The 71576-nt window shown below is 49.2% G+C and overlaps 2 long non-coding RNA genes across 2 annotated transcripts; both read left to right on the top strand.

Annotated features, from left to right (window-relative positions):
• The first annotated feature begins 38376 nt into the window (after positions 1-38376).
• LOC311611987 lies at positions 38377-45784 on the top strand. The gene is made up of 4 exons (XR_014793191.1): positions 38377-38449; positions 38659-38920; positions 39032-39267; positions 45428-45784. It is a non-coding gene; the product is annotated as an uncharacterized lncRNA (long non-coding RNA).
• Positions 45785-48114: 2330 nt separating this feature from the next.
• On the top strand, positions 48115-53929 carry LOC311611989. The gene is made up of 3 exons (XR_014793193.1): positions 48115-48275; positions 52196-52698; positions 53350-53929. It is a non-coding gene; the product is annotated as an uncharacterized lncRNA (long non-coding RNA).
• The last annotated feature ends 17647 nt before the right edge of the window (positions 53930-71576 follow it).

The following is a 71576-nucleotide window of genomic DNA, read 5'->3' as shown; positions in this document are numbered from 1 at the left end:
GGAAGGGACACAGACGGCGGGGTCCCTGACGGGGCTGTCCCGGGCACAGCTGTGTCACGGAGCCGCGTCGCAGGCTCTGCCGTTGGAGAGGAAGCGGAGTGACCTCCCTCCCAGGACCTGCTGTCCAGCCACCCAGCCACCCTGCAGGCCGGCCCTCCCCGTCCTCCTCTGCCCTCTGCGGGCAGGACGACCTCCGCAAGGCACATCGCACCCCTGAGCTCTGGAACAGAAGGCCGCGAAGGTGTCTGAAATGACAGCTCCCTGGCCGGTGACGTCATGCTGTTTTGTTTGTCTCCATAGACTGCGGGGATCCAATTTCGGTCGCGAAGAAAACGGGCTGGGGAAAAAATGTTACTTCATTCGGAAAATTCCGAGAAGCCATAAATACAGTCTGCAGCTGAAGCAGGCGGACAATGGCCTTGGGGCTGGGGAGAAGCCCTCCCGAGAGGAGGGAGGCCGTCCCTTCACCCACCCACGCCCCACAGCCCGCCCGCTCTCCCAGGCAGATGTGTGCTCCAGGCAGATGTGTGCTCCAGGCAGATGTGTGCTCCAGGCAGATGTGTGCTCCAGGCAGATGTGTGCCCCAGGCAGCCAAGAGGCCGCTCTCACAGTCCAGCGGCCAGAGGGCCAGGAACGTGCTTTCCCTGGTTCTCATCCTGAATTGCCTCCTGCACAGCCCGTCCCGGGTGCACCTGGCACCTGCCCCTCGTCAGAGGTTCGTTGACCTGTGTCTCCGAGTTGCTGTTAAAGAAAATTGAAAATAACACCGTGTTTTGTTTCCGTTTCTCATTCACTTTCTAGCTCGCAGTCTCTTGTAAATCCTTTTTGTTTTGTGTTCTTTTCGTTTTTTCCCCTACAGCCTGCACAGGGAGGAAGAGGGCGGAATTTCATTTTGGTTTTCATGAGAAACTCAAGAGTGTAATTCCCAGTCCAGATCTTAACCACTGTCAGGAAAGACCAGCACAGAGCTTAGAAATGGGGGCAAATTTTTGAGAGATGTTACATCCCTTTCTCTGTCCACATCTCTCCTCTCCTCTCCTCTCCTCTCCTCTCCTCTCCTCTCCTCTCCTCTCCTCTCCTCTCCTCTCCTCTCTTCTCCTCTCCTCTCCTCTCCTCTCCTCTCCTCTCCTCTCCTCTCCTCTTCTCTCCTCTCTCCTCTCCTCTCCTCTCCCTCCCCTCCCCTCCTTTCCCCTCCCCTCCCTCCTCTCTCTCTCTCTCTCTCTCTCCCTCCCTCCCTCCCTCTTATAATAAGAAAACAATATGGCAAGACTACAGACTTTTGGAAGGCAGGAGAGAGTCTCCCCAGCCCCTCATCCATTCTTGTGTCTTCCTAGCACCAGGTCCCTCAGACACAGCCCTTCATTCTGTCTTTCCTGTAACCCCTGACCTCCAGCTTTGCTGGGAGCCCCCCCTCCCCCAGCTCCCGCTAGTTCCCTCCACAAGTCTGACCTCACAGCTTCACTGTGTCCTCAGGCTCCATGAGCAGGCCCCTGGGAAGCGAACTGTCTCCTGCCAGCCCGGGTGGTGCCCCGGGCCCACTGGCTGCCATGGGGCAGGAGAGAGCAAGTCTGAGCATCCCCAGGCAGGGAGGCGAGATAGGAAAGACCTTAAAGGTCCAGGTTAGAAACTCCAGGTTAGGAAGACAGCCCAGGAGAGAGGCCCAGGACAGGCTCTGGAAGAGACTTAAGCCACTGCCACCCCCATTCCTGCCCCCTCCTGCCCCCCCCCCCCCCCATTCCTACACACAGAAACCTGTCATCTGGCCTCCAGCCGGGGAACTCCAGGCCCACACTCCCGGGCCCGCAGGGTGTGGGGGTGGTGGAGAGAGTGGCTGTGACAAAGGTGACATATCCTGGGTGGCAGAAGTGATCTCCACGCATGAGTTTCGCAGGGGCCAGCGGCACGGAGTCTACACGGATGTGTGTATCTGCAGATGAATCAATCCACACCCTGCCGTGGCCCCAGAGTCACCATGGAAAGGAAGGTGGTAAATTCCCTCTCACTCAGAGAACACCTCTCTCTTCTCAACAAGCTGCCCACGGGTTTCTCACCAAGACAGTCATTCATCGCACCGGGAAGGGAACTCACCCTGTGGAAATTCCCACTTTTCCCGGAGAAGAACGAGAGTGCTGTGTTGCCCTTGGTGAGTAAGAATCCCCCAGTCCTCCCCGCCTCCAAAGGCAGCTTTTCCCTCTGGAAGCATGCACGGGTCTTATCCAAACTCCCCGTGCAAGTCTGAAAAATGCCCAGGGCAGACCTAGGGCAGGGGTCTCAGGCACAGCCACCTGATGGATCGGAGCAGGTAGCACTGGTTCCCCAGCCCTGCACCGCCTTCTGACGGCAGAATCTGGGTCTTCCTTTGGGCAGCAGCTCTCCCCGAGACTCAGTTCCTGTGCTTCCCCAGGGCCAGGGGCACGGGGCCCAGTTCTGGCTGAGCACAGCTCAACTCTCTGGCTGCAGGCATGGACACACAACCCAAGCCATGCTAGTCAGAGTCAAGTTTAGCAGGTCTTCCCGTGGTTTCTCACAGTCTCCATTGTCAACGGGTTTCCCTCATGGAGGTAGGGCTGTGCTGTTACTGTAACTAACCATCCTTTTATTGTTTGCAGGGACCTACCTTGCATCACCTGGCATTTGATGTTGATGCCAGAGAGTCTGACTTGGTAGATCGGGATGGGTTCCCAGAATTCCTAGCTCTAAGCTGTGGCCAGGTGACACCAATGCTGGGGTCTCCGTGTGTAGAACTCAGCTAGGGGCTAACACGCACATGCTATTCAGGTGATTCATAAGCATATTCAAGTGGGAGAAGCCCAGAGGTAGATGAGCCCTAGCGATGTTCAATCGTCACTTACCCAACACTAATTCATGGACCTGTGGCTTTTCGGGAGCCTATATTTTCTTTTTGTATTTATTTATTAAATTATTATCTGTGTACATATTTTAACATTGCTCCCCCCTCCTCCCATACAAAACCCCCTTCCCCAGAGTTTTGTGTCCATTGGTTGTACTTATATGCATGTATACAAGTCCTTCAGTTGATCTCTTATCTCCCCCAGATCTCCTATTTTCCTTGGGGGGCAAGTTTCCAAGGGGGGGTATGTCCTAAGCTTCATGCCTAAAGCCCGTGGGAACCCCCCTATTTCACATAACCTAAAAAGGGGAAGCATTACTGGAAGGTTTCTTTCACTATTCTTACCGCCTTCATCCATTTGGTTAGAGGCCAAGGGGCAGACTTATCTAGTTAGAATTCTTGTTCGCTGAGGTTGAGGATGATGTCAGAGGATGCTACGATGAGTAAAACCTGGTTCCTGTCCTCTAGTCTGACACCCAATAAAAAGATGAACACTGCCAAAACCGGTTTGGCTCAGTGGATAGAGCGTCGGCCTGCGAACTGAAAGGTCCCAGGTTCGATTCCAGTCAAGGGCATGTACCTTGGTTGCGGGCCCATCCCCATTGGGGGGTGTGCAAGAGGCAGCTGATAGATGATTCTCTCTCATCAATGTTTCTAACTTTCTATCCCTCTGCCTTCCTCTCTGTAAAAAATCAATAAAATATGTATATATAAAAAAAGATGAACACAAAATAAATAAATGCAATACAACTTGAAAACGAGTGAGGGTGGAGGAAGCTGGGAGGAGGGGTACTTGGAGCGTGGAGAAGGGACACGTGGCTGGCCCTAAAGATCGGGGAGATGAGCTGAGTAGGAGTCAGCGGTCAGCTGGATGAAGGAAGATGGAAGAGCCCCTGTGGCCCACGGAGCAGCAGAGGTAGAGGCAGGGAGCTGTGCACTGCCCTGGGGAGCCGGAGGGCGGGGTGGGCAGGTGCAGGGACAGTTGGGAAACTCTCATCTCTGGCCCCCGAGCCCACCGTGGAGCCAGCGTCGGGCCATCTGAGGACTTTCAAGCAGTCCTCCAAGTGAAATGACACGCTTTCTCCCACCACTCACAACTTCACCTCAAAGGCCACGCATGTGGCCGATAGCTCCCCAAGCCTGGTCTAGGCCTGCACCCTCCAGGCCTCCACCTGGCCCCAGCAACAGCGCCTGCAGCAGAGACCACAGGTCTGTCTAAGCCGGACAATGTATCGCATTGAGTGCTAGTAGTTAAGAGCCCAACTAGCAGGGGGTTAGATGAAAGGCATGTGTATTTTCTCTGGAAAGCAGTCCAGGGTTCCTGTGGGGGCCCGGGGGTCAAACGCGAGCACTTGTGGCATTTGAATCACACTCCTAGATTGCAGGGCCCAATGCCCAGTGGCCCTGGCATCCCTCAGAACTTGTTAGAAACACAGGATGGGGCCCGCTCCAGACCCACTGCACCACAGTCCCCATGTAACAACCCCCAAAGGGACTTCTGTGAACACCTGTAGTGGAACACGTTGCTTATTCTTCATCACAGCAAAGGCCACTGAACTCCCTCGGGAACTGTGGGCCATCTCAAAAAAAAAAGGTGTTGGCGAGGACTCGTAGGATCTGGGCTTTGGTGGGGTGAATTTGGGAAGAGTCTGAGAGAGCAGTTCGCTCTGGATTGGGTTGTGTCAGGAAAAGGGACAATCCTGTTGAGGCAGGGCAGTAGGAGGCTACAGGGAAATTCCTTAGCAAGGTAGAAGGGGGAAACAGAGACACAGCTGAACAGACTGGCCGAGCACCTGACGGCAGACGCAGAAGGTCAGCTCCCAGAGACAACATGAGGCCTCTGTTGTATTCCAGCTCCAGCCCAGAAAGGCAGCAAGACCAGGTGGTGACGCCGGGACCAGCTGTGATGACAAATGCCACCCTGCCCCGGCGCTAACCAATCCGTGGAGACCAGGACCCTGAAAGGGTACACCTGGAAAACTGAGGGATATTCTGCTGAAACTCTCCCCTGAGACCCCTCCCTAACATTCTCCACCTGCAAGAGAGAGAAAACTCTCCGGATAAAGGACCCAGCACATGCTCTCCTTATGGGGGGACAGCCCCCATTCCCTTCCTCCTCTTATTCCTCCACAGGTACCCATCTCCCAAACTCTGAGGGTTCCCACAAGCCTTGCAACCAGGGGAGCCATGGGCAGTGGCAGCTCATCCCGGGCTAACCCCCTGAACCTGTCGCCACAAACCCCTTTCCTCTGACTCCCCAGTGAGCCAAAGCAGCCCAGCCTCGGCTCTCCTGTCATCAGCCCTTCCTGTGTCCCTGTACCCAGCTCTATTTTTATTTTTATTTAATATATATATATATATATATTTTGTTGATTTTTTAAAAATATATTTTATTGATTTTGTACAGAGAGGAAGGGAGAGAGAGAGAGAGTTAGAAACATCGATGAGGGAGAGTCATTGATCAGCTGCCTCTTGCACATCCCCCACTGGGGATATGCCCGCAACCAAGGTACATGCCCTTGACCAGAATCGAACCCGGGACTCTTCAGTCCCCAAGCCGACGCTCTATCCATTGAGCCAAACCGGTCCCAGCTTATTGATTTTTTTACAGAGAGGAAGGGAGAAGGATGGAAAGCTAGAAACATCGATGAGAGAGAAACATCGATTCAGCTGCCTCTTGCACAACCCCCACTGGGAATGTGCCCGCAACCAAGGTACATGCCCTTGACCAGAATCGAACCCGGGACTTTTCAGTCCGCAGGTCGACGCTCTATCCACTGAGCCAAACAGGTTTGGCTGTCCCCAGCTCTAAGAAACGTGCCTGGACTCGGGTTGTGAAATCTTTCCTGTGCGAAGTCAAATAACCCCCACATGTGACACACTGGCCCTCGGCAGGCCCCCTCAGGGCCGGGCCCCCTGACAGGTAACACGGTGCCTGGATGTCTCAGTCAATGTTATCCCTGAGGGAGGGGGGCCCAGATGGAGGCAAACCCTGTCCTTGGTAGAGAAGCAGCTGTCACTCCTGCTAACCAGGAGAGGGAGATGTTTTAGTGTTTTGGCTGCTGGTGTCTTCCCTTGGACGGAAGGATGACGTGGTCCGTTCCGACTCACCTCACCACGTTGCAGAGTGGCCCTGTCGGCTGTTGGTTGTTCTTGGAGATGGTTTATGTCCAACGAGAGACCATGTAGGCCAGCTTCCTGCAGGAGGAAGGCCTCCTGGGTGACAGGCCAGCTCCCAGAGGTCAGGGCTGCTTTTCCTCTCTCTCCATTAGAGACTGAGAGGGAGCGTTTTCACTGCGGCTCATTCTCTGAGGTTGCCTCGCGGTCCCATGTGTGTTCCACGGGCAGGACAGGGAGCAGGGCTGAGAGCACACGGCCCAGCTGTCTTGACGTTTTTAGGGAGCCCCCACCCAGCTCCTAGCGTCTCTCCCTCCCTGGCTGCCCTCGCTTCCAGAGAACGGGGAAATCTTGTCTTTTCGCTGGGCATGCTGCTGCCCTTTTCAAACTCAGGTTCCTCCGAGAGGCGGGAGGGGCCTCGGCCTCTCTCAGGAGGCCTGGCTCTAGAATGGGGAAACTCCAGGCCCCGGAGGGAGGGTGTGGTGATCCTATCGCGTCCTCCTTATCAGCGTTTCACAGTCCTGAGCCAGCCTGAGCCCTTACAGTAAAGCACATGTGTCAAACACACGGCCCGCGGGCCAAATCCAGCCCGCCAGGCCTTGCAATGTGGCCCGCACCGCGCTGTCATCACTGCACTCCGCTGTCAGTTTATGACATTGTCAGTTTATGACTGTTCAGTAAACCATTCGGCCCGCGATTTAGGCTGGATTTTAGATTTTGGCCCCTTCTCTGATTGAGTTCGACACCCCTACAGTAAAGGTTATAAAAGTCCGTCTCCAGGGTTGCTCTTGGAAGGTAGAAGTTGCTTCTCGTGTTTCCCAGAGCTGAGTGAGTGGTATGCACGTACAAGGCAGCACTGCCCGGGGCCAGGAGCGGGGAAGGTGCTGGGATGAGAAAGGGGGTGTCTGCGAGAGGAGTCGTAGGTCTGCTCTGTGAGAAGGTTGATCCCCTCCCCGGGGAGGATGAGCAGTGGGAAGGGGACCACTTAGAACAGGGTGTCAGCGCTTCTAGGGGGGAAGCACGCCTTCCCTTTGATTCCTGAGAGCAGCACCCCAGGCGGGAACCCCACAGGTCACCAGCCTGTACATGCAGTGGGTCATCCTAATGCCCAGCTCACAGGGACTCCCCTCCACCCCCACCTCCCAGGCAGCTGCCATCTCCAGTGGAACTCCACTCCCTTCCGAGTGTCACCCCCAGAGGGACCCCTCCCCGGGGAAGGCACCCTGGAGACCTGCGAGGCACCCTGTGCTGGAGGAGCTGGCAATGCTGGGTCCTGTTCAGAGGAGGGGGTGTAGCCAACCCTCCCTCCGGGCCACCCTTCCCGGCCTGCACTGGACGTAGGTACTGGTCCGAGGGGGTGGGAGGGAGCAATGGCTTTTTCATCAGCTGAGCCGGGCGGGTCCAGTTGGAGGGGGGACGCTGCAGAGAGAGAGAGGTGTAGATGGTGCAGGAGCCGCCCCTTCTGCTCCCTCCCACCCCCGCGCGGACTAGTTGAGGCTGGGACCTCAGAGGGGAGAGGGTTAGACAGGCGGGGCCAAGAGTGGCCTGGAGGGAGGGTTGGCCACATCCCCCTCCTCTGAACGGGACCCAGCATTGCCCGGCTCCTCCAGCACAGGGTGCCTCGCAGGTCTCCAGGGTGCCTTCCCCGGGGAGGGGTCCCTTTGGGGGTGACACTCTGAAGGGGTGGAGTTCTACTGGAGATGGAGGGGCGTCCCTTTGAGCTGGGCATTAGGATGACCTACTGCATGTACAGGCTGGTGACCTTAGGGTTCCCGCCTGGGGTGCTGCTCTCAGGAATGAAAGGGAAGGCGTGCTTACCCCCCAGAAGTGCTGACACCCTGTTCTAATGGTCCCCTTCCCGCTGCTCATCCTCCCCGAGGAGGGGATGAACCTCCAGTGGGTTATGCATTTAGAGCCATGGTCGGCAAACTGCGGCTCGAGGGCCACTTGCAGCTCTTTGGCCCCTTGAGTGTGGCTCTTCCACAAAACACCACGGCCTGGGCGAGTCTATGTTGAAGAAGTGGCGTTAGAAGAAGTTTCAGTTTAAAAAATTTGTCTCTCAGAAGAAACTTCAATCGTTGTCCTGCTGATATTTTGCTCCGTGGACGAATGAGTTTGCCGCCCACTGACTTGGGGCATTTGCTTTCATTATTCTATGGATTCGTGTCACCTGCGGGACTGGAGAAGCACAAGGCCGGTCTCTCATTTCCTCCAAGCCTGAGCCGGCAAAGAGGTCAAGTTCACAGAGAAAACACTTCTCCCAAAAGTGTTCACTACTCACCCCCACTTCCCCTCCTAGGCATCCCTAAGGCAGGAGCAGGCCAAGGCAACCCTCTGCCCCAAAGATCTCCGAGGTCCCCTGTGAGCCGTGGCAGTGACTGAGGCGCTATTAAAGCGGTGAGTGTCTGTAGCCTGGGGTCATCGAGACCCTTCCCCACGGGCCTTCCGGGGCCTGGACCGGCCATTCATACACAAACATCTTCCGTCATCCCCACCGTGACCCCCGTCTACAGGTGAGCACGCTGCGGCTTGGCAAGGTGAAGTACCTTGTTCAAGGCCACACAGCTGGTAAATAGCCGACACAAGAGGTGCCAGCCCAGCCCACAGCCCTGCCATGGGGCCACCCCCTTTTGCAATGGGACAAGCACTGGCCTCGCGTCTGAGAATCCAGCTGGGAGCCAGGTGGGCTCTCCCCTGGGCCCTCAGCTTCCTCACTTTCTAAACCAGGAGGGGGCAGGGGCCCGGGCAAGGGGTTCTGGGTGGGGGCAGGAAGGGACTAAAGAATGAGAAAAAAAAATTAACTGATAGCTAACCAGGTTCTCTCTCGCAGCAACTTCTATTTCCATTTCCCCTAAATGGGGCAACTCCGGGCACGAGAAAAGCACCCAGCTGGGTGAGGAGTTGCTCTTTAACCCGTGACAGAGAACAAGCCTTCTGAGTCTCTGAGGGTTTTCTGGAAGTCACATGTCCTTTTCACTTTCACCCATTAAAACCGAAGCTTGCGCTCAGCAGCGAGAGAAGCTTCGGGCGCGGAGGTGGGTCTCAGGCCTGCGCGGAGGTCGTGGCTCTCAGGAAGCTGCGGGCTTGGGTTCACACCTTGGAAGGAAGAGAGAGAGAGACTGGGGAAAGGTCACAAGGAGCCAACAGAGAGAGCTCAATGCCTGTCTGAGCTCAGCTCCACTCCCTGTGGGCCTGGGGGTGGGACGCAGCGCATCCCGAAGGGAGATCCTGGGGCGGGTGGAGCCTGAGGCCTGGATGCGACCCCTCCGCACACCTGCTTCCTCCCGGGGCCTCCCTCCCTGCCGGCTCCGCCAGGTGGACGCCAAACCAGCCCTGGGCACGAGTCAGAGTAAGGACTCCCCTGGGAGAGGCGTCTGCTAAGCTCTTCGAACCCCATGCAACAGCTGCTATGGTAATGGTCATACATTCTTTATTTTCAAATATATTTTATTGATTTTTCACAGAGAGGAAGGGAGAGGGATAGAAATCTAGAAACATCACAGTGAGAGAGAAACATCGACCAGCTCCCTCCTGCACGCCCCCCACCGGGGATGTGCCCGCAACCAAGATACACATGCCCTTGACAGGAATCGAACCTGGGACCTCTCAGTCCGCAGACCGACGCTCTATCCACTGAGCCAAACCAGTTTCGGCCACAGCTGCTATTTTAACGGTCATATATTCTTACAGGTTCCCCCAGTCCCCTGGCCCCCATGCCTGTGGGATCCGTGCTAAGTTTGCCGAATACAGAGGAGACCCCGTGCCCAGGCCAAGCTGAGGGTCTGTGGTTTGTGTGTGTGTGTGTGTGTGTGCACGCCTACGTTTTTCAGGAGCAAGGATATTTGCATACCATATCTTTGCAGATACCAGACAAACAGGAAGTTTCAGAACCTATGCCATTTCCTTTCACTGTGAATCAGCAGCCTCTCTTGCTCATAGAGAAAAGATGAGAATCGCAAGCCGGGGCGCTGGGAGGTTCAGTTCGGAGAGGAGCTCAGAGGCCTCCCAAGGCGTCTTCGTGGCAGGGGGACTTCCCGGGACCCACCTCTCCCTGCTCTCCCCATCGCCACCCACCCGGCTCCCTAGAGCGCTTCAAGAGCCGTTCGCATGCCAGCCCTGACCTCATGCCAAACACAGTCTCCACCACACACCCGGTTACACCAATGCTGAGAACCAGGCCCAGCTGGGAGGCCGGGCGGGCCCGCACCTCCTGGTTCCCACGCCAGAGTTGTATCACAGAGGGACACTGCAGGGTAACCAGCACCCCACACTGGGCCCCAGAGTACCTGGGGTCGAACCCCAGTGCCTGCTACATGCAAACCTGCTCCCTGTCAGTGCTGCAGGGTGGGGGGTCACGGCTCCTGGCACATGGTCAGCACCCACCGTTACCACGCTGGCGTGTAGCTCCCGTCACCCGGTTCCTGGCACAGCCTCCAGCGGAAGGACATGCAGAGAAGTGGCGGCTCAGGACAGACCCAGTCTCGGTCTCCCCCAGGTGACTCAGGCCCCCTGGCCTCTCTGCTCAGCAGAAAGTCCCAGAAGTGCTGGGGAAGGGCTAGGACCTTGGTTTTATCTGCTCAGCGCACATCCCAGTGCCTCCCTCTGCTCCTCCCAGGCGGGGGCTGCCTTCCCCGGAACGCTCCCCGCAAATGTTTATCACAGCGACCGGTTCCTGGTGGCCCAGGCACTGAGCACCCATGTACGGTACCAGCTAAGCCCGTGTGGCTAGCATGTCACACGCTGGGGCCCCTGTGCTGTCTGGAAGGAACAATCCAGAGAAGTTTATTGGATGCGAACCACGGAACCGGTTCTGTGTCAGGGGTCAGAGGCCCTGCCCCTCATGGTACTCTCCTTGGACCAGTTTGTGGTTTTTAAAATATATATATATATATATTTTTATTGATTTCAGAGAGGAAGGGAGAAGGAGACGAAAACATCAATGATGAGAGAGAATCACTGATTGGCTGCTGCCTCTTGCACACCTCCACTAGGGATCGAGCCTGCAACCCGGGCATGTGGAATCAAATCGTGACCTCCTGGGTCATAGGTTGACACTCAACCACTGAGCCAGGCTGGCTGGGCAGGGACCAGTTTTTAGAAAGGGTTCCCGAGGTGTCCGGGGCGGGAAGCAGCTCTCCACGGCTGCAGGAATGTAAGGCCGCACCCAGCTGCCCAGAGACCCAGGCCACCTCTGCCCCAGGGGGGCCGGCTGGAGCCCGGATCTGCTACGAGCCAGCAGAGCTGGGTGATGCCCTCTGCCTGGGCTTTGACTGCCTGATGGGCCCCCAGCGGTGAGGATGCAAAGCAGCCCTCTCTCCTGCGGTCCAGCAGTCCCATCTGTGCACGGGCCGCATGTTTCCTGGTGTGAGGTCCTGGCCAGTGACCTCATAAAAGATGCTCCCGCCGGAGGAGCGTGGAAGCCGCCCAGGGAGGGCGATGGCTGAGCCGCAGAGACGGCTCTGGGAGTGTAACCTAGGCGACGGCTGCCCGTCGCAGCCAAAGGTCCAGTGCAAACCCAAATGCGATTTTCCCGTGACTGTTTTATCCTAGGTCTTTTGTTAGTGCTGCAATCTTCATGAATAGAATCCAGCACGAATTCAAACAAGGGTTTTTTGTGTTTTGTTTTTTTTTTTTTTTTTTTGAGCATCTATCTCTGTCCTTTGCTATATCATGACAATTAACAATCTATACTAATAATAGAGGAATATGCAACTTGTGCAGGATGCCATCACAGTAACCGAACAGCAGGCTGTCTAGGGCGACAAGGCCAGCAGGGGGGGGGGGGGCAGTTGTGAGAAACAACCAAATGACTGAACAGCAGGCTGAATGTGGTGACCAGCCCGGCAGGTGGGGGCAGTTGGGGGTGACTAGGATGGCATGGTGGCAATTAGGGGTTATCAGGTTGGTGGCGGCGGGGGGGGGGGGGGGGGGGCGGCAGTTAGGGGTGATCAGGCAGGCAGGCAGGTGAGCAGTTAGGAGCAAGCTGTCCCAGATTGTGAGAGGGCAGTTGGGCATCCCCTGATGGGTCCCAGATTGGAGAGGGTGCAGGTTGGGCTGAGGGGGGACCCCCCCATGCACAAATTCTGTGCACTGGGCCTCTAGTATAACATAACATTGTAACAATAAAGCTACCATTTCTTGTCTGTAAACTCTACTCCTGTCTCTAGTAGGTATTTATATATTCTCTTGTTTGATGTATAATTGGTCAAAAACCCCTGAGGAAGGAATTATAATAGCAATAATTATTATAATTATACTTTTAATAATAACGAATTATTATGAACAATAATAAAATAAATTCTATTTTAATAAATATAAATTTATTCAATGTTTTCAACATGCCAGGCATGGTGCTCATTGTCTTATAACCAGCATCTCATTTGCTCCCTCCAAGAGTCACATAAAATAAATACTATTACTACCCCATTTTACAGATGAGTAAGGGGAGACCTGGGACTCCAGCTCAGATCTGCTACTCCAGAGCCTACAAGCTTTCCCACTGCACCATCCAGCCTCCCTTCTCAGCCCTGCTTCTTTGCACTGGTCTCCTGCCAGGGGAAGCAAGGGCCAGGGGGCTGAGGAACCATGACCAGTAGGCATGTGGGCAGCTGGATGGCCAACGTCCAGAATGCAAGGCCCCCTGGCATGCCCAGCAGACCGGAATTCTGGGGCTGGCTGGCTTCCCGCTCTTCCATGCCAATCAGTGCAGACCTGTGGTCATTTCCTCGTTAGCACAACGAAATACTCAGGATGACTCTGAAGCTGCACTGACAGCTCTGGATTAGCCACTCAAACAATTTTATTTACTTTGGGGGCCGAAATAGAGGACGCAGGACGGAAAAAGATTAGCAGGAAGTACAGAGTTCCCATATAATCCCTCCTCCCCCTCCTCCACTTTCCCCTTTTAGTAACACCTTCATTTGACTTTGGATGTTTTGTGTCTTCAGGTGAGTGCTTAAGTTGTTCAGCGGATTTGCAACTCTTCCAATAAGAGTAAGAGGCCTCCCAAGGACACAGCTCTACCAGTCCGGCCTCCCCTCCGTCCTACCTCTCTGCCCCTCCATCCTTCCCTGGTCTCTGCCACGTGGACCTGCTCAGACCCACCACGCTGGGCTTCACAACCTTCTCCAGGCAGAGAAGTGATTCCATGGCTTTTACGTTTCCCCTGTTTTCCAGTTCTAAATTCAAATTTGTTGTGGTAGGCTGCATTCAGGTGTCTACCCTATGCCGCCATCTTGGTTTCTCCCTGATTCTATGGCTTTTAGAACCAGGTACAATTCAGGTCTTGCTGAGTGTACACAACCATCTTGCTTACGTCAAGCCAAATCGTTTAGAATGTCAATATCATTTGTAAGTAAAATTTTGGAATGATTCTGGAATATGATTGAACTCATTGTCGCACATGATTAGATTCTTGAATTTTAAAATCATTTGCTTTCTTTCTCTTCCTGAATGTTGTCTTTCTTATTGAATTGCTCCTTCCTCTTTTTTTTTTTTTTAATATTTTTTTATTGATTTCAGAGAGGAAGGGAGAGGGAGAGAGACAGAAACATCAATGATGAGAGAGAATTGTTGATTGGCTGCCTCTTGAATGCCCCCCACCAGGGATTGAGTCTACAACCCAGGCATGTGCCCTTGACCGGATTTGAACCTGGGACCCCCTCAGTCTGCAGGCCGATGCTCTATCCAGTGAGCCAAACCGGCCAGGGCGCTCCTTCCTCTTCTTGGCGTACAAACCTCTGCTTGGGACAATCACAGTTTTATTGGCTCACCAGAGCCGGGTGCAGCCTTATTTGTCTTTGTAACACCTGAGTAAATATTTATTAAGTGACTATTTTGGAGAAACTTGTCTTTTTCCCTCTCCAGTTTGAACATGTCTTTCCACTGAGTCAACCTTTACTGATATGTACCCAGGCACGGCGTTGGAATGTCATTACATATGATTTAATACATATTTAAATGTTCTATTTACGTCTCTGGGTCACAGAGTCTTGGAGGAAATGATCAAGGGCATGCGTTCAACCTCCAGGGCGTAATTCCGGGGTTCCGAGCCCCCACGTCCCCGGCCTTTCTTACGAAGTCCGCAGCCTGTCGCTGCTGCTGGTGGTGGGGTCCTTAACACACTGCCCTGTGGGGCCTCCCATAGGCCAGCTGCTTCTGATCTGCCTTCACCGCAGTGCCTTCTGGGAACCAATTTATAGAGGATGCCCCTGGTACCGCAGCCCTCTGTAAGCTGACGGTTGCTCCGTGGGTTTTATTTATATATATATATATATATATATATATATATATATATATATATATATATATATATTATTGATTTTTTACAGAGAGGAAGGAAGAGAAATAGAGAGCTAGAAACACTGATGAAAGAGAAACATTGACCAGCTGCCTCCTGCAAACTCCTCCCCCCCCCCCCCCCCCCCTGGGGATGTGCCCACAGCCAATGTACATGCCCTTGACCAGAATCGAACCTGGGACCTTTCAGTCTGCAGACCACAGACCGACGTTCTATCCACTGGTTTTGGCTCATTTATTTATTTTTTATTGATGTAACTTTAGTTAATAACATATGAATTTCAGGTATGCAGCATTGAATGTGGTATCAGTACACTCTATGGCTTGCTTACCACCAAAAGTCTGGTTTCCATCCGTGACCGTATGTTTGACTCCCTTCACCCCTCTGGCCTCCCCTACCTCCCTGCTCCTCTGGTAGCCACCCTCCCGTTGCCCACCTGCATCTACTCATTTGTTTTTGTTTCATTACGTTGGTTCCCTTTCCTTTTTTTTTTTTTTACACCGCGTATGGCCGAAAGCATACTGTCTCTGTCCTATTCTGTGTGACTTATTTCACTTACTCTAATACTCTCAAGCTTCATTCATATTCAGAGTGTCGCCAATGGCAGTATTTTATCCTTCTCACGGCCAAGTAGTATTCCATTGCATGCAAATACCAAAGCTGGGTTTTCCCTCTTACCAAGCCCTCAAAGGAGGCCTGTTGGGTCTCATTTGTTTAGCTGGCTTGTTCGATTCACCTGTGGCTCCTTCCTCGGAAAGATCCTAATTTCTGGAGAGCATTTTGAATGACTCTCACACTCAAAGTCTCTCCTTCTACTGTCCCTGGCTCTTCCCCCGCGAAGAGCCAGGCTCCATGAGGGGGGCAGCTCACCCCGCCCTGCTTTGTTCAGGAGGCCTACATCTGCCGTCCCAGGTGGTAGCCATCAGCTCCAGTGTCTTCTGCACCTTTCTCCAGAAGTCTCCAGAGCTCTCATGTAGAAAGCGAAGTTTCTGCCGCCCTCCCTCCCATTCCAGAATTCCTGTGGTGGGCATGCTGAATCAGCCGTGCTTTCATGAGTGTAGGCCGAACGTCTGCTAACAACCGGACCCTAAAAATGCATCGACTCAAATACAATGGAAGGGTATTTCTAGATTATATAACATTCCAGGGTGGTAGTCCCAGGTGTTTCCGCGCTTCCTGGTGATTCAGTGACGCAGGCTCCTTCCAGCTTTGGCTCCATCATCCCCACGGGCCTTGAGCCAGTGAGAGCGGAGCAACGACGTGGAGGGAGCAGGCTGCTACCTCAAAAGCTCCCCCCATGCCATTGGCTGGAAGTCAGTCTTACGGCTGCTCCTACCTGCAAGAGGGGCTGGGAAATACTGCCTCACTCTCACCCAGCCAGAGGGGGAGATGGGTTTTGGTGGAAAGCCCACAGCCCCTACCACAGATGCAAGTTCACTCCCCGCCCCCCCTGCCCCCCTTACCTTCCTGCTCTCACCACATTTGTCACCTTTGCCATGTGACATATTGAAGATTTTATAACTTGGGAATGAATGCAATCAAGAGCTAGCCACCCACTGCTTCTGAGGAACAGATAATAGAATTTGCTCACCGAGGACTAATCCTGGCTGTCACAGGGACACACACCAGGTCTCAGCTCTGGTCTGCACCAGTGTTCTCTGTGTTGTTATTTTGTTTGCTTCAAAATTGATTGTCCGTGCTTGTTATTCATTATCTCCAGGCCTCACTGACACAGACCAGCCCCAGAGGAAATGAGAACCGAACATTAGCAGACATCTTCCCTGAGCACAAATACATTTCAGAGCTTTGAGCTTGTGATATTAATCTTTGGATACGTTCCATGCAGACACATTTGCCTTAGTGATATTGCTAATGGAAAACAAGACCAGACTTGGGGGTATAGTCCTTGATACCAGGGTCCTGTGGGCCTTACCTCCAACTCCAGTTGAGGCTGGCTCTGCCCATCTGGGAAGGAACCATAGAAGCTAAGTTGACTTAGGGGAGCATTGGATATTTATTGGTTATTTATTGGATACTAGAGGCCTGGTGCACGAAATCATGCACGGGTGGGGTCCCTTGGCCTGGCTCAGATAGGGTCAGTTTCTTCTTCCATGTGTCACCCCCTCTACCTCCCCAGTTTCTGCTTGATTATGGTCACGATTTGATGGCTTCACATAGTTGCTTTTTATTCTTTGTTTATCATTGTCATCTGTGTGACATCTGTGTGAGCGTTAGTCTAATATGAACTATTATACCATTTTTGAAAAATAGAACTCTATCTCAAGTACTTTTACTACTTTTAGAGACCATCACTGGGCAAGTTTTGGGATTTTTTTTTTCTGGCAAGCCTGTAAAATGCAGTGGTAGTTACGATCCGAGACTCTGCAGCTAAACTTCTTGGGTTCAATTCCCTTCTCTGACGTGATGTGACTTAATGCAAAATACTTGTCTTTACTGTGCCTTATTTTCATCCCCTTTAAAAATGGGGATAAATCCAAAGTATCTCCTGGATTTGCTGTGACGGTCAAATAAAATAACATGTAAAGAGCGTGGGCGAATGCCTGTTCACGGCAAATGATAGGTAAGCCAGCTTTGCTGGGTTTTATTGGCATTCTTTCAGTTCTCATCTCAGTAAATTTTTTGGTGCACAGGGTTTGGGGCAAAGTTAGCACCCCCAAACGTATGCAGATTGAAGATGCCAAGCTATAAACAGAGGTCAAAGGTTATAGCTCTGGGCTTCCTGTTCTTTGCTAATTTAATCCCTTGTCATCTTCCCCTGGCCTCCCATTACCCTTACTCTTCCAATAAAATGAACTGGCCTACAAAGTTTACCACAAGTTTCATTCACTGGGCTTGGAGGACCCCCGTGCCGCTTGCTAATAAGAAATCCTGTTCTGAAGCTTTTCTGTCCTTCCTCTTGGAAGGGCTACAGCGTTTGCAGGGTCTAGATTAGAAAGCCTGTTCGCACACATGCTTTTCTCCTTGGTCACATAACCCAGCCTTGAGTTCACATTCTGAACCAGCGACTCCTTCTACCTGGTTTGGTTTATTATTAACAATTTCCTTTAAACTTTAAACCTTGGCTGGTGCAGCTGGACGTGGGCAAGCAGTGAGAGCTGGTGTTGCCGACCGCTCAGCCCTGCCCAAGGGGAAGATACTGGCACTTGCTCCGCTCACATTTTCTCTCTCCAGCTCCCCCATCCCCACAAATCAACGTTTCAAAGAGCCACAGTGGTTGGTTTCCCTTTAAAAAATATCCCCTGAGGAGGCTGTGAGAGAAGGCTGACTTTGAAAAGGGTTTAGTTCCATCAGGGTTACAAAGCTGGCCTGAAGTCCGAAAGAGATGTATTTTTTTTTTTTTTAAACATTGGAATCCAAATACTTTTAAGCAGGACAGATACCACCAATCTCTATTATGTTTTAAAAAATATATTTTTAGTGATTTCAGAGAGGAAGGGAGAGGGAGAGAGATAGAAACGTCAATGATGAGAGAGGATCATTGATTGGCTGCCTCCTGTAAGCCCCCACTGGGGATCGAGTCCGGAACCCATGCCTTGACAGGGAATCAAACCATGAACTCCTGGTTCATAAGTGAGCACTCAACCACCGAGTCACGCCGGCCGGGCTCTTTTTTGTTTTGAGTGGCTCCTGCAGCATTTGGATTTGTAACCCTTGTAGCATGTTCTATTATATCTGGGGGCATCTAGTAAAGTACAAGAAACCCTGGGTTTTGGCTCAGTCCTTGGCATCTGAGTATAGGGTGCAGAGACCAGAAAGCATCAGTAGCAGTAGGTTCCTATCTGGATATAATCACGAGAGATATAGAAACACACTTCGTACACCCCAAGTGCCAGCCCCTCAGATCCAGGCCCAGCTGCTCTCACAGGTTATTTAGGTTTCTCTTTATGGATGCACCAGATATAGTTGAGAGTCCACACGCACAGCCCCATTTTATATCTCAAATACAGTGTCATTTTTAGGCAAGCATCAGAAAGAACAAAATAAATGCTCCTATATAAGTCAGGAATGATTCAGTGTTTAGTGAATGAAATGAGGTTGACCCAGGTCCTTGGAACTTCAGAGGAGAGCTCAGAGGTCCAACAGGAGCCGCTGGAGCCAAAGACCTGGGGTTGAATGTTGTCTACAGTCTCCCCTACAGCCTCCCAGCCTTGCATCTCACTCCACTTCCCCCTCCTCAACCGGGACGCTAATCACTAGCTAAAGGGATCTTCCTCAATCACCAACCACTTATGTTTCTTTCCTGCTCAGATTGCTTTCCGTAAACTCCCAGAGCCCTCAGGAGAAATCCCAACTCAATAGTCGACTTACAGGATCAGGATCTTGACCTGCAGTACCTCCTCAGCCTGGACTCTCACCACACACTCTCTTCACTCCCTCACCTCAACCCTGTGCTCCAGACACAGTCGTAGGTGGGTGGTGCCCAGTCTTTGCCACGCTGATTCCTCTGCCTGGGCCGTGACTTGTCCCTAAGCCCCACACCCACTATTTTAGCTTCCTATTGCTGCTGAAACCAATTTCCATAAACCCAGTGACTTCAAATAAAACATGTTGAAACTCTTAGACTCCTGGAAGTCCCAAGTCTGAAAGCTGTTTCACTGGGCTAACGTCCAGGTGTTGGCTGGGCAGGTTCCTTGTGGGGGTTCTGAGGGGAGACCATCCCTGCCCGTTTTCAGCTTCCAGGGGCTGCCGGCATTCCATGGCTTTGCCCCTCCTCCATCGTCAGAGCACCCGCTCCAGTCCCTGCCTGTGGTCAACTTGCTCTCTCCTCTGCTGAAGTCAAGTCTCCCTCTGTCTCTCTTACGAGGATTAGGGCCACCCAGACCCAGAAGAGCCTCCCAGGTCCAGATCCTTAATGTGATCACATTTGCACAGTTCCCTTTGCCACCTAAGGTAACACTCACAGGTTCTGGTGATGGAGACTGGACATCTTGGAGGACTCACCAACCGGGCAGACCCCCATGTGTCCTCTGGGTTCTGCTCAGTTTTATTTTTCTCCTCTGAGAGGCCTCCCTGGTCCCCAAGGCTGTGTCCGGGGTCCACTCCTTGGAGTAGCATGCTGCACACCAGGTTTTAAGTGCCTTTTTGTCTCCCTTCTCTCAACTACTAACCTGCTTGAAGGCCCACCTTCTTTCTCTCAGTATCCCCCAGGCGTGCCACATAATTACCTGCTCAGTCAATATATGTTTACATGCCGAAACCAGTTTTGCTCAGTGGGTAGAGCGTCGGTCTGCAGACTGAAAGGTCCCAGGTTCGATTCCAGTCAAGGGCATGTACCTTGGTTGCACGCACATCCCCAGTAGGGGGTGTGCAAGAGGCAGCTGATCCATGTTTCTAACTCTCTATCCCTCTCTCTTCCTCTCTGTGAAAACTCAATAAAATATATTTAAAAGTATATATATATATATATATATATATATATATATATATATATGTTTACATAGCTCAGCTGGTGTGGCTCAGGGGCTGAGCGTCAACTCAGGAACCAAAAGGTCACGGGCTCTATTCCCTGTTAGGGCACAAGTCTGATTTGATCCTCAGTAGGGGGCATGCAGGAGGCAGCCTATTGATGTTATTCTCATCTATGTTTCTCTCTCTCTATTCCTTTTATTTACTCTCTCTCTCTCTCTCTAAAATATGTGTGTATATAAATATACTAGTATATATAATTTATTTATTTATTTACTTATTTACTTATTTATTTATTTTACAGGGATGAAAGATCCCTTCTGGCTGACAACTTCAAGATGAAAAGCCAGTAAAGTCAGCACAAAGGTCCCTGGGTCCCTGGTCAAGGTGACGGAGGAGCCTGCAGAAAGCAAGGCCAAAGCCATAGGTAGGCGCGCTGGCTGGCCTGGTCCCATGAAGCCACAGAGGTGTGTCCCTTGTGTGTGGACTCTAGAGCTTTGCATTAGGGGCGCCACCGTCCACCAGCAGCAGAGCCCGGGCCCCTCAGCTCACGTGCACTGCGCGCTGCACCTGTCCTGTGGCTCTGACCCCAGGGACGTGCCCTTGGGGACAAGCACTTAGAGTCCAACTGCACCGCACGGCCACGGTGATCTGTGACCGGCTCCTTTAGACACTGATTAACTTTTCGGACAAACACAGTCATTAGGCAAAATGCCACCCACCCATCAGGGGCGATATCGACATAAGCAAACATTAACCTAGATACGCAGGCTTATGGCCCACAGCAGCCCTTGGTCCCGGGCGGTGCCAGGGTGCCCCTGGGTCCAGGTAATGGCATGGTGGAAGGGAGGGAAGCTGAGAGCGATGTGCTTTCAATTTGTGTCAACAGACATTGGCACATGCCCCCCAGGAATGCGGACTTAGACCTCCCCAAAGTTTACTTACAGACAAGAAACATAAACACTAGGACCTTCCAAAGCTGTATTGTATTCGGTCGCAGCGGCACATGGCTGTTTTTGACAAGGCTAATCTAGTTTTAATTATTTATGCCAAAACACATAAGCCGCTGAAAATGTCTTGCAGAACAGGGATCCGCAGGCAAAGAAGCCTCAGTAACCTGAGTCCTGGCCGTAGCAGGCCTCCTGCTCTTGACTCCTGCAGACAGCAAGCTCAGCTGGTCGCTGCTGCATTCATTCTTTTGCTGTGTGGCCGAGGGACAGCCAGTGGGAGAGGCTGCTTTTGTGGTTTGCCTTTTTAAAATGTATTTTTATTGATTTCAGAGAGGAAGGGAGAGGAAGAGAGAGACAGAAACAACAAGGATGAGAGAGAAAATCATGGATTGGCTGTCTCCTGCACGTCCCCTAAGGGGATTGAGCCCACAATCCAGGGCATGTGCCCTTGACCGGAATCGAACCTGGACCCTTCAGTCCACAGGCCGACACTCTATCCACTGAGCCAAGCCAGCTAGGGTGGAGAGGCTTTTTTTGGATGATTAAGGGTGGAAACCAGGCTGGCAAGTCAAAAAAGCTCACCTCTTTGAGACAAAATATCAGGCTAGTGTAGGACTGACCACTCCCGTCCAAGGTATCCACCTGGTCTCTTCTGCCATCCCCAGCCCCTTAGGTGTCTGGAGCTGGGTCCTGGACCTTCTGGCGCTCACAGTCAGAACACTGGTCCTATTGGAAGTGTAACATCCCTCGGCTGACAGGCCCTCTCTGCAGAGTCTTTGACACTTCCCAGACAGATCAGAGGACACACTCTCTCCTCATTTCCCCAAGAAACTCCTTTCCAGCCTCAACTCTCCTCCTTCTCCCCTCCTGCCTGCCTCTGTAAACGCTCCTTTATTGTGTAATCTCCTCCATTGGAGTCCTGTGCTCGCCAGTGCCCTGAGCAAGGGAGAAAGATGGCCACAGAGAGGGACCTTGGAATAAACCAGAAATGTGAGTTTGATTCTGACATGTCCCATAACTAGTGTTAATTATAAAGCTGGGATTTCTTTTCTCTGTCACCAACCCTGACTTGACATCCAGTTTAGGGTCAGGTTTAGAGCATGAGTTTTGGTCAGACAGACCTGGCTTAGTGGTGGTTCGGTCCTTTATAAGCTGTAGGCCCTTGAGCCAACTAGTCTACCTATTACTCCTTAGTTTCCCCATCTATAAAATGCAGTATCAGTGGTACCTACTTCACAGGGTAGTTATGAGAATGAAATAAAATTGTGCGTGTAAAAAAGCCTTAACAACTTCTTGTATACATAGCAACTGATCAATAAACATTAGCTATTGACAGTGATGGGATTGTGGATAATGTTAGGGCAACATATAGAAATTGTTAGGAAATGTTGTCAAATCAGCCACTCTGTCATCTCCAGCTCATATTCAGGGTAGATGAAATTAAGTACCGCAGGTGGAAACCTTTCCCAAGAGCACATGGCAGGCCAGGTCAAGCAGGATGGCATTCTGGGAGCCCATCCACATACCTTCTGGATCTTTAAGTGATGCGGAGAGGTGGAGAGTCTTACCTTGATTCTGCATTGGTTTGCTTTTTTTCTTTTTTTTTAGAAATGGCCCAAGGAAAAGTATTTCAACAGTAACTGTCACAAGTGGGTTACGTGCCAAAGGAAGAATGCTGATCCACCGCTTGCGATGGGCTGGGCCTTTCAGCTTCATATTACAGGTCTGAGGCAAAAAGGGAAATGATTCAGGGATAGCTTTAACTCACGGAGCCAGCAGCCCCATGGGGTCAAAAGCTATTTCCCATGGGGACCAGGTCAGAACCATTAAAGAAGGAGCTGCCGGGGCTGAAGGAACCACAGACAGATCCAACTGGTTTTTGTGGTGGGTAATGGTGGTGGTGTTTTTTTTTTACATTACATCCAGATCTCTAGATTGTGAGTCTCATATGTTGGCCTCAGAAAGTGTTTATAAAATTCTTAGTTGAACTCCATCCTGGGGATAAATCAAACTGAAACTAAATTGCAGGCTTCACCCTTATACAGAAAGGCTGGAATTGGTCCCAGGTTTCCAAAAAGTGGACCAAAAAAACAAAGGAAGGGAATCATATGATCACAAAGGCCTTGCCCCACATGCTCAGCTGTTTTCCAATTCCAGGGAAAATGCTGTCGTGGACATGGCAAAGGAACCAGGGGCTTTGTTAAGATCTGGTGTCCTGAGTCAGCCAGGATGGTGGGAAAGCCTCCTCTGGTTCCTTCCCATTGCTGGGTTAGAGATACTCTGGTTAGCAACCCCCTGGGAGTGTGGAAAGTGAATGTTTCACCCAAAAAAAATCTGGCCCAACTGTGCTGGGTTACTCTTTCTTGGCCTTTCTACCAAACTTAAGCATTCGTATTCTCTATTTGGCTGTGACTTCCTGTTCTGGCAAAGTAGAAATGATTTTAATGTGTTGTTTTGTTTTGTTTTACGCCTGTGTTGGCTATACACTCAGGTGTATATCTTTAAGTTTGACTTGGTAGCAGGATAGAACACTGTCGAGACCAGGCCAAGAACTCCATCCAGTAGAGAATTGGCTCAGGCCAGCGTCTGCTTCACCTCCAGGGGATGTTCTCAGTGCACTGTCCTCGGAGGGAAAGCCCAGAAGGTCATTCCCGTGGAAAAAGAAGATCTAGATAAGAGGCTTATCAGCTAACTTAGTTTCAACCAAGTCCAGTTTACATATGGGCCTCTGGACAATGACAGAAAGTTTCTCCACAAACTTACTAATCTGTTCGAAGCATCTGAAAAAAACATTTCTTCATTGCTTGTGAGAGCTCTAGGCCTGAGAGGCTGTTATCTTTTAAAAAGTCATAAATGTCATTCTTCCTTTGATGGATATGAGGTAAAGGGGTCGGAAAATAGAACAATCTACCTCTTTCCACACCACTCTACTTTGGGCAGTGGCTACCTAAATAAAAATATTTCAAGTGTCAACAAATTTTAATTAGTGGGTGATACCAAAAAATATCAGAGAGAGGTAATTCATTCTTCTCCACTATAGACTCTAGGCTTCTAGAATAGACGATAGAAATATTTTGTGTGTGTGTGTGTGTGTGTGTGAAACTCAGAACATACCAAATTCCATAAGTCACATTGTTTATTCCTGCCACAGTGCATTTTAGACAGAAAGTTTACTGTGTAAAGGAATTCATTCATGCCGGCCGGTGTGGCTCCGTGGTTGAGTGTCGCCCTATGAACCAGGAGGTCACGGTTCCATTCCCAGTCAGGGCACATGCCCTGGTTGCAGGCTCCATCCCCAGTGTGGAGGGTGCAGTGTGATTCTCTCTCATCCTTGATGTTTCTATCTCTCCCTCTCCCTTCCTCTCTGAAATCAATCAATATACATGAGAAAAAAAATTCATTCACTTACTTGTAATTATTGAGCACCCTATTATGAACAGTTTTTAAGCTCTGGGGTTACTGCATTGATGAACACATACATCCCTGACCTGGTGGAGTTTATGTTCTGTAAATACTTCTAGTTGGAGACCAGCAGAAGTTGCCTAACTGGTTGGGCATGTCTCTGGATTCTATCATGGGCTGGTGGTGACATAGCTAAGCAAGGGGACTTCAAAGGCTCTACAAACTAAACGGTGAACAGGCATTAAATCCCCAAAGTGGCTTCCTTGGGGGCAGCCTCCCTTTCTCATGATGGGCTGGGCCTTTGAAACCAGGGTGAGGGTGACTCGCATGGTCACATGGGGGTTCCCAGACCACTTGTTCCATTTCCTGAGAAGTGGCTGTTAGCTGGGCAACGTGAGAGGACAGGTGCAAGAGGAAACTATGGGAGGCCCGGTCTGATAGGCAGGAAGGAAATTCGGGAGGAACAGGATATGAGAAGGGGGCTCCTGACGGTCTGGCTGAGACGGCTGTGCGGCCCATCTTGGGCTCGGCGTGCCTGTGAGGCTGATGAAGCCTTCGGAGCCTTCCACCGTATTCGGCAGAGGCTGGCTCCAGTGCTGGAGCAGAAAGGAGTTCACGGCAACGGCACTGGCTTACTCACAGACTCAGTGGGAGCCCGGAATACCAGTCTGGTAGATCAGCACCTGAATCCATGCCACAGAACGGCCTTGACGGAGACACTGGGCCCTGTGGCTGCCTCGCCAGGGAAAACGGGCTCCCAGCCCCCCACTCCACACACACCATCCCCATGTCTTCAGAAAGACACCTCTGCGGCTCCCCTGGCCAGCAGAATGGGTTCACCAAGAGCCTTTCCCTTCAAGTCCTCACGTCCACAGCAGCTGTAACGGACTGCTGGCACCCAGATCACACGCATCTCATCGCAGAAGAATCTGGGAACTGGCTTTCTGGATTCTTCCCGGTGAAAGTGGGCCTCATAAAGCTGGAATTTCCCAACTCGATCAAAGATCAGTTCAAAAGCTGCCGGACAGCCAGAAAACGTGGCAATTGCTTCACTCAACCCTCAGTGAACCCAAGGCCAGCATACGCCACCCACCAATGTTAAGTGCAATGTCAACTGCACTAGAATTCCCTGCATAGCACAATTCAGCTAAAACGACTCCTCTGCCTCAAATGGGGATAAGTCAAACTCAAACCCTAGTGGCTGGGTTTGAGCAAAACCTCAGAAATAAATAGTTAAATAAATAAACAAATAAATAATAGTTGAAGTCATCTTTTGGGAGAAAACTGGCAAGCAGTGTTTAAGACATAAAACTTTATTTGGTGACGAAGAAATTACCTTTTTCTGTACCCCTTAGTCTCATGCAGGAGAGAGGAGCCATTCAGCTCAGCCAAGCCCGGCTTAGAGGAGGTGAGTCCACAGGACTTCCAGCTTCCTCCCGTCTCCAACAAGGGAGCTGCACTATGCGACCTGCAGCCCTCCAGGAGGGGTGCTGTGAGAGGCTGGCAGAGGAGGGGTCACCCAGCCCGAGCCACTTCTGAACGGGGCTGGAAGAAGGGTTCTGGCAGGGCTCAGCGGCCTACAGGCTGTGAGAGAAGCTGAGTTCTCATCAGAACCTGAAATGGGACCAGCATTCCAGGATGCGATGCCAACAGCTGAGATGTTCAGACGACGGCGATGGTTTACACGTCACAAAAGACGGACTTTTGCCACTGCATCTGCCCCAAAGGCAGCCAGAAAACTGATTTTGAGAGCAAGCCATCCTTCCTATGGGTTTAGCTCGAATCAGTTACACCTGGTCACGTGACTTACTGAAGTGTTTTGTGTTGTTTTTTTTTAAAATACATTTCCTATTGACAGGCCCCTCTGGGAGTCCAGCAAAGACATGGAATCCCGGGATCTAAATCTGTGGGCTAAAGACAGTTACAGGAAGAATTTGAATAAATGGCACTGCCAGAAGGGAAAGGGGCCAGAAAAAAAGGAAAAAGGATGGGCAGATTCCTAGCAAAAAAAAAAACACGCGCCCGCACACACAGAACAAACAAACAACAACAAAATAAACCACCAAGCTGTTCTCAGAGTCCTGATTCAAATTTTATGTCTTCTCTCCCCAAACGTATATTAATTCTGGCTCACGTGCCCCTGTGGAAGTTTGTTAATGTTACTAGTTTTGGAAAGGCGCCTCTTGCTTCTTTTCCATGTGCAACTACTTATTTCGTCAGCTGGTTCTCATTTCTGAGGGTCTGTCCGATGGTCCAGTTGAAAGGATAACGGGCCGAAATGTCTCAAATAAGACTTAGATAAATAAATCACGTCGGTCTTTGTTTTCCGGGAGTGGATAAACGCAGCACTGAATCTGCTGGCACTCACCCGGCCCCTCTTTAGGAAAATGCCCCTCAAACAAAGTCAGAGTGGGTTTGAAAACGGTTGCAGACTTTCTGAAACAGCAGTGTCCTTTCTCTCCATCGGACACGTGGAGCTTGGAAAATGGTCCGTGACAGCTCTTCAAAGCACTCTTCGGAGGAAACCTGCAAAATTTCCCTTAGTTTCCAGATGAGGAAACCGGCTCTGGACGCACAGGCATCGGTCCCAAGGTCACGGGGAGAGCACAGAACAGGGAGGTCCCAAGTCCCAGTGGCTCGCTCCTCTGGTCAAGCCCACCTTCAGGAGGCCACTTTTCTTACCCTTCACAGGGCGGACTCTCACAGGCCCAGGGAATTGCTATGGGAACTTACAGAGCAAATGTAGACATTTCTGCTTACTCAGTGCTCAGTGCCTTAGTCGGCGTTGTAATCTGAGCAGTCACATTAAAAGGCCTCCACAGAGCAAAGTTTCTTCTTATTCAAAAACCCTCCTTGTCCACCTCTTTCTGCTGGTGAAGGCAATGGGCGGCTCCCAACAAGAAATCTTCCCAGCCTCCTTTGCACCAGGGTGTGGGTCTGGGTGGGCATCTGGGCGGGGTCTGCATGGGCTCAGGGGCTGTGGGGTGTGTGGCTGGACCAGTGACCAGGCGGCATACAGTTCTAACAGCTGGGCTCCACCAGCGCCTGCAGGAGGACCTGTGAGCGGCCCATCTCCACTTTTAGCTTCTCTGGCCCCTCTGGCCCAGGCCACAGCTGTCCTGGGAGAGTGCCCAGAACAGCTGGCAATGACACACTTGGAAGTCGCCTTCTGGAGCAGTCCTCTCGCATTTTAGGACCCCAAAGCCTTCCCAAGGCAACTCACATAACGTCTGCAGGGAACAGGCCCCAGGCCACAGACACACTCTGCTCGGCAGACTTCAGTGGCAGCTCTTCTTACTGAGTCCATCCCCAGCATGGCAGGCACTGGGGTCACCATCCCAACTCCAATCAGCCCCCTGACCCTTTCCTCGTGGACACAGGATCGCCCTGCTCCCTCTGAGCCTGGGGTGAGGAGAACAGCTCTCTCAGGTTCCCCACGGGAACCTCTAGGGGAATTCCGAGCCTCTAGGGGAATGCCGTCTGAACTTGGCCTCTCACAGTTGCTCAAGAGCTGGCTCAGGGACTGGAAGGTCAGCTCAAGAGCTGGCTCAGGGACTGGTTTTCCTTCCCTGGCGCAATCGCCCCAGCCAAGCCCCAGGATGCAGAGATGCCTTCTTGTGCAAGCAGAGCACAGGCAGGCCGGGATGCAATAGGCTTTGGCACAGACGGTAAAATCAATGCACACGCCTCGAGCAAGCCCAAGGTCAGTTTTTAAGATTTTTCCTGGCAGCTGCCATCAGGCCAAGTGATTTCTACAGAGCAAGGCAGGCAAGGTCAGTGTCATGGGGCACAGGGCACACTTTCCAAACTTTCCAGTTGGGAACTCTCTGGGCTTGAGACTTGTGCCCCCAGCCCGTGCCCTCCGCACTTCCTGTTCTGGACGCGAGTTGGAGGAGGAATCAGGTCGAGCGCCCACAGTGCTGGAAGACCCAGGTGCCCCCTGCTCCTCTGTCCTCGGAGAACGCAGGCAGGGAACATTCCGGCAGTCCTCGGACGCCCCGCAGTAACAGTCTCTCCCTCAGTGAGCTTGTTGTTGTGACATACAAGAACGATGAAGCCAGAGGCTGGCACGGCCGACACCGCGGGCCGGCTCTGTGACAGTGCGGCGTCACCCCATCACGCTCTTCACCGACAGGGGCTCGGGCCATGCTGCAGACCAACTGGGTGGGCGGCTGCCTCCTGGCATGATCTGAGGGTCGTGGGGTACTGGGACCCTGGAAAGACCTAGGGCCCAGCCCCAGTGCCTCTCCCAAGACCTCTGCACGTCACAGAGCTGAGTAAACAGAGATGGTTGCATCCGCTCTACACTCATGAGGTTTCAACCAAGGGGTGAGCCTGGGTGACTGGGTTACGCTTTTGCTCTGGCTCTAGCCCTGCCTCTGCTCTGTGATGCTGGGGCTGGGATTCTGCGAACCCGATTCTCCTTGGCCAACTGGGAGTGTCTGCCTCAGGGTTTCCACTAAGATGCAAAATATGAGGACACACTCACTCTCAGCTGCGGGCCCTGTCTCTCACCACCCTACTGACATGCACGGAGAGTCACACTCAATGCCAGTACTTACCACCTGCAACTTACACGCATGTGCCCAGCCTCACTTATGGGGAGCCACCCTCCTGAACATTCCCGGTAGTCGTTGGGACAAGTTAGGTTTCTTTTTGCCCTTCAATGACAATAGACACATTGCCTGTAATCAGCGAGGGCTTCAGTTGGGCTGCAGAAATCCCTGGGGGGGTGAGAGGGGAAGGCCTGGAGGGGCTGGGAAGTTCTCGCCTCCCGTCTCTGGGGAGGACGAGATGAGTCCCGTGGCTTGGATTCATTGCTGTCAGTGCCATTCACGGCTCCCAGCTGGCCTAACCGGGCTGTGCCAGAGGAAAGGAAGTAGAGCGAAGGACAGAGGGGCAGTCAACAAGGACAGGGGTGGAAGAAGGGATACAACGGGGTCCAAATTGCTAAGAAAGAAAGAGAGGCGCCTGAAGCTCTGTGGACCTGTCCGCCAAGAGCCATCAGCCATTCGTGGGGTCATCATTACCCCAGTTCCAATGACACCATGCTCCCATCGGGTTTACAGGCAACAAGCTCTGCGGTGGTGAGTGGTTTTGTTCCCATAATAACATTCTATGAACAAACAACACCTTTCGCTCCACTTGGCGAAGCAAACGGGCCATGCCCATGGAGCGCGCGGAGGTATGAGGCTCCCTCTGTGAGTCACCTCTGCCTACCTCCCTCCCCCCCCTCCCCCCCCCCCCCCCCCCCCCCCCCCCCCCCCGCTGCTTGAACCAGGATGGACATAACAAGGGCCAAGCAGTTAAGCCTTGGATATTATGCTCTGAGGCATCTTGAACTTTGGGTCCATATTTCACCTGAGGCCTAATTCAGGTTAGCCAACTCCCACACACAGCAGCTGAGGGTCAGAGAGCAGAACCCCTCCCCGCAACCCCCATGCAAGAAAATGTAGAAGCAGCCCAAACACAGTAGCACAGACTGAGGGGTTTAAACAACAGAAGTTTAATTTTCACAATTCTGGAGGTTAAAAGCCCAAGGTCAAGGTATCAGCTGTGGAGTGCGGCCACAGTGTTTTGGACGGGTTCAAGCCTCAGGCTAATGAGAGGGCACAGTCCTCTCATGGCCACGGGCAAGTCCCAGCTTGGAGGGCAGAGCCCTCCCAGCACAATGATAGCCAACAGCTGGAGTTGTCAGCTTGAACCTATGGTCTGAATGCGTGGCCCCATGTGCCTAAGTGATATAGGCTGCAAGTAAACAAATCTTGACCAGGTGCATGTAGTTGAGTAGAATCAAAACCCCCGAGAATGGTGGAAATATCTTGATCACGCCCTTACTCTGCCTTGTGGCATCGGCTATAAAATAAAGACAAGGCTTGTGGGCATTGTTGCTCTCTCTCTCCATCAGAGAGGCAGCGCTCCACCGAGACCCAGCTTTCATTCTCTTGTCTGTCTTTTCTCAATTCTTCACCGCCCCCTCTCAGGTTCACCCCTTGGCTGTGCTGGCATGGCACAGTCCACAGGACTTGTTTCTTCTGAGGCCTCTCTCCTTGGCTTGTAGATGGCCAACTTCTCCCTGTGTCTTCACATGGCTTTCCCTTATCCCAATCTCTTCTTATAAGGACACCGGTGATGTTGGGCCAGGGCCCATGCACATGATCTCATTTTACCTCAACTATTTGTTTAAAGATCCCATCTCCAAATACATTCACATTCTTAGGTTTTGTGGGTTAGCATGTCAACGTATGAACGTGGTGTGCGTTGGATGGGAACACAACTCAGCCAATGAAACACTAGTGATGATACTTGCAATAATAGCTAACATTTCCAAGTAAGTGTTTGGAGTTGTGCCAAACACTCAACTTGAATTTAATCCCTAAAACAGTTTTATACGGGAGGTACCATCATTCTTCTCATTTTACATATTAGTGATAAAGGCTTTGGGCGGTTAAGTGGCTTGTCCAAGGTTACATTACTACAAAGTACTGAGTTGAAAGTATAGAGTACAACCTGACGTGATCCCAGGTCTGTCTAGCTTCAAAGATATCCCAGAGTCAGAGGATCCTGCAGAGGATAATTTCTCTTTCCTCCAAATTAATAAAAACCTAGAACTAACCCTTAGCACACATACATTGAAGAGAATAAGGTGAAATATCTTTAGAAGAGAAATAATTCCTTGGGTTTATTTCACATATTACAGGAAGAATGTAATATATACCATTTCTGGATGATAGCCAACTTCACAGTTGAAACTAAGCTAAAGAAGAAGAAAAGCAATGAATAATTAAACTTTAATTATTGGTGTTCTTGGCATTGCATTAGAAAACAAGTGGTGATTATCTATTTTGGAGAAAGCCCCAGATCTCAAGAACACACGTTGTGCTATGAAATCTGAACCTTACACAAAGACAAGAATGAGGGCTAAATTGAGTAAGAAACATCTATGTATATTTTTCTCTACTTTAAATATAATTATGTGATTTTATTGATAGGCCATAGCTATCTCAAGATTATCTGGTCTAACTTCTTCGTTATTCTTACCTATGTCAAGATTTCTATTATAATTTATTCAAAACAGTTTATCAGTCCAACTGTATAATTTTAAACATAATATCTATTTTACCTAGTCTTTCCTCTCTGTCTCTGCTACCTGACCTATCCTAGCCAAATATTAGCCAGCTATTAACAGGAAGTAAAATGAATAACTGTAATCTTGAACAGACTATTTCAAACATTTCAAATCTAATTAGGGGCCTTAGTCAGTTTCCCTCAGTGGTTGGAGTGTCAGCCATGGACTGAAGGGTCTCATGTTCCATTCCTGGTCAAGGGCATAGGCTCAATCCTCCATCTGGGTCAGGGCACATTCAGGAGGCAACCAATTGATGTGTTCCTCTCACATTGATGTTTCTCTCTCTCCCTGTCTTTCTCCCTCTCTTCCCCTCTTCCCTCCCTTCCACTCTCTAAAAATCAATGGAAAAAAATGTCCTTGGGTGAGGATTAAAATAAATAAATAAACCTAAATTGGGCTTCCTCCAAAATGTTAGAAATACTCAGCAAATGTGGCTTAACTAGTTAATGTTAGCTAAAGCTCTATAATTAGCAACACGGAATATGCCATTATCATTACAAAAAAGGTATACATCAACCATCTTTTGTCTATGGTTTTATCTAAGTTACCATACAAAGCAAGATGGATTTTTTTAATGTCCTTAAAAAGGCAATAGAGGCAATATATTAATATCAATAATCTACTTTGTGTATATTCTTGTTAAAGACCCAAACTGGCAAAAGTTGACATTAAACTGCTGACCTTGAATTTATCCACAAAGAGCATCTAAAGACTGAAACAGAGAAAAAAAATAGATCATTCCCCGCCCAAGCCTTCCATCTGATCTGAACATAAATCCACTTAAAGCCACGCTCCTGAAAGCCTAATGCATAATAAAACATTTGATAGAAGGATTAAGTGACCAAAGTCAGTCGTGGCTACCTTGAGAGTTTAACTGCAATAAACATTAGTCAACAAACCCTCTGAGGAAAAATAGTCCCTTTATCGTAAGATCATTGCTGCTTGTAAAAATCATAAATAATGCAAACCAGGGCCGATGTCAGCAGCAATATTACCACAAAGATACACAGGCTCACAATTTTACACAAAATGCCATTCTATGCCCACTTTCTACTGGCAGGGAAGAGAGTGCCCACCATCACCCTCCATTATGGAGAACCCTGCTCCCCACGCACACTCTAATCTCCAGACCCTCTCTCCCTTACTCTAACTTCTCCCTCTCCTCACTACAATTCCCCAACGCTCATTATTACATCACTCATCCTCTCCTCCCTCCCTCCCCAACACACACATTTGAGATTACTTCATTATCTCCTCCTGGCCACACTATAAGCTCTAGATTCTATAAGCTTCTAGAGTCTAGAAGGCAGGGGGCAAATGTTTTGTTAACTTTTCTAGCTACAGTTACTTCATACTGTTTATTACTATAAATTAGCTCTTTTTTATTTTTTATTATGTCAATGCCCTCAAATCTGTTGTTGGTAGAACATACCTTTTTGCCAGTCTATGATGTGTTTCCCTGGTAATAACATTTTAAATGACAAAGTATATTTTTAAAAATGCCTTTTCTTTGTTGATAGAATTGACCACTGTAAACATTGCTGAATATTAAACTGGCTTGTCAGAATAATACTCAATTAAACTAAAATTAGATATTTTCAATGATCGAGTCATCAACTCTCTGCGGTATCCAAAGAAACATACGCAATGAACAAATACTCTTAAAAAACAACAACAACAAAAAAAAACTTTTTCAAGGAGAGGATTTTAAGGGGCACTGAACAATGACTCCTGCGTCTTGGTAGGTGACTCAGAATTTAGGAGCGAGATGACAGAGTGAGAACGAGACTGTCATCTGGAAATTCCCCAAAAATGCATACTTGGGGCCCAGCCCATTTTGAAACTCTCTGCTGGTGGTGTAGACCTGTTGCTAGGTAACCTTGCTGATAGGACCACGCGGCTCTCTGCCTCCACAAAGCTGTGTTCCAGCCCTTTCAGCAGTCAAAGGGCTGTCAGCACAATATTTTCACCCAGCATCGAAAACCTACCACTTCCAACCGTGGCTGGTACACAGTGCTCTCTTGCTAAGAGGAATCTGCTACTTAAACTCCAAGGAGACACACTTCAAAGCAAGGAGGCCACAGACCATCTGACTTTCAGGGCCAAAAGCTCAGAAGACACAATCCCCATGTTGTGCTTGAGTAGCTGTTTTTCTGCTGAAGCCAAGTGAGGAATGTTGAATGCAGGTGTCCACATTTGCATAAGTACCTCCCACGTTGCAATTCTGCTTGACGGTAGCATTGGCTTACTGGCTTGTTTCTAAGCAAGGGAACTGCTTTCATGGACTAGATCTAACTGAGATCTCTGCTCAAGTTGAACTTAAGAGTCTTCCCGGGTCTTGAAACCCTAATCTTATGGCAAAACCTTCTGAGAGGAAGACAGTGAAGGGAGCCATACCAGACCCCGCTCATGTCCTGCTCTCCCTCTGCCAATATTCTGACAGATAGATTTTAGAAGTAGCACTTATTAAGATAGGAGTTGTCATTTTGTTGCAGTTCCCTGATGCCCGTGGTCGGCAAACTGTGGCTCTCGAGCCACATGCGGCTCTTTGGCCCCTTGAGTGTGTCTCTTCCACAAAACACCACGGCCTGGGCGAGTCTATTTTGAAGAAGTAGTATTAGAAGAAGTTTAAGTTTAAAAAGGTTGGCTCTCAAAAGAAATTTCAATCGTCGTACTGTTGATATTTGGCTCTGTTGACTAATGAGTTTGCCGACCGCTGCCTTAAGCTGTTTTGGGTAATTCTTCAAAAAACTAGGAAGCCCTGGTGAGCCCAGCTCCTTCCTGCAGACCGCACTGCCTCCTGAAGCTGAGGCCTCAAGCACATACCTTCCACAGAGCCCCTTGAGTGCTCAGAGGTTGCTTCTACAGTATCCTGTGCCCAGGCCCAGGTGATCCTGAAGAGAAGGAAGGGGACCCCAATTATTGCAACGCACAGAGATGGCTGCTAACAACTGGGGGCCTCGGGCCAGGTGACTTCCTAATCTTTTCTTTGGTTGCAAAGTGATTGCCCCCATCATGCTAGCTAACACCTCCATAATGTCATATGATTACCGTGTGTGTGAGTGTGTGTGTGTGTGTGTGTGTGTGTGTGTGTGTTGAAAACATTTAAGATCTACTCCCTTAGCAACTTTCGGGTATATAATCTAGTATTATTATTATTTTTTAAAATATATTTTATTGAGTTTTTACAGAGAGGAAGGTAGAGGGATAGAGAGTTAGAAACATCAATGAGAGAGAGACATCGATCGGCTGCCTCCTGCACACCCCCTACTGGGGATGTGTCTGCAACCAAGGTACATGCCCTTGACCGGAATCAAACCCAGGACCTTTCAGTCCGCAGGCCGATGCTCTATCCACTGAGCCAAACCGGATTCAGCTATAATCCAGTATTATTAATGAGGACTTCCTATACTCAACTGTGACGCTTGGACTAGTCCAAGGACCGTTATATGACATGGAACATGGCCTACAGACAGGCCTGCTGCTAAGACATTCTTGGACATTTTGGTTGCATGAATGAATGGGCACCCCTTGCTAGTTTACCTTTTGGTGTTTGGAGAGCAATGACACCCGGATCACTAATACTAGGGTGAAACTAAAGTGGAAAGCATTCCACCCACATGGCCAGACACCCTGAACATCACAGGGGAACACACCCCTGGGTCCACAGTGAAGGGAGGAGTGTTAACCCCAAGAGGGGCCATTTTCCTCCTCCGGAACTCTACAGCGGTTCCTGTTTTTGCATTTCGATGTCTCTCTCATCAAAACCGGTTCTGGGTGTTTTCCCACTCGGGGGGGCGGGAGTGGGGGCGCTTGGGAGTGCGCCCCAAATTACAGGCATCAAGATCTGCCCGGAGGCCCCTGATTTCTCTTTGTGATGCCTTCCTTCTCTGACCAATTTTAAATCTTCTCCCGGCGCTGCTTAGCCGTTGGTGAGCGGCCTGCAGACGGAGTGCTAGGTTCTCCCGCCAGTTAGACATCCTGGTGTTGGGCGCATCCGGAGTTAGGTTCTCTGAAGCACACCTCTCTCCCACAATCCTCAGAGTCACCTGCAGGCATCAGAGAAAATGTTTTTCCACTTGAAAGTCACCCCCAAAGTTGACTTGCTTTCCCTGATCCACAGCGAGAGAGCAAATTCAGCCCTCGCAGCTCCGGGTGGCATATGCACCAGCCCACTGCTTCCGTAACAGCACGGCCAGCCTCTGACTCATCCTCACCTTGGGGGTGACTCATGCATGTGAACAAGCTCAGTGCTTCCCCACCACCTCCGCCACCCCCCGAGTGCTCCCCAGCCATCCTCCACCACAGCCAGAGCCTCTAGGGCCCCCAGCGTCTTGTCCCTCTTCTTGCCCGCCCCACTCAGGGCTCAGTGGAGCTTCTCAGTGCATTCCAGACAACCTCCCCAACCTCTCTCAGCAAGAGTCTGCAGGGGAGAGTTTTCAGAACAAGGGTTTTGCAATCAGGAAAGCCATGGGTCAAGTTGAAGTTCTTCGCTTGTTGGCTGCGTGGCCTTCGATACATTCATTTATTTCTCTCGTTTTCCTCGGGTTAAATGGGAAGAAACGGGCCCTGGTCAGTGTGTTAAGTGGTTAGTGTGCTAAGTGGTTGGCCTGTGCATCAAAGGGTCACGGGTTTGATTTCCAGGCCAGGGCACGTACCTGGGTTGCAGGTTCTATCCTCAGCCCTGGTCTGGGCGCATGTGGGAGGTAACCCATCAGTGTGTCTCTCCTGTCTCTCTGTGTCTTCCCGCTCCCTGCCACTCTCTCTAAAAACCAATGGGAAAAATCTTCGAGGGCCGTGGTTGGCAAATTGCAGCTCGCCAGCCACATGCGGCTCTTTGGCCCCTTGAGTGTGGCTCTTCCACAAAATACCACGGCCTGGGCGAGTCGATTTTGAAGAAGTGGCGTTAGAAGAAGTTTAAAAAGGTTGGCTCTCAAAAGGAATTTCATTCCTTGTACTGTTGATATTTGGCTTTGTTGACTAATGAGTTTGCCGACCACGGCTCTAGGGCTATCTCATACATCCTTGATCCTTTTATGGAGTTGGAACTGGAGTCCTGGCCATCTCCCCCTCCTCGCTATCTACTGCACACTCCTTACCTCCCTAGCCTCACAGGAGATGGGAGAATGAAATGGCACCAGCAAGAAAGCCCCAGCATCAGAAGGTGTGCTTGTTTATATCCACCCAAGGTTTCTGCTCGGGAGGGGAAACCACATGCTTTCTAGGAAGGAAGGACATCTTCTTGGTTCAGCGAGCTCAGCTGCTGGGTTGCGTGTGTGTGTGTGTGTGGGGGGGGGGGCAGGTAGAGAGGACAGAGAGGCCCAGAAGAGGCCAAATAAGAGAGGCTGAGGGAGGTACACGGCTGAAGGGTTCTCACACAGCAGAAGGGCTGGAAAGAGGAGGTTGCTGGAAGAGAGCATGTGAGGCTACACGTTTGAAAAGAGAGAGGGGAAGGAGTGGGAAAATGAAGATGAGGGAGAGATGGAGCAGCCGTTATAAGGGTTGAAACTCTGGGGTCAAAGAAAGACGTGTTTAAAGACAGTTTTCAAGAAGATTGCTCCACGTGGCATGGTCTCTGACCTCTTTCTCCTCTTCCTTCGAAACCTTCAGTGAGAATCCACCTTGGTCCCCGATGTTTTCAGAATCAGATGTGTGATGTTCTCAGTTCCTTTTTTTGTTGTTGTTCAAGAAGACAACAGGTGCGGCAGTTCTTGTGCTGGGTGTGGGGCACACACACACCACCTCCCAAGAAAGCCTGCCCAGCGTGGGGACAAAAACGTAGGGTTTCTTCCTTCCTTTTATTGAGGGCTTCAGAGTCATTCTTCATGGATGTAAAGATTTAAAGAAGAAAACTACCACTTGGGGAAATGAAAAACCAAACGCCACCCTGAGTCCCACCCCAGGTTAACACTACTTTTCCTTATTTTTTTCTTGAATCCTCATGGAACCTCTGAGAAATGTGTTCTTCACACAGAGAGATTTCTAAAACAAGGGCGAACCCAGATCTTTGACAACCTATGTTGTACCCGTGGACAGCTGGTGGCTGCTTACTTGTGGCTCAATTACCAGGAAAAGCAATAATAATAATAATAATAATGAAAAGTCCACCAGTTCTGAAGAACTCTTTCCTGCCCCTTCGCACAAAGGCCCCCGGGGTGAGAAGGAGCGCCCACTATGTGGGAGAGCACCGTGCCCCAGCAGCCCTACTCTGCGGGCTGCACGGCAGGCTCACACTTACTTCATTTGAGAAACTGGAGCTAGCCAAGAGCAACAGCTTGTGATTTGTGGGTGTCAACCATGCCAGAGAGCGGCAGGACTATCGGCGGCAGATGGGAGGGGGCGGTATTCCTTAGCTGCGGAGGAGGGAAGGCCGAGGGCCTCTTCCCTTGTGGAACTGGTGGCCACGCTGGGGTGGCCCTCAGGCAAGTCTGAGTCTGCTCTGAGCTTGAAGGTCAGGTGTGGTGACTTTCAACATAAACTCCTATGACTGTGACTCATGCTCAGCGCCTGCTCTTGCGGCCTTGGGCTGAAGACACTGGCCAACAGCTCTGATTTGCATTCACCAAAAATAGTCTCTTCAGCATCTGAAAGTGAGATCGGGAAGGAAGAGCCACGTTCGATCTCTCACTCTCTTGCTGCTGGGTTTCTCCATGGGACCAAACAGATCACTTCAGTCCTGGCTCTGCCCTCTTGCTTCCCTCTTGCCCATCTGCTCAGGCTTAGTTACCTTCAATCGTCAAAAATTTCATTTTTCACCATTTGTGCACGAGACACTGTGCTAGACACTGGGACTCAATGGTGGACAAAACAGACCTGGCTCCTGCCCTCAAGGGTCTTAGAGTCTTGTTGGGTGTGTATTCATTTCCCATGGCAGCCATAACAAAGTATCACCAACAAGTGGCTGACAACAACAGGAATGAATTGGTTCACAGTTGTGGGTGACAGAAGTCCAAATCAAGGTGTTGGTGGGGCTGTGGTCCTTTCAAAGGTTCTAGTGAAAAACTCCTCCCGCCCCTCCCAGCTTCTGCTGGTTGCTGGCAGTCCTTGGCATTCTCAACCCTCCTTGGCCTGTAGATGCCTCCCTCCCATCTCTGCCTCGTCTTCACATGGCTTTCCCCCCTGGGTGTCTGTGTCTGTGTCCAAAGTTCTTTCTTCTTGTGAGGACACCAGTCACAGTGGATTTAGAACTCACCCAAAATCAGTCTGACCTCATCTTAACCAATTACACCTGTAAAGTCAGTATTTCCACAAAGGGGCACAATCTGAGGTTCTAGGTTAGGGATGTCGAACTCAATCAGAGAAGGGGCCAAAATCTAAAATCCAGCCTAAATCGCGGGCCGAATGGTTTACTGAACAGTCATAAACTGACAATGTCATAAACTGACAGCGGAGTGCAGTGATGACAGCGCGGTGCGGGCCACATTGCAAGGCCTGGCGGGCTGGATTTGGCCCGCGGGCCTTGTGTTTGACACATGTGTTCTAGGTGGATAGAATGTGGGGTAAGGATGGGGGTGCAGTTCAATCAGGTACAGAGTATCAAATGATAAACCAATAAACACACAAGCAAAAAGGGATGGGGCAGGATTATATGGCAAGTATGGATCTGCCTGTTTTCTGTGTTTCTGCCTTCATCTTCCTTCTCTCTGGGACACCTAGCAAAAACAACAAAAGGAAATAGGACTGTCGGGGCCACAGATGATCCTCAGATCCATACAGCTTGCATCCTCTCCCAGCTAAGATCCCAGGTAAGCCAGGTCCTAGAGGGGCACATTCTATGGGGAGGACCAGGGAAAGGAGAGGATGGGCTTCCCTTGAGTGGGGGCCCCACCATCCCCAGCCCCATAACTCTCCACCAGGCACTTGTCTCTCTAAACCAAGGGGATGTGGACACCTCTGTGGAGATGAGGAATAAGAGGAAGTGAACAGAACCCACTGGATTTCCATCTGAGCAGAGGCTCTGGTGGACACACCAGCACTGTCTGTGTGATTACAGACGGCGAGAGGAACAGAACCCGTGCCCTCACACAGAATCACAGACGGGCTGCTTTTGAACAAGGACCAGAGAGGAGCGCTCCAGAAAAGTGGCTCTCAGGTGGGACACCTGGATGGGAGAAGGTTCACAGGCAGAGGGGCAGGGTGAGGAACAGCTGGTGCCCTGGTCCTGAGTGGGGAGGGTTGGGTCCTCTCAGCCTCTGGACTGAGGCCCTGAGCTGAGGGAAGCAAGCACGGGAGTCACACTAGGTGGGGAGGAGAGGGAGGCAGGGCTGGAGCATCAGGCCTGGCAGGTCACGGTGAGGAATTTGGAGGTCAAGTCAACAGGACTCCATGACAGAACGATGGCAGGTTGCAGAGGGGTGTCAGGTCTGGATGAGAAAGAGAAGCATCAAGAATGACTCAGCAGATGGGAGGCCGAAGAGCAAGCTTGGGGCAGGAGGGCATCGAGCATTCATCTGGGGACATGTGAAGTTTAAGGTCTTTCTGGCTGGTCACGTGGAAATCCCAAGTGGGCAGGCGAATGGCTGAGTCTGAGCTCAGAGAGAAACTCGGGGCCAGAGACACTCATTGGGCGTAACCTCTGGAGGGTCAACCAGGGTCAGCCCATCCAAGTCCGCTGGGTGGCACGGGGAGAGCCATGGGTTTTATTTTTAATAATAATAAAAAAATAAATAAACAAAAGCAAAACAACATTCGTTATGAAAATGTCAGAAATTCAGACCAGCAGTAAGAGGGCAAAGGGGGAAGGAACATTGACACAAAGCTGCACTGTAAACATGTCTTCGTGTCAATATTTACCCTACCACAGTCCCGCAGCTGACGGGGTTCCCATCGCAGCAGCATTTTGGCTGTTCCAGAGTATTCCCCCTTTCTAAGCAGCACTGAGCCGGACAGATCTTGTAGCTTTTGTGTATAATCTTTCATCCTTTCTTCAGGATCAATGCCTACAAGATGAAAGAGGTGTTTGCTTCCCACGGCTTTTGGTCACCGTCATGGCACTGCCCTCCAAAACAGCTGGGCCTGTTTAGGAAGCTCTAGGTGTGGTTTGACCATGAGGAGCGCTCAGACGGGGTGGGGTTCCCTCCAGAAATTACCCCCCACCCCCACCCCCCGGCCCCATGCCCACGGGGACAGGCAGATCCACAGGGTGGGAGTTGTAGTCTCAGGGAAACACTCAATGCTCCCGTCTGCATGGGAATGTTCCCAAGAGGAGTGGCTCTCCTGAGAGCAGAGGGTGCTCAGGATGGGAGGCGGCCCTTTTGGGGAGCTCGGGGCTCCCCGCTGCTTGGACCTTCCATTACTGCAGGTCGCTCCGTCTTGCCAAGTCTTTATTTTATTTTATTTTTTCTTTTTTTTCCCTGTGAAATTTATTTTTTTATTGTTTAAAGTATTACATATAGTACCGAGTCTTTATTTTATAGCCAGATTCCACAAGGCAAAGGGCATGGTCAAGATGTTTACAACAGCCCTAGCCGGTTTGGCTCAGTGGATAGAGTGTCAGCCTGTGGAATGAAAAGTCCCAGGTTCAATTCCGGTCAAGGGCATGTACCTTGGTTGCGGGCATATCCCCAGTGGGAGGTGTGCAGGAGGCAAGTGTTTCTCTCGCATCAATGTTTCTGACTCTCTATCCTTCTCCCTTCCTCTCTGTAAAAAAAAATCAATGAAATATATATATATACAATATATATATATATATATATATATATATATATATATATATATATATATTTTAAAAAAATGTTTACAACATTCCTGTGGGGTTCGAATCTACTCAATTACATGCGCCTGAACTCTATGAAGCCCACATGACTCAGCCACGTGGGACCTCAGGTTCAGACCATAGGTTCAAGCTCATAACCATAGCCTTTGGCTGTCATTGTGCTGGGAGGGCTCTGCCCTCCACGCTGGGACTTGCTCCTGGCTTTGCCGCGAGAGGACCATGCCTCTCATTAGTCTGAGGCTTGAACCTGTCCAGTGTAGCCGCTCTCCACACCTGTGCTTCTGGAGTGTTCTTAAAATGCAGATTCAGTTTCTGCAGTCCTGGGGCAGGCCTGGGGCAGGGCCTGAGAGGCCCCACTTTTAACCAGCTCTCCCGTGATTCTGAGGCTGCTGGTCTGAGGGCCACACTGAGTAGCAAATCTTTAAACCGCTGAGACAGTGGTCGGCCAACAGAGGCTCCCGAGCCACATCCGGCTCTTTGGCCCCTTGAGTGTTTAGCAAAGGCCAGCGTAGAAGTACCCTAATTAAGTTAATAACAATGTTCCTACCTATACAGTTTAAAGCATTTGGCTCTCAAAAGAAATTTCAATCATTGTACTGTTGATATTTGGCTCTGTTGACTGATGAGTTTGCCAACCACTGCGTTAAGGCAATGTCAGATCCATTATCTCATTGTGGCCCCCAAGGACGGGAAAGTGGCAGGCAATTACCAGCCTCATTTTCAGGTGAGAAAACCAAGGTCCCAGACTCTCACGTCAGAGGTTTGCACCCTGGGACCCAGGGGCCCCTGGCCCCGTGCCGCCTTATCAAGAGGAGCTGGCAGCCCAGACAAAGGACCAAGGCGGCCCCTGATTAATCCCTGCCTCCAGGTTTTATCACAGCCCCAAGGGCCTCCCTGCACCAGTCCTGATGTGGGGGAGACCAAGGCTGCTGGGGTCTCCCTCCAGTCTAGGACACTGATAAGAAAACAGACCAGAGTCCTCGGCCAGCCTTGGGCGATAAGGATAAGGAAAGAATAACACGGAGCTCAGCAGCCCCTCTCACTCCCCTCCTCTGCGTTAAAAAATAAAAGTCTCCCAGCCTCCCTCTTTTGGGGGAAGAGGAAATGGGGCATGGGCTTTTCTTGGCTTGCTCCCATCCAGGGCAGCTGGATTTTATTTGGCACATTCACGGCCACTCTTTCCTGGCATTGGCTGGTCCTGGGAGAGCTTGCAAGATCCCTGTCCCCGCTCTTGGGCCCCTTCCTCCCCGGCCACCCTTTACCTCTGCCCCCTGCTCTGTGGCGTGGGTGTCCCCGAGGGTTATCATGTGCCCACGTGTCTCCTCAGCTCGACCGGAGGCATGGGTTTCCCTATCTCCATCCCTGAATCCCAAGGGCCGGCACGGTGCTGGGCGCCGAGCAGGAAGTGCTGTTTAAATGCAGTTGCAGAGGAGATCGGTGCCAAAGGAGAACATGACAGCGGAGGAGTGAGTCCCTGTCCTTCAGCTTCCGCCTCTCAGCAGCTGGGCCACCGTGGGCGGGTTCCCTCACCTCTCCGTGCCTCGTTTGTAAAACGGGGTTCAGGATTGCAACCCCCCAAGATGCTCGGCGGGAAGGTGATGTGAGCTCATCTACCCAAATGGGCTTAGCAGGGTGTCTGAGTCCTCGTAAGTCCTGGGTTGGCATGGTTGTTGCTCTTTTGCTAGTAAGACAACAGGAGACCCACCCCCGAAAGGACATGAGGGCAGAAATGTGCGATCACAGCAAGAAGGGCGCGGGCCCACGCAGAAAGGGGCGTGAGGAGGAGTGCGATGCAGACAGAAACATTTGCTCGTAGGCCGCGGCCGGGAAACTTCAAAGCAGGTAAACATTGGAGGGTGACATTTACGTTGTCACAGAGCAGGCGGGACCATCGCTGGTGGGGCCTCGGCAGCCTCAGGCAGGAAATGGGGTCAGCGGGAGCTGAACGGTTGGCCGAAACGGGTGGCTTAAGGAGTCCTGCGGTGCCAGGTCGAGGCTGGTGTTTTGAAGGGGCCTGGAGGGTGAGTGTGGGAGGGACAGACAGGTACACCCGGGCAGTCCGAGATGCACCCGATAACACCCGACTCCTCCTGCAGGCAGCTCCTTCGGGCTGCTTTATCTTGCACTGAAGTTTCTATAATTCTAAAGACATGCTGCAGCAGCCACGTGAGAAGATTTCAAAGATAGAGAGGCGATTGGAAGCTCTACAGGGAAACTAAGAGGGAGATGAGGCCATGAATCTCAGCTCAGCCATTCAAGGGTTTAGGTTTTATTTCTCGTGGCAATGGAACCCAGACCACTCTGATGACACCAAAACCAGATGTCTGATTCGTGGATGACCTGGTCCCTACTGGCTCTTTCTCCATTCGCTAGCTCCTCTGAGGAGGTGATGAAGACATGGAAAACATGGAGAGGTGCCAATTACTCAAATCTAATAATAACAAAGGAAGCACTTTGAGCCTGCCCTCCGAGGACCCTGGGCGATGTAGGCCCTGGCTCAGGGGAACCCCAGGATCCCTGCTGTTGTTAAGACTCTAGGATTCAAACCCTGCCCTCCACCTGGGGATGGTGCTGTGGGTCCCCCCTCAGGAAAGGGGGCACCAGGTGTTTGCTTGGATTCCTCGGAGACCCGTCTGATCCTTTGTGAGGTGTGTCATCAGAGTTGGGAGAACAGCCCATGATTAAAGAATGTTACATCAGTTCACTCCAACCCCTGGCCATTGCCTACAATTCTGTAGTCGGATCATCAGCTCTTGGCTGAAGGCCCTGACTACCATGACAGTCTTCCAGTGCATAGATTTATCTCGTATAATTACAAGTTACCTTAGAAATCGAGGGGTCTGAGGAGAGGGGCTCAGAATCCGGTGGGGGTGAGGCAGGGACGGGGAGCAGTGGACACCTTGCAGAGGAGTGGAAGGGAAGCCAGAGTGGCCACAGTACCTCACCCCTCTCCTACGTTTACATTCCTCCTCGCTCTCCACTGCCCTGAGAATGAAATCCACATGGCCTTATTAGTAAGAATCTCATCCTCAAAGCCTATACTTTCAGGGATGGATCATTTCTATGGTTTGTTGCCAGAGAAGCTTCTCCGAACGTGCAGAGCCCCCAAAACCCCGAGGAGGAGGCGCAGCCTTCTCTCCTGAGCGTGAAGCTGGCTTTTGGTGTTCCTTTTGCAACTACCACAAGCCATTGATGATCGCTCTTCTCTTCCTTTGGGAGAGTAAGAGGGAGAGGACACAGTGGTTTCTGTTGAGGGAAAAAAAAAGTCATCCCAGCCCTAGCTGGTTTGGCTCAATGGTTAGAGTACCAGCCCCTGGAATGAAGGGTCTCGTGTTCAATTCAGCTGCACTCGGCGTTAGAATCTTTCTGGTAATCCCTACCATCACTGCCTCAATGGCCTGGCCCAGCCCCAGGGCCCGCAACCTCCCCAGATCCAGACCCCAAGGGATTATGCCCGACACAGCAATGATCCTTTAGGACTGACTGGCCACTGCCTGGGCCACTGTAGTTGTTAACTATTTTGACTCTCACCCCTGCCTCCACACACACCAGCTCCGGGAGGCAGTTAGGTGGGGAGAATAGAGGAAGGGGCAGGGCCCACACTGGGGTTGGAGCAGAGCAGAGGGAGGAGTAGAGTAAAAAAGAGTGAGGAGACAGCTGTAGGCAGAACCGAGGAAGGTGCCATGAGGCGGGATGCTAGGAGCAGGGGTCTTCAAACTACGGCCCGCGGGCCACATGCAGCCCCCAGGGGAGTCTGATCCTGCCCGCCAGGTTTTTTGGGCAATGAGCGCAGCCAAGGTGTTACAGTAGGGATTAGTAGTTCATATAGTCCGGCCCTCCAGCTCTCTGAGGGACCGTGATCTGGCCCCCACTTTAAAAAGTTTGAGGACCCCTGGCTAGGGTATGTGAGTAGCAATGTAAGTGCTTGGCAACCTCTTTAGACATATCTGGAGGGAACTGGTTTTCTGCAGTTCACATAGAGCGAGAATCCGGGCTATTACATTTGGGTGTTAAAAGAAAATGAGCTGCTGAAACCACTGTTGCTCAGTAGATAGAGCGTCAGCCTGTGGACTCAAGAGTCCCAGGTTCGATTCCTATCAAGGGCATGTACCTTGGTTGCGGGCACATCCCCAGTAGGAGGTGTGCAGGAGGCAGCTGGCCGATGTTTCTTTCTCATCGATGTTTCTAGCTCTCTGTCCCTCTCCCTTCCTCTCTATAAAAATAAATAAATAAATAAATAAATAAATAAATAAATAAATAAATAAAATATATTTAAAAGAAATGAGCTTACAAAGGACCAGGAAACCAGGGGATACTGAGCATACAAACCAGACAGCGAGAATGGCCCTCCCCGTGCTAGTTCTGATCGTTTCCATTTGATACCAGAGAATAGTTTGTGTCAGCAAAGAACAGGCTGAAAGAAAACAGCACAATGCCCTTGTCTTTAATCAGATGTTCTGCTGTGCAGGGGGTGGGAGGGACGGGTACGCATCACGCTGGCTCCGCGTGCCAGTTTCAAATCTGACACGTTCCACAGGTGTGAGCCTCCGGGGCAGGAACACGGGCCCCCGCTGTGTTTGCTACGCTCTCTGATCAGCCCCCGCAGCCCGTTCTCTTCACTTCGTATCAGAAAAGTTACGGGACGCTCCGAGGCAGAAATACAAGCCATCATCTTCAAGAGGCCGAGCAAGCACTGGGGCGGGGGTGAGAGGTACTGTGCTGCTGTCTCCATCACCCCACACCTCCCAGGCTTGTGCACCGGAACTCTCTCTCCCCGTTTGGTCCTTCCATTCAGATCTCTCCTCTTCTTCTCACGCTCACGTCCTTGCTTTGTGGATAGGCTCGCATCCCATTCTCTGACAGCACAGCGGCCCGGCGCCAGCACTGAGGGGAGGCTGCGGGCTCACAGAGGATGACGGATGGTCCCCGTCGCACTGCAGAGAAGCCAGCACGGGCCTGAGAAGCAGAGAGCAAAGATGTCCATTCACCCAGACAGCTGGGACTCAAGAGAGGGAACTACCAAACCGCCTGGGGGAGGAGAGGGGGGATTTGGTGGTTCCCTCGCCCTACAGGGTGGTGGACACTTGGAGGGAAACATCTCATTTGAGACCGAGCAGGTATGTCTGTGTGCCTCGCAATACTCATTCAGGACGTTCCAGAGCCAACGTCTTCTCCGCTGCTTCTTGGACCTTCGTGCCTACAACTCGCCCCTCACCCCACTCTGTCCAACGACCCCCCCCTGCGGTTCCTGGGACCCGCCTCTGCAGCCCTGTCCTCTGTCTGGGACACTGTAGATGTGGTGACTGTACAAAAAGTTAACATACATCCCCCGTCGCTCTCTCCAGCCTTCCGCAGCCCTGTGTGTCTTTCTGGCATTTCCCCCACCAGATCCATCTGACATTTGCTTAATTTCCGTCTCTCCCCATCCTCTGTGTGTAAGCTCGAGAGAGGAGGCCTGTGTCTGTTTTGTGTGCGTCAGAGTCTTCCATACCCAGAAAAGAATTGCCACAAGGCAGCAGCTCAACATGTACTCTTTCGACCCACATTTTTACATCTCCGGAGCCTTCCAGGCTGCTGCTTCAGACCCCTGGGGAGCCGACCCTGGAACAGTTGAGAGCCTCTCCCAAATTTCTCTGTGTGCAGTTGCACTGGGGATTTTGAGTTCATCAACCAACATACTGATGGAATAACCAACAGACAGCCTAGCGTCTTCTTTCTACTGGCAGACACGTTACCAGCGACACCCAGCATCTCCAAAGGGTGGCCATCCAGGGGTGCTCGTCACATGCCAGGCATTGTGCTATGTGCTCTGCACACATGAGCACATTGAATCCCCACCACGACCCTCTGAGATAGGGACTCTTGTTATTCCCCCTTCTACAGATAAGGAAACTGAGTCAAGAAGGTCGTCAGCTGGCCAAGGCCACACAGCTGGTGACAGGAGGAGCCAGGAGTAAAACCCAGCCGGCGTGGCTCCAGTGCACGTGCTCATCACATGCTCATCACCACCTGCGTCACGGCATAGCTAGCAAACACCAAGGATTGTGGGTAAGTCCCAGAGCGTTAGCCATACTAACTTCCTGTACCATTCAGAGAGCAGCTCCAAGTCCATTCTAATTTCATGTTTTCTTTAAAGACATAAATTCGTGGGAGATATTTACTCTTAGAAAATGCACTGATGAGCCGAAACCAGTTTGGCTCAGTGGATAGAGCGTCGGTCTGTGGACTAAAGCAGTGTTTTTCAACCTTTTTTGGGCAAAGGCACACTTGTTTCATGAAAAAAATCACGAGGCACACCACCATTAGAAAATGTTAAAAAATTTAACTCTGTGCCTATATTGACTATATATAAAGTAATTCTCTTGAATAGGAATCAAATAAACACAAAGAAAGTATTTTATAATTACTTTATTATGAAATATTAAGTAAACAAAATAGTGAAAAATTATAAAATTCTTGTCTTGTCTGCACCTACGGCACACCAGGCAACATCTCGCGGCACAATAGTGTGCCGCGGAACAGCGGTTGAAAAACGCTGGACTAAAGGGTCCCAGGTTCGATTCTGGTCAAGGGCATGTACCTTGGTTGTGGGTACATCCCCAGTGAAGGGTGTGCAGGAGGCAGCTGGTCAATGTTTCTCTCTCATCGATATTTCTGGCTACCTGTCCCTCTCTCTTCCTCTCTGTAAAAAATCAATAAATATATATTTTTTAAAAATGCATCGATGATGACAGAGTGGTGGAGACTGATTCACAGCTGCCTGGGAAAGATGGCCACTTCTGACAGGTGGGTGTCATTCCACTCCCGGTGGGTTTGAGGGCACTGCCAGAGTGAATCGGATCTCCTGATCATTGTAACTATTATTTCCACACTTAGGCTGGGTGCTGACCTAAGCTCTTTACACATGTTAACACCCCCACCTACTTTACAGGCCCTTTCCCCAGTAGGACCCTAGTCCAGACCTCTGCCCCTGAGTGTGCCTGCAGGGCAGCCTGGAGGGTCCAAGCAGGAAAGGCAGGCCTATCCCGTTTCTAGGACCTGTCAGCCCAGCCCTGCCTTCTAGAAGTCAGTTCCAGAGTGAACAGGTTCCGGTGCCTCTCGGTGAGCTGAGGTGGCCTGCAAGAGGGAGCGAATGCCACTCCCCCAGCCTGAAGCCATCTGCCCCCTCCCCTCCCCACCCAGGAGCGTGCTCTGACCAAGCTGGGCGGCTCCCAACAGCCACCTGCCTCTGCCCCGTCCTCTGCGCGTTCATCAAAGAACAGGAGATCCCGGAGGCGAAGCTGGCAGACGCGCCTCATTCCCACCTGACAGCTTTCATGTCTGCGTCAACCTGTCTCTTCCTCTTCAGAAATCACCATGGCTCCTGCCTTCCTTCTAACGACACGGTAAACATGCACCAGTGACTCAAGGCAGGTACCGGCTGCTGCCTAAACTGCACCTTACGCAGGTTCCCTTGTGATGCCTGAGTCACCATCCACCATCCTCAGCGAGCCCTAAGCCGGCTCAGGCTGCTCCACCCTACAAGGCCTCCTCCACCCACCCTGCACACCCCCTTACACCCCTCTACATTCCCCTCCCTATGGCTTCTTGCCAAGCCTGCTTTTTTGGGCTAATTAGCACCCTCCACCCCCACCCCATTCTCCCTCGCTGTTGCCCACTCAGGCAGGCTGCAATTGAGGGAGCTCTCAAGAGCTGTGAGCACTGAGCGAGGCGTGGAAATCAGGAGAAGCTGCAAACCGGGAGGCCTCCACCCCACCTCCCACCCCCCCTTTTAGGGCAGCCCCTGTTATGAGAGCAATAAAGAAAGAGCAATTTATGCCATTTAGAAGCAAACGGCCCTTTTCATCTGGAGTGGCTGCTGCTGCCAAGCCCACAGCGCCAGGAAGGAGGAGGAGGAGGAGGAGGAGGAGGAGGAGGAGGAGGAGGAGGAGGAGGAGGAGGAGCGGCTGCAGAGCCCACCTCCAGGCCCTGGGAAAAGCAGCTGGAGCTGCCACCCCCGGTGAGGGGTGAGGCGAGAAGTCTGTGTGCACTTCTGTGCCCCCTGAATGCTCTTCTGGGGGGGCCTGCTCAGGGTCCAGGCACCGGAGGCAGGAAGAACCGGGGCTGGAGGGTGAGCGCGGGCCTGGCTGTGAGGGCCAGAGAGGGAAATAAGTGGCAGTGACAGCGGCGCCCGATCACTGGGCTCCTTTCCAGGAAGGAGACTGAAGATTTGCTGTCACCAGAGGAAGAAAGACGGCACCCTTCTCAGGATAATGGCCACGCAAGGCCAGTTTCTGCCCCTCGGTGTGGCCTGGGTCTGAACCAGCTACGTCACTGCTCTCTGCGTGGGGTTCAGCTCTGGGCCAAGCGATGGAGTCAGCATCTGATTTTTTTTTTTAATAAATATTTTATTGATTTTTTTTTTTACAGAGAGGGAGGGAGAGGGATAGAGAGTTAGAAACATCGATGAGAGAGAAACGTCGATCAGCTGCCTCCTGCACACCTCCTACTGGGTATGTGCCTGCAACCAAAGTACATGCCCTCGACCAGAATCGAACCTGGGACCCTTCAGTCTGCAGGCCGACGCTCTATCCACTGAGCCAGCATCTGATTTTTAACACGATCCCCTGGTGCTTCTCCTGGGCACACAGGTTGGGCAGCACACGGCTAGACCCCTCTGTGTGGTGAGGCGGGAGAGGCAGGAGGCGGTAGCAGGGCTCAGGCACTGCCTTGGTGGGCCAGCGAGTAGCTGAGCAGCCGCAGGAGAAAGTGGCCCATCGTGAGTAACACGGCAGCTCTCCCCGCCTGCGGGAAACTCCTCACGTCAGGACACTTGGGTGGTGAGTCAGCATCACTCCTCCTGCTCTCCCAAGTGCTACCAGCCAAGTGCCGCAGCCAGGCGCAGCACCAGAGTGCACGGCCTGAGCCCTTCCGACAGCGCTGATTGTTTGCTTGTTGCCCGTTGGACACCACGTCCACCAAGCACCTGTGGGGCCACCAGCTGCACCGGAACCAGGGCTCAGGCCTCCCTCCTGGGAGCTGCCAGTCCAAGGCGCCCACCATCACCCTCCTGTGGGCACCGCCAGGTCCCAGCCATGGGAGATGGGCAGGTGGGTGACCTTCGTCATGGAGGCCCCTTGCAAGCTTCCATCGATGGACCCCTTTCATGTTTCTCATGTTGCCTCACCACTACCACCACCACCTGCCAGGAACAAAGAAAAGTTATAGTACAAGATTTATTTGAAGGGAAATCCTCAAAGCATTTTTTAATCTCGCAGCTATTTCAAGAATGCCGGTGCTGTCAGACCGTGAGGAATGTCTGCTTCGGCATCCCTCGCCATCACCAGAAGCGCCCCCTCTGATGTGGTGGACGTGAGAAGGGGAGAAGAAGCGGGCCTCTTCTCTGTAACAGAAACCGCCGGAGCGCACAGGGGCGGATCGCCTTACCCTGGCACATGCCTCTGGCCCCGTCCCCGCCGCTCTCCCCGCCCGTCTCTGCTTCAAAGAGCCGGTCCCATGGGAAGGTTCATTTATTCGAGCAGAAATAAGTCAACGTCAGATTTTTCAAAAATACGTTACCGATGTGAACGTTACATGAGCATTGTTTCCAAGCCAGCGGATGGTACAGAAAGTGTGTAGGTACTTGACAGAAAACGGAGTGTGTCTGAGGGTGTGATGTCAAGGGCGCCGTGCCGTGTGTCATACCCCGAGCCCACCGCGGTCTGGGCCGCGATGCAGCACTCGGACATGCCTGCGGCCACAGGAGTGGAGGAGGGAGAGGGAGAGCAGACACCAGGGAGGCCTCTCTGTGCCTCGCCCGCTTCTCTCCGCAGGGCAATGCCATCGTTCTTGGTTCCCATACCCAGAGAATGTGATTCAGGAAGGGGCCCAAGAATATGCTCTGGTCCTAAAAAAACAAAACAAAACAAAGCAAAAAACACAACGTACAACCACTGATTCGGATGCAGGTGACCTGAGGAACATACTTTGAGAAACGCTGACGGAATCTGCAACACTGGCTCGGGATGTGTAAATAGCTTCCCAGACCACCCGCTGCTCAGCCGGGGCTGGGACACTGGAGGCAAGAGCAGTCAGCCTGAGGGGAGGGCTCCCAGAACCCAGGAACTCTCTAGAGCCGTGGTCAGCAAACTGCAGCTCTCGAGCCACGTGAGGCTCTTTGGCCCCTTGAGTGTGGCTCTTCCTCAAAATACCACGGCCTGGGCCAGTCTATTTTGAAGAAGCGGCGTTAGAAGTTGTTTAAGTTTTAAAAAATGTGGTTCTCAAATGAAATTTCAATCGTTGTCCTGTTGATATTTGGCTCTGTTGACTAATGATTTTGCCAACCACTGGCCTAGAGAGTGACACGGGGTGTGAAAGGGAGGGGGCAGGGAGTGGGCACAGCACTGCAAAACTAGGCTGTCGATCCAGCCCCTTGAACTCACTTTAGCTTGCCCTGGATGATGGCCCTTCCCACCCCTCTCTGCCCCTGTGCCCTCTGACCTCTGGTATCTGTTGATGGTTGGTTTTTGCTCGCTGGCCTCATTTCTCACTTACTAAGGCGTGACCTCTAATGCACAAGTTAAGGGCTAAAGTCAATGCTTCAAACTGAGCCCTAGCTGACCTTCAGCAGGAAAACAGCAGCCTGGTGTGCTAGTTGCTAAACAGTTGGACCTTTGAGTTACACTCAACCTGGGGAGATGCTTGCCCGGTGAGAGGTCAGCGGAGGAGGGGTCAGGTCACTCATTGCCCTCACGATCCATATTATTTCAATTGCTACTTTTCTTTCTCTCTCTCTGCCTCTCTTTCCCCCTTCCTTGCCTATACTGTTGAACACAAGTGAATGTGTTTTTTGATGTGTCTCAACTGCATTTCAACCTTGATCTTCATTCCTGTGTATGTCTTAGTTCTGGGCTTTCCCAGGGGTTGCGGATCCTCGGCTTAGCTCAGACCCCAGTGTTCTTGCCACTCACCCACCCACATGAGCACTGTGAACACCAACATGTGACACCCGTGTTGAAAGCAGTGCTGGTAACAACATCCTCCGTCTTTGTTCTGTCTCATCGAGGCTGAGCCAGGGACTCCTCACACCAGTTCACCAAAACAGCAGACGTCTCAGACCCTCTCAGCAACGCTGTGTTTTGCCATCCATCTCTAATAGGTTTTGGTTACAAGTGGGGTTGCCACATTTAGTAAATAAAGATGCAGGACATCTAGCTGAATGGCAATTTCAGCTAAACGAAGAATCGTGTGTTAGTGTAAGTTATGTCCCATGCAATGCTTGGAACGTGACATAATATAAAATTGTCTTTTGGTTTTTGACTTTCAGGATTAAGTGGATGTCTATACTTTCTCTGGCAGCCCTAGCAACAGGCCATACTGACGTAGCTTAGAGGCCGGACCGGCTTCAGCACCGCCCGACGCTGGGCCTACTACTTGATGTCGAGAAGAGCTTGGCTTGTTCTTCCTCCACCATCCAGGCCAGCCTTCCCGAAGTTGCCTACATCCTCGGAGAAGGGTCTGTCTTTGTGGTGATGCCATAGGCTGTGGTTTTCCACCGTCATGTTCTTAAGGATCAGAGCTGGTACAAATAGAAAAGTTGTTTTTCCAAAGGCTCCTACAAAACTTGGATGGCGCATTCCAATTAGATCGGTGTTGATCACGTGTCCAATCTTTGCAGCCGAGGAAATGAGATACACTGACTGGCTCGGGCTGAGACCCGTTGCTAACCTTCGAGACGAGTGCCACATCCACCCAGGCCTCGTGGGCCACGTGGGGGCTGTCAGGGGACCAAGGGCTGTTGCTGAGGAAGAGGCAATGGCTCCTGGGAAGGTAAGCAATCCGTATTCTTGGCTCACATTGCATTAACATGTGCATTGTGGCTTCTACAGCAGGTTAGAAGCCTGGAGGGAGGGGACGTGGGGGCAAGGCGAGGGCTGTGCAGAGGGCAGGCCTCCCCTTTCCAGCAGCAGAGCCATCCAACGGCTGCCATCACTGCGCCCTTCTGCCCCTCTTCCTGTTTCCTAGCGGTTTCCCAGTCTGCCTTGTTTGAGGCAACACGGAAGCCAGTTTCAGAGTGCTATGGCCCTAATGTTGGGCTCCTTCAAATTCCTATGTTGAAGGTCTGACCTCATGTGGCTGTATTCAGAGATGGATCTCTCGGGAAGTAATGAAAGTTATACGTAATCATAAGGTGGGTCCCAATATGATAGAATTATTGTCCTCTTAAGAAGAGATGTGGTTAGTCTGGCCAATGTGGTTCATTTGGTTGAGCATCATCTCATGCACCAAAAGGTCCCCAGTTTGATTCTCAATCAGGGCACATGCCCATTGTGGGTTTGATCCCCAGTGGGGGCGGGGGGGGGGGGTGCAGGAGGCAGCCAATCATTGAAATTTCTATCTCATCATCAATGTTTCTTTTTCTCTCCTCCTTCCTCTCTGAAATCAATAAATTGTTTTTTGTTTTTTGTTTTTTGTTTTAAGAGAAACATGGTTAGAACTGCCCCCACCCCGCCCCCAGCACACAGCAGGAAGGCAATTGCCTACAAGCCATGCCGAGCTCTGACGAGAAACTAAATTTTTTGACGCCTTGATCATGGACTTCTCGCCTCTATAACTATGAGAAAATAAATGCCTGCCGCTTGAGCCATTGGCCTGTGGTTCTTTGTGTGGCAGCCTCTGCGGAATAATGCAAAGAATGTTGCTGAATCTCAGATGTGTAACTTCATTGGCACATACGCCGCAGATGGGAAAGGGTTTCAGGATGTCGAGTGACCTAGAAAGATGTGATCTATCACATGGCCTTTCTGTGTATCTGTTTGCAAAGGGCAGATGGCTTAGGATGTTGTTAATGCTTTACCTGAGTGTCACATTACCTCAGATTTGTCAAGTACTTTAAATGATATAATTTAAAGGATTGCTTTCTTGAAAAATCAAATATGAAAAACTAAGAATTGATACAATATAGATTGCAGGTGAAGAAGCAAATGAGAAAATAATTCACTAATAAGTGTATTAATCAGTGTTTTTCTTGAATAAAAAAAAATTAAAGACGAAAGCCCTAAAAAAACCAAAACCAAAAAAAAAAAAAAAAGATAGAAGTTTATTTCTCTTTTATGCAAGTCTGGAGGGAGGGAGTACAGAGCTAACGAAGATCAGGGATGTAACCTCACCTCTCTTCCAGTCCTTGGCATATTCTACCTCACGACAGCCATCAAATCTGAATTACAGCCAACAAGAGGAGCATGCTCCTGCCCTCAAGCAGCTCCTGTTCTGTTGGGGGGAAGAGACACATCAGTGGACAGCCAGAAAACAGTGTGGCCTGTGTCCTGACCCAGCCATCATGGCCATCCAGAGCTCATTCATGGGAAACACTTCCGTTTGAAATGTTGCTTCATTGAAAGTAACTTAATGAATGGCATTATGTAGTGGAATAAATGCCAACTATGACCCCACTAACAAACTACAAAGATGCCTTTAAAATGAACAGAATTTGCAAATGTTAATATATTCCACACATTTTAAATGGTAATAAGACTTTACCACAAATTCCTCAACGAAATCAGGGGAAAAAAGTGATATTGAATGAGAAAAGGCCTCTCATTAAGTCACTGAAAGATAATCTACTATGTAACCTGATGCTCAAATTCACAGAAAATAATTTTTTTTCAAATAGATGTGACATTTAAATTGTTAAATTGTTAAGTCTTTTGGGATATAGCGATCAGTGCAATGGCTGGGACAGGAAACATCTATGAAATAAAAAAGAAAGGAAAGAAGGGAGCGAGGGAGGGCAATGGCTAGTTAGTTAGAACACTTAGGCTCTAGTCTTGGCTTAGTCACAAAATAACCAGGCACCTTGGGTAAGTTGGTTAACCTTCCTGGGAATTCATTAACTAGTAAAATTAGGGGGTAGAATTTATGAGTTTCAAATGTTATTTAGCTGCAGCACCCTTTGTTCACCCTTTGTTCGAATGAAGCATTAACTTTGAATGTGCTAAGCGGTAGTACATATGTGTGGTGTGTGGGGGTTGTATGTATCGTGGTGTATGTGGTATGGGTTTATGGAGGGTGTGTGGTGGGGCATTTACGGTGTGTGAAGGTGATGATGTATGGTGTGTGTTGTGTGGTTTGTGTGTGGTGAGTATATGACGTATACATGTGTGGTATGTGTTATATGTATGGGAGGTCTGTGTGTGTGTGTGTGTGTGTGTTGTGGGTATGGTGTGTATGGGTGTATGTGTGTTGTGTTGTGTGTTAGGGGTATAATCTTGGTTCTTTCCTATGTTCCCTGCCCTTGGTGACCCCCGAGTCACCTCCTCCAAGGAGTGAAGTCTAGGGAATCCCTGAGGTCACTTCCAGCTATCACACCAGATGCTCCTATTATCGCAAACCCCATGGCTACAGAATGGTGGCTGAGGAGATGTCGAGGAAAACCTAGCCCATCTATGGAGAGAGAAGGCAGACAAGTGGGACATTTTGACCGGATCAAGCACAGTAGCATGCCTGAGAAGCCAGGGACAGACAACAGAGCTGCTTCACTTTTAGATTAGGTTCTTAAATGAGGAAAATACAAATTATTTCAGACCCAGCAGAGGCAGGCCTTCCAGAAAAACCCACAGGGCAACAGGACTACGCAGAGAGCTGGCTTTCCCCAGCCTTCCCTGTGCAGTGCTTGCAGCCAGAACACCATGAAGGAGAGCGCAGGCCTGAGGAAGTCCTGCTGTCAATACCCACACAGCCCGCCCTCCTGATAACAGATGTGCTTATGAGGGAAGCTGAGCGAACAAAAACACATTTGCCCGGCTCCCAACCTCAAGCACATTTTCCATCATCGGCAGCAGACCGAAACGCTTGTCTTTGCTTTGAGCCTGTGTTGGGAGAAGAGAATCTGAGGTCTCCATTGGCAAGTGTCTGAGGGAGACACTGGCAAGTGTCTGCGGCTGGCGCTACCGAGGCCCCTGTGTTTATACCAAGTGTCCCCCGGATAACACTAAGCACACATTTCTCGGAGGAAGGCTGCTGCAGGCGGAGCCCTGCTGAGCTGAGCTTTCAAGTCTTATGACTCAGGCCTTAGCCAAAACCACTTCCATACGCTCAGCCATGAGCTTGAGCCTGCGCTAGCTCAAGACCACATGCCATCTGGCAATGGCCGGGGGGAACTCATGCTCTGAGAGCGTGAACTCTAAAACTTGACCCTCCCAAAGCCTGACCCCATCTTCTGATCACGTGGTCAGCCCCGAAAGTTTTCTAGAGAAGAGGCTGGAGCATGGTTAGTCAGCAGACGAGCCCTGATTTGAGTGTCTGGCTTCGGATCGTGCACTTCATAAACCCTCCCAGCCCTCTTCTTTGTACAAATCACTTCCATGGAGTGTGGGGAGGAACCATTGTCAACAGCATGCATGTGAACACACATCCAAACCACATAACATTTCATTTTTCTCGACAAAGCCCTCTGTGCTGAGAGACCAGCTGTGGCTCTCGGAGGAGTGCTTGCAGCCTTCCTCTGAGCGTCTGGCAGGAAGGAGCCGGACTTTCCGGTGGATCAGTGTTCGCTAAAACGTTTGTCCTTCTATATTCCCTGGCGTTCGCTGTGCTTTGTTGGGTCAGCTCTTGTCCTTTCTGGCAGTGGCCTGAGATTGTTGCTAGGGAGCTTGAGTTGCACCATAGTTGTGCAGTCACCCAGGAAAGCTCTTGTTTAGACTGGAATTAAAGACCTTGACAGGATCCTTAAGCGTTCCCTTCTCTTTGTCCAAACTCCTGAGGATGGAGCTCCCCAGCTAGCCCATGCACATCTGTATTATGTCTACTCGAGACGAGCTTCAGTCACCCAGAGCAGCCTCCTTTCAATAGTGTGCAGTCTGGCTACGGAGCAATGTCTACTGTGTGGCTCGTATGCGGTTATCACATATATGCTAAGACAAGGAGGCAATTCCCTAATCGGTCACAGCGTTTTTCCTTCACCTTCTGTATTTTCCAAAACTTCTACAACAAGCAGATACTACTCTTATCGTAGGGGGAAATGTGTGTGTGTGTGTGTGTGTGTGTGTGTGTGTGTTGAGTGTTATGTGATTGTAATGCCATAACCCGCACAGCCTAGACTTTGGCGTTTGCTCTCTAAAGAGCTCATGCTCCCAAACCTAGACTGTTCGTTGAATTTCCTAGAAAGTGTCCCTGGTCTCTATCTTCCTGTTACTCAAAACATTTTCTCAACCTCCTACTTTCCTTCAGGAATGGAGATAACTTAGGAAACGATGGCAAATGTTCCTAATTAGGGCAAAACCAGCAGAAAATGATGGGAGCCTGAACTTTCTTTATCCATTTTATTTTTACAAGTGCTTATGCTTAATTGATTCTAGAACAGGCTTATTATCAAAGGGCTGACACTTTGATATATTTCTCTTCTTCCACCGAGATGATGCTAAACGCTGCCCAGGCCTATGACTCTGCAATACAGGGCCTGGGAGGTTTCTGCTCCAGTCGTCTAGACAGAACCTTCAGTGTCATTCTTGCTCCGTACATCACGGGGACAGAAATGGGCTGCATGATTCTGTCTTCCTGCCCAACCCTCTTTAACTCAAAGGAAAAACATTATTTGTATAACGCTGTCCAACTAAATCTGATATTGTGCCCAGATTCTGATGACAAAGATCAGTAAGATGGATTTGAAAAGAGAAATGAACAGCCCTCACTGGTTCTGCTCAGTGGATAAAGCACTGGCTTGCAGACTGAAGGCTCCTGGGTTTGATTCCAGTCAGGGCACATGCCTAGGTTGTGGGCTCGATCCCCAGCAAGGGGTGTGCAGGAGGCAGCCGATCAATGATTCTCTCTCATTAATGTTTTTATCTCTCTCTCCCTCTCCCTTCCTCCTTGAAATCAATAAAAATATATTTTAAAATGATAACAAAAATTTAAAAAGAAAAACGAAAAATAAAGATACAACATGCAGAGCACTTTGGTAGACATAAGCAGATACTGCAGCCAGGAGCACAGCCGAGGGGCCTGAGGACACCTCTCCATGGCACTCCACATTCCTCCAGTTGTTGAGTTCTTGGGAGCACTGACTCCTGGAACCAGCCAGTGCAGATTCAAACCCAATTCCGGCATTTAGTTGCTAAATGGCAGTGGAAAACATTGCTAAAGTTTTCTGAGTCACAGGGCACGACCCCCCCCCCCACCCCCCTTTACCTTAGGGTTTGTAAGAGAATGCATGACTCGAGATAAGGTCAAGGAAGCCCGGTGGTGGCCCACAGGGAACACTCCTAAAGTTGGTGGCATGGCTGTGTCCTATCAGCTTCCTCCTCAGAGATCCTGATCTGGCACCATCGCCGGTTCCCAGAGACGAGAACTTGGACGTGAAGACAGAGGTTCTGATGACTCAGCACAGCTGCCGAAGGCTGAAGGGGACACATCACGGAGCTCTAACCTGCGTCCCCACTGTGCTTAGCCGGGTTGGGTGAGAGGCAGAGGGGAATACAGTTTTGAAAATGACTGGCCAGCTGTGCGTTCAGGAATGGACACTCAGCCCCGGCCTTTTGCCTCTGAAGCAGACTTGTTGAGTGGTACACCAAATATTGGCATGGGCTTAATAATGCCAACTTAACCCTCCTGTTTATCGGCTTCATTGCACCTGGTGACATCAAACTGTCACCTCATTTGCTTAGATGGAAGGGGGTGGGGAGGAGAGCAGATATTTTTTGTGATTCTTCTGTACCATGGACACTCTGTGAGACACCTTCACCCAGTCTCTCAGAGAATTGACACAACCATCCTGTGAGGTTTGTAGGTGTTAATACTTTCACCCCAGTCTTACAGAGGAGGAAGGACACTGAGATTGCTGAAAGGGTGAAGTGGCCTAGCCCACAGTTAGCGATGTTGGAAGTGGTGTTGAATCCTTATCTAACTAGCACCAAAGACTGTTTTCCCAACACTTACACGGTAGTTTGATGCAAAGGAGTGCCAAGGACCAGGAAGTCCTCTACCCAGCAGCTAAAGTACACAGCATCGACTTCATGTACTGAAAAGAGGCACTCTTCCAGGGGTTTGCTCAGGGATTTCCCACCCCCTGCACGAAACAGGAAAGATATCGTGTTTCCTCCACGATGTAAGTAAATCTCATTGATTCCCAGTAACGCTTTCCAATAAGAACAATTCGTTCAGACATGCCTGTTCCCCATTTAGAACCTATTTTGTCTTGGTCTCCCCCAGACAGGACGCCACCATGTCATCCAGGATTGGGCTCTTACGCAGAGAGAAGATAGGTTTTGAGTGTTTCTCTAGAGATACAAGAGAAAAAGTTTACCTTGATCCCCCAACTCCAAAAGTGAAGAAATTGTTTTGGGAACTCAAGAGTTAGGACAATGAGGCCTTGCTCAAATTCACACTTGAATGTAGACTCCCTTTGGGAGTGTAGCCCACTGGGAAGAAGAAGTTCATTGAAAAATCGCAACCGTGACTTAAATGTAAAAAAATATTCTTTTCTTTTCCAACCCCAAGAGGATTTAGGGCAATTCATTTCGAGTATGAGGTCCGTGACACAAGGAGAATGTTTAAAATTTTAAGTTGGATGCTTCCTTTACCTGTTCTTTACTCTCACGGAGCTCTGTGCTGCTCTCCTTGACCTCATATTTATTGGCCAACAATGAGACAGGATCGCTAAGAGCCCTGCTGGATCCTACAGGGGAAGTACCAGCACTTTGTAAATTGTTCTGAAGCAATGGGGTCGTTTCCACTATTATCCACTAGGGTGTTTCGGAGAAGATGGGTTTTGGTACTTAGAAACTCCAGTCTCGTTTTAATGGTGAAGAGGAAAGCCGCACCATAGTGCAATTTAAAAAGCCCACAGTGAGCTAGGACAGACAGTCCCGACAGCACAGCCTAGGATAACAAGGCTCGGAGAGTTAAAAAAGACTTCCAAACACAGTGACTAAGAGTCAATGTTTTAAAAGTGTCCTCCTATGAGTGCAAATAGGAAAAGAAATTTTCAAAGCCAAAGCCATTCGTAAGTTAAGTTTTAATAATTTAGGCCGCTAGCAAATGAATGTTATTAAACTCAAAACTGGCATTCATCAAAATTTTCCATCAAAATCTTTTATTTTCCCCTACGCAACATTCAAAATGCTTAGGCATGAACCAGTTGTTCTGAGGACTGTGCTGTTTGCTATTATTTCATATCATGAAATTTCAGGCTGCGGGCTTATACTCACAATTAAATTTTAGAATGCTATCGTTGGCTATAAAGACTCAGCTTTGCCACATTTGGGTATGCCTTGTCTCAGCCCCTCCCCAGATCGATGGCTATAATGGCATTTTATGAGAGAGGAAGTTTTCACGAGGCATCATTTTGGAAACAGGTAGGGATACCCAGATGTTGTGCAGCCTTTTGAGTTCCCAAATCCTTTTCTGTTTCCCTGCCACTTGTTTCCGGGCGTGATTAAGGATGCCTGGAATAAGTGCCAGAGTTTTGTCTAACATTTTATAAATCAGACTCACAAATGCCAATCCTCTACACATAGATAAAATGACAGGCACTGAAACAAATAAACACACTCAGGGAACCAGAGCTGATGTGAATGGGGTAGATTTTTCTGAAACCCTTCTTTGTAAGCAGAATTGGGTGTCAAGAAAGGGAAGCACTCATTTTTTTTTTCTATAATAAGGTATCTTATCCATAAGAATGGCTCTAGCAGTGACTAATCTGAATGCATCCATCTACGCAATCCAATCCTGAATATTTTGTGACTAAGATATATGTTTTTGCAGTATGTCTGTCTGAAAGATGGGTGAAGAGGGAAGAGGAAGGTAATGGGCAGCCTGAAGCCTCAGAACAGGAAAACAAGAGGCATGCATCTCCTTGACCTTGACCATTGGACATAACAGTACAGGATGGTCAGAATAACCACTAGTCCTTGGCCAAGAGACTGCGACATATTATTGGGTTTATAGATCATGTGAGAGAAAGGCCATGGTCCCTGAGCAAGCATCTACTTTTTGAGTCCTGAAAATTTACATTTTGCAGTCATGAGGGCAGAGGTGAAGGGCAGACGTCACATATTAGAAGAATGCTGTGTACATGGTGACGAGCACAATGTTTTGGAGCAAATAGCATGGGCTCATACTACTCAGGGCTGTCTAGCCTTGGGCAATCTTCTTTAACAACTTTGTGCCTTTGTTTTCCCATCTGTGAAATGGGGATCATAACACTATCTGCCTTACAGAGTTCTTGAGAAGAGTAAATAAAATGATACGGGCCAAGTCTGCAGGTAGCATTGTGTGTGAGTTATTATTTGTTGAATACCTAGACCCCATGTTACGTGCTTTCATATAATGTTTTATTTTATCTTTATGACAAACTTAAAAGGTAGGTAATATTATGCCCATGTTAAAATGAGAGACGTTGAGGCTCAGAAAGATTAAGCAAATTGCTCAGGTGTACACCGGTAAGTGGCCTGACTGAAAAGCATTGAATCCGGGAGTGTCCGCTCCAGCATTATGTCAAACACCATTGGTGTCCCCGGCTAACTTCAGCTGCTGCATGGTAAACACATTATTGTCTAGAATAGTACGTTTCCAATCAATTTTATTGATTAGAAAATGATTCCTCTCTCCATCGTCATTGGCCTAACTCATTAAAATTCATAACAAGCGTGAGAGATAACTGTGTTGGACACCTGAAGTTGAGTCACTCCGGGCCTTGAGAGAAAGGCCCACGTGTCCTGAGTTTTGGTGCAGTTGCAAAGAAAGAGAACTGGGCTCCTTCCTTCCTTCCCCACCAAATAGGAAGGGCCAGCAAACACGCAGCTGCCTCTTAACAAAGTGACAAAGCTCGGGGCCGCCCTCTGCCAGCTCCGTGACCAGGCAGCCGTTGTAAAAATGGGCTCTCCTGTGGGGGCCCCCAAAGAGCTCAGGAATGTGGAAACAGGGCTTCCTCACCAACGGCACTCGAGCAGGAAGCAGACCTTCCTGACAGGCTGCCTTGCTCAGCTTCCTGGTTACGGAAGAAAAGCACCAGAAAAGGCCTCATTTAAAAATAATAACGAAACAACAATGACGGTGTTAAAACAACACAATGATTTAAAGGATGAGTTTATGCCGAAACCAGTTTGGCTCAGTGGTAGAGCGTCAGTCTGCGGACTGAAAGGTCCCAGGTTCGATTCTGGCCAAGGGCATGTACTGTACATTGGTTGCGGGCACATCCCCGGTAGGGGGTGTGCAAGAGGCAGCTGGTCGATGTTTCTCTCTCATCGACGTTTCTAGCTATCTCTCTCCCTTCCTCTCTGTAAGAAAATCAATAAAATATAAAAATAAAAATAAAAATAAAAATAAAGGATGAGTTTATAAGAGGCGTTTATCCCTTCCACCTGCCAAATGTTAGCAGAGTCCTTTGGAAGCTTCTCTAAGGTCCTTCTGCTTGGAGGGCGGCCCTGGCAGTGGGGGGAAAGGGCAGATCTTGCTGGAGCACAGAGGGGTCATTTCTAGGAGACCCGGCAGCTAGGAGGACTCTATACTACCATCAGAGGAAGGCTTCCAAGGGCTTGGTGTCTGTGGGGCATTTGGGCTGGGGATGGCCAGAGACACAACGCAACTCATTATGACATCAAGAGATGAGCGTGTGAGCCTGCCTTGTTGCACAGCCGGGCCTCATCTCCTGCCTAGCAGCTCTCCCACTGTCTTTGCAGCTGGTCCTCACAGCCAGTTGGCCTGGAGGTCAACTCCTCCTAGAGACGCCAACCGCAATCAAGGCTCAACTAAAGACTGTACACACAGCCCACACAGAGGCACCCTAGAGCGGCCGTTGCCAACCTTTCAGACCTCACAGATTGCCAGTTGGTGACTGCTAACCTAGAGTGCCCAGCTCAGATGATGGGAGGCTGAGTCACAAAGCTAAAGGAGTTCATCACCACCAAACCAGTATTATATGAAATGTATACAGGGAGAGGAGAGGGTGGGGAAGGGAAAGAAAGGGGGAGGAGGGAGAAAGAGGAGGTAAAAAACATGAACAACAATAAAATGGCAACAAGAGATGAGTGTGTGCCCTTGACTTCATAGGCCTCTTCACCTAGCCAAGGATACGAGCTAAAGCGATACTTGAATAAATCCAAACTAGTATCTAAGATGAAAATAATGAATAGGCAGAAGGGGCCACTGACTATATTGGAGAAATGCTCCTAGACAATTTCTTTATACATGGCCCTCTTTGAAAACAACAGTGTGTAGAGGCACAGAACTGATTGGCTAGTTATTCGTGTTACAAAGAGCTTTCCTCACAAAAATTATCTTCTTGTCTTCTCTAAAAAGCAAGCTTAAAAAAAGACAAAAAAACACCTGCATATGTCTAGCCACACAATTGCCAATACCCCTTGTTTTACCCCAGTGATTCCCAAATGAGAATCTTATGTGGCTGCTTCAGTATCATCTGGGTGTTTGTTAAAAAGAATTTGTGAGCCTTTCCCCAATCTTATTGTATCAGAATCTCTTGGAGACGAGAATCTGTATTCTTAACTGCTCCAGGTGATTCTGAGTGCAAGTAGAATTGGAAATAAATTCTCATACAATATTGATTTATAAAATATTGCATTATCTGATTAAAAATGGATTTTAAAAGAAAAAAGGCAAATAGATGAGGTTACTTTATTTTTTTTTAAATTACCTAATCATGAACTATTTTTAAACATATGGAAGAGTACAAAACATATTAAGAGACTATAGTGTATCCACCAACTCTATTTCTTATCCATTTTAAGGACTTGCTTCCCCACTGGTGGTGTACTGGTAATTCAACTCTCTGTTCTTGATTTATTTCCACAACAGTACTTAAGTAGCTTGAGATTATTTTGTAAAATTGCTTGTTTTATGAGACCATATTTCTCACTAGATTGATGTTCCAAGAGGACAGGAAAACACCCATCTTATTAATGTATCATTGTATTCTCAGCATCCAGCACAGTGCCTGGAACTTAGTAAGTGCTCAATAAATACCCATTGAATGAATGAATAGACATATTCTCCCCCAAAATTTATATAGACTCTCAAGGGACACTAAATAGTTAAAAACAATCTTGAAAAGGAACAAAACTAGAAGACTCACTCTTTCTGATTTTAAAACTTACTACAAAATATAGTAATAAAAACAGTGATTTGGCATAAATACATATATACACCCATGGAACAGAATAGAAAAACCCAGATATAAACCCTCACGTATATGATCAAATGATTTTTGGTAAGGGCACCAACACCATTAAATGGGGACAAGACAATCCTTTCAACAAATGGTGCTGGGAAAACTGGATATCCACATGGGGAAAAAATTAGTTTGGATCCTTATCTGACACCATTTGGAAAAATTAACTCAAAATGGATCAAGAACCTAAATGTAAGATCTAAAGCAATAAAACTCTTGGAAAATAACACAGGACAAGAACTTTACCCCATGGGACTTGGCAATGATTTATTGGATATGGCACGAATGGCACAGGTAACAACAACAACAAAATTGGACTTAGGAAAAGTAAAGAGACAAATCAACAGAGTAAAAAGGTAATCCGCAGAATGGGATAAAATATTTGCAAGGCATATACTTGATACAAGATTAATATCCAGAATATACAGAGAACTCACAGAACTCAACAGCAAAACAACAATGGGCAAAGGAAATGAAAAAGTTCAGAAATGGGCAAAGGAATTGAATAGACATTTCTCCAAAGAAGATACACAAATGGCCAATAACATAAGGAGATGCTCAACTAATGATTAGGAAAATGCAAATCAAAATTACTATGAGTACCACCTGATATCCATTAGGATGGCTACTATCAAAAAAACAGAATACAACTCTAGCTGGTTTGGCTTGGTGAATAGAGTGTCAGCCCTCAGACTGAAGGGTCCCAGATTCAATTCAGGTCAAGGACATGGACCTCAATTGCAGGTTCAATTCCTGGCCCTGGTCAGGGTGTGTGCAGAAGGTAACCAATATGTCTCTCTCACATTGATGTTTCCCTCTGTGTGTCTCTCCCTCTCCCTTCCACTCTTTCTAAAAATCAATGGAAAAATATCTTCAAATGAGGATTAACAACAACAAAGAAAAAAGGAAATAAATGTTGCCAAGGATCTGGAGAAATTGGAACCTTTGTGCACTTCTGGTGAGAATGTAAAATGGTGCAGTCACTGTGGGGAAATGGTATGGCAGTTCCTCAAAGAATTAAGAGTAGAATTACCACGTCTGGGACCTCACCAAGCCTGCAAAACAACTTTATGACTGTTTTGGTACCTACATGGTAATAAGTTTCTGTGTGTGGCAGAATTCAGCTGGAAACTCCCATTCGTTGTAAGGAGAGGGTGTGGTTATGGCTGTCACCTACCTTAACTATTGAAGACTATGATAACTACCAATTAACACCAGTAATTTTGACTATCCAGATTACCTGCCAACTCTGGTAGGTTGGCGATGAGTTTGATTTCATTTGATTTTTAAAATTAAAAGAGTGTGACACTTCCTTCGACAGTGCCAAGGAGCAAATGCATAACCATTACATGCTTATTCCGTCAGTGCTGCCAATGCCAACATGTGGAGGATCCCTTTTACAATCACTGTTAATGAAGGTCTTTTTAATAGTCACACCTGGTGCCAAAACCGGTTTGGCTCAGTGGTAGAGCGTCGGTCTGCGGACTGAAAGGTCCCGGGTTCGATTCTGGTCCAGGGCATGTACCTTGGTTGCGGGCACATCCCCAGTAGGGGGCGTGCAGGAGGCAACTGGTCGATGTTTCTCTCTCATCGATGTTTCTGGCTCTCTATCTCTCTCCCTTCCTCTCTGTAAAAAATCAATAAAATATAATAGTCACACCTGGTGTGTTAGAGACACACCTTGTTGGCACTGTGTGTCTATAATCTCGGCAAAAATAGATAAAGTTCCTGCCTAGAAAACGTGGGCGAGACGTCTCTCAGATCTGTGTTGCATGTGGCTCTCCATGTTTTGTCTTGAGATGTTCACGTATTCCTTTATTTCTATTCAACCAGGAGATACGAAGCACCTACAAGCTAGTACTCTATTAGTCCGTGCAAGGGTTAGAAATATGAGTTAGATGGAAATCCTGGAACCACTGACATTATAATCTGGTGAGAAAGGAAAAGATATGTGCCAACACCAGTCTATACTACAAGCCAGACTTTTAAACTAGAGGGATAAATATCACACTGGGGGGGGAGCTCTGATTGCGGGAGGATCAGCCTTCAGAGAGGAGGATGAGGTGACCCTTGAAGGAGAAGGAATTTGATAGAGTATGCAGAGGTTGTTCCACGTGTGAGGAAAGTCCCAGATGTAGGAAAGTCCTAACATATCCAAGGGAAAGTGGGTAGATCACAGCAGGAGGCAAGGTTTGGAAACAAACTTTAACCACGTTTAGTGCCATTAGTACCTGACCCTGAGGAATCCTGCCATAGCGGCTGGTGAGGAAATTCAACCTCCATCAGTTCACCAACTGGGCTGCCACGCCAAGAGGATGGGCATCTTTTCTCTTTCTACCTTAATTATTATTATTTATCATTATCACAGAGCATAAACTATTTTATCATGCAACTTAGAGAAACAAAATGGTGAGCTAGGCATACCAAAGTCCTTTCATACCCTTAGTCATTGTTTTTTTCAATCATCATCCTCTCGTATGTGATATTTTTTTAGCCTTTAAAAAATTGAGGTATAACATTCAATTCACCATTTTAAAGTATATGCTTTAGTGATTTTTAGTAGATTCACTATGCTGTGCAGCTACCGCCCCTTTCTAATTTCAGAACATTTCTATCACCCCCAAAAAGGAAACCCTGTACCTATTAGCAATTACACCTCATTTTCCTCTTCCCCCAACCCCTAGCAGCCACTAACCCACTTTCTGTCTCTATGGGTTTTCCTGTTGTGGACATTTCACATAAGGGGATAATGCTGTGTGGTCTTTGTGTTGGCTTCTTTCACTTAGCGTAATGTCTTTAAGGTTTGTCCACATCATAGCATGCTCAGTGCTCATTCCCTCTTGTGGCTGCACACATGGGCTTTTTAAAAGTGGATTCTAGACTGAGAGCTCAGTAAGAGTCTTTCCCTTGAAAGATGTTTCTTGGGGGTAGAACTTAACCTGAGCTGGGGAGCAATGCAGCCCTTTTCTAGGAGGCAATTTCATTGTATACAGTTCGCCATGTGGACCCAATTTTCTCCCTCTCTGTATGCACTCTTTCTTCTATTCGGTTCGGGAGGCCCCCATAACAGGGGGGCATGCTTTCAAACTCAGCCAGGTTATTATAAACAGCTTGCCTAGTCTTTTGGCAGGAATGCAACTCAGCGGTGCCATCAGGCAAGTGGCTGTCCTGTAATTAATTCATTTGCTTTAACGTAATAAGCCGTCGCAGAGGAGGAATTCTGCTAGACCTTCCGCTCATTGTAGCTGAATGTAGCCCGAATTCCTAAGCCCACTCTTCCCCAGCACAGTTCACTTAGCTGCTGCACACACAGCAGGGAATCAGAGGTAAACCAGAGCCGTTTCAGCTACAGCTAAATATAATTCGCCGCTCTGTTTCAGAGCTTGGGGGTGGAGTGAGGCGGAGCGATGGGCTGTCATTGCTCTTTTTCAGCAGGAAACTGCTGTGCTTCCTTGGATTGTAAGCTATCTCCCCATCGTGAAGACGCCATAACTAGGAAGGCAATGGTCCTATGGATCCATTCTAAATGCACACATTACCTGTCACAGTGTAAAAGGGGAAGATGGCTTTACTGTTCAAAGCTCCAATCTCTTTTAATGGTATAGTGGGCATTCAAAGTTTTTGTATATTGTAATTTTCTTTTTCTTCTTCTTTTTTTTTTTTTTTTTTTTTTTTTTTTTAATAAATGTTACTGTCCAGAAATCTCTTTAGTAAGTGATTTTCAAGATGCTGCCTTAGAATAGATTCAATACTCAGAAATCAGGGAGTTTTTTTCTCACCCAAGTTTCTGGGTAATTTGGCCTGTTTTCTTAGAGAGTCTAGATAAGATTTAATTGTGAGTGTCTGAATGTCTGAGGTAGGGACAAAGGGGAGGAGCGGATGGGTAGTCACAACTTGATAGCAGGACCCAGTAAGAAAGGTTCAGCATCACTTTTCTCTAAAACATGAAATTCCCCTCATGGTTCTTACAGGAACATGGACTAAGAAAAGCATGTCTCGTAGCATCACTTGGCTTCAAGAACGTGCTGTGTGTGCACGACAAGCCATCCAGTCATAGTGCACACATGGCTGACACACCAGCGTCACACCATTCTCTCTCCCCTGTCTCCAACACTCACTCACTTTCTCTGCCTCCTTTGTGTCTAGGAAATGCCACGTGACACAGCTACACACAGAAAGCTTTTGTGACTTGAGAGAAAATGTTGCTATTGTGAGCGGCTTCTCTCTTCCTCCTTCCTTGAGAGTGGTGTGCTGCTAGAAGCTACGGCAGCCTCAGGGGCAGTCATAACTGAGGGCTATTAGCCCGACAACACCCCGCTGAGCTGATGATTCAACACCATCAATCGCGCACTCCTAGCCTTCATATTGTGTAAGAAATATAAGCCCCTGTTTGGTTAAAAACGCTATCAGTAAGTCTTTTGCTGCTTGCATACACTATCTAATACAATTTTGGGATAGAACTTTAGTATATACCATCCTCTGCTCTATTAATATCTACTCTAATACATCTATCTAATATCCACCATCTCCCTCTTTCCTCTCCCCTGTGTATTTCAGTGTAAAGTCTGTTTTTGTTTCCACAGGTCCTTTTCATGGAAATTTAATAGAAGTTTCAGTTTTAAATTGGGGGAGGAGGGGCGGGGAAAGATCTATAACATCCATTTTGAAAGACATATATTCGTGAGTCGTTTCAATTTCACAACCTAACGTGTGTCCCTCCATTTAGACAAACACATGGCAACTGCAAACCACACACGGCAGAACGAGTGGCTGTGGGAGAGCAGGAGAGGGACATTGTGACAGTGTGTAAGTGCAGAGCGGACGGCAGCCTGTTTGTGCATAAAGAAGCGTCTAGAAGCCCATAACATTTTGGCATCCTCACATGCCAGAAGCAGAGTGTGAAATAAGCAAAGTAGAAAAAATGGGGCCTTCCTTCATCTTGGTTTTTTAGTACAGCAATGCCCCTTCAAACTATACAGAAACATGTATTTTTAGAAACAAATTAATCTCTAGTTTTAATCATTTTCAAATTATTTCCTGGAATATGCATGCGCCTGTGGTTTGTTTAAGAGAGTCTGGGTAGCTTGCAGGCTGTGTTGTCTGTTAAGGATATTGTCCATTGTATCATGTAGTTTCCTGTTTATTTGGACCCTTGGGGGAAATGTTCTGTTTGATCATAGGACTGAGAATATTTATAGCTGAGCAATAGCTTCATTTTTATCTTACGAATATTGTAGCTGATTTAACTGTCAGTAGGATGCTGATTTTTGTTTTATTTTGTGTGTGTGTGTGTGTTTTAAATTATCTAAAATAGGGGTGTCGAACTCAATCAGAGAAGGGGCCAAAATCTAAAATCCAGCCTAAATCGTGGGCCGAATGGTTTACTTAACAGTCATAAACTGACAATGTCATAAACTGACAGTGGAGTGCAGTGATGACAGCACGGTGCGGGCCACATTGCAAGGCCTGGAGGGCTGGATTTGGCCCGCGGGCCTTGTGTTTGACACATGTGATCTAAAAAGTGGCACAAGTTTAGCAGCATTAGTGCCTACTAAAAAAGAATGGGTTAATTGGGTCAGATTTCATGTTGTTTCATTTGATGTTTCCTAGCATTGACTCAGGATATCTAAAGTTATTAACTATTAGTTAATAACTAATAGTATGTGAACCTTACTTTCTGCTATCACCAACTTTAGGAATGTTTGTTTAGTAATAATACAGGTTAGTGGGTATTTTAATTCAGATGACAAACAATTATAAAAATATATAATTTCTTTAGTATCACAATTAAGCTTTATTTTTCACCAGGGTCAAGTCCAGCCCAGACTCCTGCCAAACGTGGCTCTACCATCTCCAATATACAGCTTCCGGGGCTGCCCTCCCACTCTGTCTCAGCCTTGCAGAAGAGGAAAGATGCTGGAGCCTGGAGAGGTTTTATGGACCAGGCTACTCATAGTTCATTGGCCAAAAGTCAGCCACGGGGCCACACCCAATTGCAAGGGAAGCTGGGAAATGAAACCTAGCTGTGTGCCCGGGGAGAAGGAAAAACAAAGGTGATCGAAGAGCTAGGCAATCTCTGCCACGTGAAACAGATAATGAAGTAGAAGATAACAGAGTTATAACCTAAAAAAGGATGGGAGGTTCAGGGTTCATTCTAATCACTAGCAAGAAGATAGGCTACACCCAAGGAGGGACTGCAGAATTCTATCTACCCACATCAGGCGTTACAAAGGGATAGTCGTCCAGCAGTGTGGCTCAGTGCTTGAGCTTTGACCTATGAACCAGGAGGTCACGGTTCAATCAGGGCACATGCCCAGGTTGCAGCTCCATCCCCAGCAGGAGGCAGCCAATCAGTGATTCTTTCTCATCATTGATGTTTCTATCTCTCTCTCCCTCTCCCTTCCTCTCTGAAATCAATAAAAAATATATATATATTTTTAAAAAGTGAAAGAAGATATGATAAAAATAGGATTTGAATTTGAAAGACACTGTGGTGGCAGCATTGGCAGAACCACTCCAACATAAAAAGCTGCTCAGTGTGTTGACCCATTGCTCAGATAGAATCATCCAGTTGCATACACCTTACTGATGGTCTGTACTGCAGTTCCACATAACCCCAGCCTACCTGAATGAGTTCCTGCCCGCCTTGCCTGTTCAAAGTGACTTTGCTTCTATGGAAAAGGTGTAGAAAAAATATGCAGATAGGGAAGCCACTCAAACTCGTAGTAGTATTCTTTTGTGTTCATTTTTGGGAGTTTTATAAGTGAGTATATTTCAATCAGACATGACACCGTCCAAGAGGGATGCCAGGGAAAGGAGATGGAGAAAGCTCTGCTAGGAAACAGCGTGGTCATTGGAAATGAAATCCTCCTACTTGGCAGTGCCCAGGGGGAATCTACTGCTATAAACCCTCTGCTGGGGGTGCTGTCCTGGGCATCATTCCCAACCTTGTTGCAAAGCAACAAGAGAATCTCTTCCTGGGCATGTTTCCTGGTGATACTTTGGAAGCCTGCAATCAGAAAATGAACAGACTGTAATCTACTTTTAATTCCAATTTGGAAAGTGGTAGGCTATGTTCAGACAAAAACCAAACAAGAACAGACCTTGATTGGCTACAAAAACAATATTTATCTTGGAGTGCTGACTGCATAGCATTATTCTTGTTGGCCTTACATATTCTAAATATGTAAAAAATTAAACACATCCATGTAGATATCTAAAAACCCCTGCCTGCGTTATAATCATCATGCCTGTTAAACAATACTTAGCACCTCAGACCGTTGGGTCCTGCACCACTTCTTCATTATGTGGAGACTAAATAAAGGCTGGCTCATTTTTTTCTCTTTGGCTCTTGGACACCTGGGAGTTCTTAAAAGAGCTTGGAATGGTCCCTGAAGAATGATGCTTGGACAGCTTCGCAGAAGAAAGCAGAATCCCAGAATGTGGAAAAGAAAAAACAAGGTTTGGGGAAAGAAATGTGAACGATATCAAGGAAGAGGTACCTTGACTTCATTCATTCATTTCTTGA

Source organism: Pipistrellus hanaki (genome assembly GCF_964339955.1).
Source record: "Pipistrellus hanaki genome assembly, chromosome: 17".
Lineage (NCBI taxonomy): Eukaryota > Metazoa > Chordata > Mammalia > Chiroptera > Vespertilionidae > Pipistrellus > Pipistrellus hanaki.
This window is presented reverse-complemented; position numbering and strand designations above follow the sequence as displayed.